Source organism: Rattus rattus, chromosome 1 (genome assembly GCF_011064425.1).
Source record: "Rattus rattus isolate New Zealand chromosome 1, Rrattus_CSIRO_v1, whole genome shotgun sequence".
Classification (NCBI taxonomy): Eukaryota; Metazoa; Chordata; class Mammalia; order Rodentia; family Muridae; genus Rattus; species Rattus rattus.
In genome coordinates this window covers 160260110-160331519 of record NC_046154.1, presented here as the reverse complement: position 1 = coordinate 160331519, position 71410 = coordinate 160260110, and the positions used below count along the sequence as shown (strand labels likewise).

At 36.3% G+C, this 71410-nt stretch overlaps 2 protein-coding genes and 3 pseudogenes across 2 annotated transcripts; 4 read left to right on the top strand and 1 right to left on the bottom strand.

Moving 5' to 3' along the window:
• The first annotated feature begins 17263 nt into the window (after positions 1-17263).
• Positions 17264-18217, top strand: LOC116889909 (olfactory receptor 6C2-like). The gene has a single exon (XM_032890729.1). It carries the CDS (start codon positions 17264-17266, stop codon positions 18215-18217), a length of 954 nt encoding a protein of 317 aa, XP_032746620.1.
• A 17818-nt stretch (positions 18218-36035) lies between these two features.
• Positions 36036-36986, top strand: LOC116909508 (annotated as a pseudogene).
• Positions 36987-48916: 11930 nt separating this feature from the next.
• Positions 48917-49864, top strand: LOC116889908 (olfactory receptor 6C74-like). The gene has a single exon (XM_032890728.1). The coding sequence runs from the start codon at positions 48926-48928 to the stop codon at positions 49862-49864; it is 939 nt and encodes a 312-aa protein (XP_032746619.1). The 5' UTR covers positions 48917-48925.
• Positions 49865-50743: 879 nt separating this feature from the next.
• On the bottom strand, positions 50744-56645 carry LOC116909423 (annotated as a pseudogene).
• An 11118-nt stretch (positions 56646-67763) lies between these two features.
• LOC116889907 lies at positions 67764-68648 on the top strand (annotated as a pseudogene).
• The last annotated feature ends 2762 nt before the right edge of the window (positions 68649-71410 follow it).

Sequence of the window (71410 nt, the reverse complement as noted above, 5' to 3'; positions counted from 1 at the left end):
TTCTAAGTGCTGACCTCCATTTGAACCTGCATCATTTTTTGAAAATGCTATCTTTTCCCATTGAAAGGATCTAGCGCATTTGACAAAGATCAAGAGACCATAGGTGTGTGGGTTCATTTCTGGATCTTCAATTCTATTCCTGTGATTTATCTGTCTCTCTGTGCCAATACTGTATAATTTTTGTGACTATTACTCTGTAATACTGCTTGAGGTCAGGGATGGTGATTCCACCAGAAGTTTTTGTTTCCCTCCATATTTATTAAATTGAGTATTCCTTATTTGCATTTCAGTTGTTTTTCCATTTCCCGGTTTCCAGGCCAACATCCACCTAACCTCTACCCCTCCACTTCTATACGGGTATTTCCCTCCTCATCCTCCCCCCATTACTACCATCCACCCAGTAATCACGTTCACTGGGGGTTCAGTCTTGGCAGGAACAAGGGCTTCCCCTTCCACTGGTGCTTTTCCTAGGCTATTAATGGCTACCTATGCAGTTGGAGCCCAGGGTCAGTCCATGCATAGTCTTTGGGTAGTGGCTTAGTCCCTGGAAGCTCTGGTTGGTTGGCATTGTTGTTCATATGGGGTCTCAAGCCCCTTCAAGCTCTTTCAGTCCTTTCTCTAATTCCTTCAACCAAGGTCCCGTTCACAGTTCAGTGGTTTGCTGCTGGCATTCGCCTATGTATTTGCAGTATTCTGGTTGTGTCTCTCAGGAGAGATCTACATCTGCTTTCTGTCAGCCTGCACTTCTTTGCTTCATCCATCTTATCTACTTTGGTGGCTGTATGTGTATGGGCCACATGTGGTGCAGGCTCTGAATGGGCGTACCTTCAACCTCTGTTCTAAACTTTGTCTCCCTATTCCCTGCCAAGGGTACTCTTGTTCTCCTTTTAAAGAAGGAGTGAAACATTTGCATTTTGGTCATTCTTCTTGAGTTTCATGTGTTCTGTGCATCTAGGATAATTCGAGCATTTGGGCTAATATCCACTTATCAATTTGTCCATACCATGTGTGTTTTTCTGTGATTGGGTTACCTCACTCAGGATAATATTTTCCAGTTCCATCCATTTGCCTATGAATTTCATAAAATCATTGTTTTTGAGAGCTGAGTAGTATTTCATTGTGTAGATGTATCACATTTTCTGTATCCATTCCTCTGTTGAAGGGCATCTGGGTTTTTTCCAGGTTCTGGCTATTGCAAATAAGGCTGCTATGAACATAGTGGAGCACGTGTCTTTTTTATATGTTGGGGCATCTTTTGGGTATATGCCCAAGAGAGGTATTGTTGAGTATAGTTTTCCTTATTCTGGATTTTTTGTTATTCCAAATAAATTTGCAAATTGATGTTTCTGACTCTATGAAGAATTGAGTTGGAATTTTTATGGGGATTGCATTGAATCTGTAGATTGCTTTTGAAAAAATGGCCCTTTTAACTATGTCAATCCTGGCAATCCATGAGCATTTGAATTCTATCTATCTTCTGTGATCTTCTTCGATTTCGTTTTTTTGAGATTTTTTCGATTTTTGAAATTCTTTTCATAGAGTTCTTTCACATGCTTGGTTAGAATCACACTGTGGTATTTTATATTATTTTGGACTATTGTGAAGGGTATTATTCACCTAATTTCTTTCTCAGCCTGTTTATCCTTTGGGTAGAGGAAGACTGTTGATTTGTTTGAGTTAATTTTATACCCAACCATTTTGCTAAAGTGGTTTATCAAGTTTAGTAGTTCTCTAGTGGAACTTTTGGGGTCACTGAAGTATACTATCATATCATCTGCAAATACTGATGATATTTTGACTTCTTCCCTTGCTATTTGTGTGTGTTTGACCTTCTTTTGTTTCCTATTTGCTCTGTCTAGGACTTTGAGTACAATACTGAATAAGTAGGGATAGAGTGGCAGTCTTGTCTAGTCCCTGATGTTAATGAGATCAAGTTTCTAACTATTTAGTATAATGTTAGCTACTGGTTTCCTGTATATTGCTTTTACTATGTTTAGGTTTGAGCCTTGAATTTCTAATCTTTCTAGGACTTTTATCATGAAGGGATGTTGAATTTTGTGAAATGCTTTCTGAGCATCAAATGATATGATTTTATGTTTTTTTCTTTGAATTGGTTTATAGTAGATGATATTGACAAATTTCTATACACGGAACCATCCCTGCATCCCTTGAATAAAGCCTGCTTAATCATGATAGATGATCATTTTGATGTGTTCTTGAATTCAGTTTGCAAGAATTTTATTGAGTATACTTCTATCGATATTCATAAGTGAATTTTTCTAAAGTTCTCTTTTTTGCTGTTTCTGTGTGTAGTTTAGGTATAAATATAATTGTCCATCATTAAAGAAATTTTGTCATGCTCTTTCTGTTTATATTTTGTAAAATAGTTTGGAAAGTATTGGTATGGGGGTCTTCTATGCAGGTCTGATAGAATTCTGCACTAAACCAATCTGATTCTGGGCTCTTTTGTTTGGGAGACTTTTAAAAACTGCTTCAATTACTTTAGGAAATATGAAGTTGTTTAATTGGTTTATCTGATCCTGATTTAATTTTGGTAACTGTTCTAGAAAACTGTTCATTTCCTCCCGATTTTTTTGGTTTTGTTGAGTGTAGGATTTTGTAGTAGGATCCGATGATATTTTGAATTTCCTCCGACCTTCTACTTATCTTTCCCTTTTCATTTCTGATTTCAATATTTTGAATAATGTCTCTGTGCCCTCTGGTTAGTGTGGCTAAGGGTTTGTCTATCTTGCTGATTTTCTCAAAGAACCAACTTCTTCTTTTGTTGATTCTTTATATAGTCCTATTTGTTTCTTCTTGGTTGACTTCAGTCCTGAGTTTGATTATTTCCTGTCTTCTATTCATCCTGGGTGTATTTGCTTCTTTCTGTTCTAGACCGTTTAGGTGTGCTGCCAAGCTGCTAATATATGCTTTCTCCAGTTCGTTTTTGGAGGCACTCAGAGGTATGAATTTTCCTCTTAGTCTTGCTAACATTGTGTCCTATAAGTTTGGGTATGTTGTGTCTTCATTTTCATTAAATTCTAAAAAGTCTTTAATTTCTTTCCTTTTTTCTTTCTTGTCCAAATTATCATTGAGTAGAGTGTTGTTCAGTTTCCATATGTACATAAGGTTTCTGTTGTTTTTCTTGCTATTGAAGACGAACTTTAGTCCATTATGATCTGATAGAATGCATGGGATTATTTATATCTTCTTGTATCTGTCGAGATTTGTTTTGTAACCTATCTTACTGTCAATTTTGGAGAAAGTACTGTGAGGTGCTGAGAAGAAGATGCAGTCTTTTGTTTTAGAATGACATGTTCTATTAATATCTGCTAAATCTATTTGGTTCATAACTTCTGTTTCTTTCTCTATGTCTCTGTTTAATTTCTTTTTCCATGATCTTTCCATTGATGAGAATGGGGTGTTGAAATTTCCTATTATTATTGTGTGAGGTGCAATGTGTGATTTGAGCTTTACTAAGGTTTGTCTTATGAATATAGGTGCCCTTGGATTTAGAGCATAGATATTTATGATTGAGCATTCATCTTGGTGGATTTTTCCTTTGATGAATATGAAGTGTTCTTCCTTAACTTTGATAACTTTGGTTGAAAGTCAATTTTATTGGAAATTAGAATGCCTGCTCTAGGTTGTTTTTTCAGACCATTTGCTTGGAAAGTTCATTTCCAGTCTTTTACTCTGAGGTAGTATCTGCATTTCTCTCTGAGGTGTGTTTTCTGTATGCAGCAAAATTCTGGGTCCTTTTTATATATCTAGTCTCTTAGTCTATGTTTTTCTATTGGGGAATTGATGTTAAGAGATATTAAGGAATAGTGATTGTTGCTTCCTGTTATTTTTATTGTTAGAGGTGTAATAATATTTGTGTGTCTTATTTCTTTTGGTTTCATTGAGTGGAGATTACTTTCTTGCTTTTTCTAGGGTATAGTTTCCCTCCTTTTATTGTAGTTCTCCATCTATTATTCTTTGTAGGACTGGATTTGTAGAAAAATATTGTGTAAATTTGGATTTGTCAAGGAATATCTTGGTTTCTTCATGTATGGTAATTATGGGTTTTGCTGGATATAGTAGCCTGGGCTGGCATTTGTGTTCTCTTAGCTTCTATATGACATCTGCCCATGAACTTCTGGCTTTCTTAGTCTCTAGTGAGAAGTCTGGTGTTTAATTCTGATAGGTCTGCCTTTATATGTTAGTTGACATTTTATCTTACTGCTTTCAATATTCTTTCTTTATTTTGTGCATTTGGTGTTTTGAATATTATGTGATGAGAGGAATATTTTTCTGGCCCAATCTATTTGGAGTTCTGTAGGCTTCTTGTATGTTTATAGGCATCGCTTTCTTTAAGTTAGTGATGTTTTCTTCTGTAATTTTGTTGAAGATATTTAGTGGCCCTTTAGGTTGGGAGTCTTTACTCTCTTCTATACCTATTATCCTTCAGTTTAATCTGCTCGTTATGTCCTGGATTTCCTGGATGTTTTATGCTAGGAGCTTTTTGAATTTTACATTATCTTTGATGGTTGTATCGATGTTTTCTATGGTTTCTTCTGCCCCTGAGATTCTCTCTTCTATCTCTTGTGTTCTGTTGGTGATGCTCGTATCTATGACTCCTGATCTATTTCCTAGGTTTTCTATCTCCAGGGTTGTCTCCCTTTCTGCATTCTTTATTGTATCTATTTCCATTTTTAAATCCTAGATGCTTTTGTCCATTTCCTTCACCTGTTCAGTTGTGTTTTTGTGCAATTCTTTAAGGGATTCTTTAAGGGATTTTTTTTTGTTTCCCTTTTAAGGGGTTCTATTTGTTTACTTGTGTTGTCCTGTATTTCTTTAAGGGAGTTATTTATTTCCTTCTGAAGGTCCTACATGATCATCATAAAATGTGATTTTAAATCTAAATCTGTTTGTTTCTTGTGTGTTTAGATATCCAGTATTTGCTTTGGTGGGAGAACTGGGATCTGATGATTCCAAGTAGTCTTAGTTTCTGTTGTTTAGTTTCCTGCACTTGTCTTTCACCATCAAGTTTTCTCTGGTGCTGGCTTGTCTTGCTGACTCTAAAAGTGGCTTGGCCTGTGTAACAGCACTCCTGTAGACCTTTTTTCTTTCAGCCACATCTGGGAACAGAGAGCTTTGGTCGCATGTATGTGGAAACTTCTGGCAACTGACTTTCAGCTCTTGGTGTAGGCAGAAACACAAAGGGTCCTGTTTCTTACTGCTCATTAGACCATGTGTCCAGGGGACACAGATGACACTAAGTAATATCCTCCTGGGTCAGGAATGTGGGCAGAAAATTTTGTCTCCTCTGGGTTCTCAGGAAGTCCACACTTCTCTTGATTAGTTTTTCAAAGAGCCCTTGGTAATAAATTACTTGTCTTTTTATTGTTGCTATTATTTGTTTGCATTTTATTAATATCAATGCTATATGGATTATTTAGTCTCACCTACTAATTTGGCTTTAGTATGTCTTTTGTTTTGCTGAGGCACTAAATGAATTATTAGTTTATTTGAGATCTTTCTGCTGGTTTTAATATAGGTATTGTTAAATATTAACTTCTTTCTTAGGCTTTCATTGAATACCAAATATCTAGCATGTTGTATTTTTTACTTTTATTTAATTTTAAAGTTTTTTTTATTTTCCTCTTAGTTCCTATGATGGATAATTTATTGTTCAATAGTGTGTTTTTCATTATCCATTCACCTGTGTATATCACATGGGCTGCTAAAAAGATAGTATATTCTGAACTGTTAGGATAAAATATTCTATAAGTGTCTATTAGCAGTTTTATTCATAATAGATCTAATTGTATCTTAATGTGAAGCAGACCTTGCTGGAGATCAGCTGCAGCTACAAGATTCAGGTCCTGAGATGGGGGATTGTTCTCGGTGCAAATGAAGACAATGCCCTGTTGTTGTAATTAAATAAAAATAAAAAAGTAAAAACAAAAACGGGTGAATGTTTTCCCTCAGGGTGTTTTTACCCTGCTAGGGTTCCACACCTCAGTGCCCCAGATATCTGCTGGATATCTTGGCAGAAACACAACCCAGCCACACACTTTCTTATACTGAGACTCTTACTTAAAAGAACATACAACTGGTGTTTTTACCCTGCTAGGGTTCCACACCTCAGTGCCCCAGATATCTGCTGGATATCTTGGCAGAAACACAGCCCAGCCACACACTTTCTTATACTGAGACTCTTACACTAAAGAACATACAACTGGTGTTTTTACCCTGCTAGGGTTCCACACCTCAGTGCCCCAGATATCTGCTGGATATCTTGGCAGAAACACAGCCCAGCCACACACTTTCTTATACTGAGACTCCTACACAAAAGAACACACCACACAATAATCTTAGATCCAATTGGTAGGATATAATTGCTCAGTTAAACATACAAAGCCCGGTACCATCTATCCCTTGCACCTTTTATTTACCAGGTCTCCAGCTTCTCCTTCTCCCACAACGACTCCTTGCTTCTCCTCTCTCTCTCTCTTTTCTTTACTCACTCTCCCAAATATATCAACTCTTTTATGCTTTAGTTTCTCCTTCTCTTACAAGGACTCCTAGCTTCTCCTCTCTCTCCATCTCTTGTCTCTTCTAACCCTTCTCAGTTCCCCATCGTTTCTCAACCTATTTTCTTTACTCACTCTCCCAAATATATCAACTCTTTTATGCTTTAGTTTCTCTTTCTCTTACAATGACTCCTAGCTTCTCCTCTCTCTCCATCTCTTGTCTCTTCTAACCCTTCTCAGTTCCCCATCTTGTCTCTAAACCGTTCCCTTCTTTCTCCTCGCTTCCTACTCTTCTGCTCACTCTTTTTAACTGTACCATCCTCCCCCCCACCTGCTCAGGTTCCACTGGCTCAACTGTCAACAACTGTCCTCTCTCAACCTAACCTCTGAATCTAATCCCCCTCCTGCTCCTGACTCCTTCCTCTGCCCAAATCTAGCGCTCTTGCCTTTATTCCACAAATTCAGAGAAAACTCCAGGCAAACCACAACAATGCCCACCACTTGGTATTCAAGCAAGTGACCCCAAATAGCTTGAGTTGTCTTTATAAAATCAAAATCTTGCTCTGCCTAGTGAGGTGGAAATTTCTAGTCCTTTGGAAAGTTAGTTATGTATGTCAAATGATGTATTGCTGGGACATACAGGTGAAATGATTTCTTGCAAAAGTAAACACATGAAAGACTGTTTTCCTGAAGCAGACACAGGTGAAAATATACTTGATGAAGGAGTATAAATATGACCCCACAGACAGTGGGATAAGATCACTGAGCTTTGGTTTGGTTTGTTCTGCCTTACTATTCCCTAAAGATTCACATGCATTGCTTTGCCCTACATAGCATTGTTGAGCTCAACTTGTAATAACACTGCCATAGAGAGAAACTCAGCCAAGAACTGCTTTCAAGGTTTCTGTGGCAGCATGCAGGTTTTGAAGCCTAACCTCAGGCCAATTGGCAAGCCTGGCAGTTTCTTCAGGATTGAACTACAGCAGCCTGGTGGCTCCTTGATGAAAGGACTAGACTATAGCTGCTAAGTCATATTTTGTGCTTCCTATAGGACTGGGCTGCTGCCCAAGAAGATCAAGGTCACTCCCACCCAAAGGACTATTGCTGAATAGGTCCACTTTTTCTTATTCTAGTAACTTTTCTCTTTTACTATCTCTGCGGGGTGGTGGGCCAGATGTGACAATGAACCCTTATAGAAAGTAGATTACAAGAAATTTATGCCTACATCCCAGCAATGATGACATTTGTTATTTTATTTAAAGAAATGATAACATTAGTATTATAAAATCCACATGATTACAAAAGGAACCCAAGAGTTTCCATTCCTCCTTCCCTACTCCCACTGAGTCAATCACCCCCAACCTTATTTTGCACTACAAAGCACAATTTCGTCAAACTAAAAATAAATATCCAGCCAGGCATGTCTTGTAGACAAGAGCACATAACTAGATGGTAGCAAATGTGACACACGGTTATACAAGTTAAAAGACAGATTAAACATTTGTATACGTCCAGTAATCAAAAGGCATCTTTCTGTCACATTTTTTTAATCCTAGAGACTTGTTCATTGTTCCAAGCAACCTTTCATGGTATGCACTTATCAGTTTTTTATTTCATCTTTCCAAGAACCACTTTTTAAGACTACATCAATCAGATATAGCTTCCCCATACTCAAAGTCTTGTTTGATCAGATATAGTTTCCCCATTTTACCTCTCTGTTAATCAGACATAGCCTCCCAATTTTAAGTCTCTGTTGGGCAAACATAGCTTTCTCAGAACAGTCATGCAAGCAGGACCCACTGTTTTTACAATTGCCACAGGACTACTTAGTGTGGATGTAACTGTTTCTGTAGGGACATGATTAAGTGTTCCAAAGTACTCAGGATTAATGGTGAAATCTGGAGGATCGATACATATATAGAGAGAAAAGGAGGATTTAACCCTTGAAAAGAATATTTAAAAGAACAAGAATAATCCACAGGGCTTTTAACGTGTGTGATCTGAGACTTACCCATGACCAAAAAAGTGAAACACAAAATAAAATAGTACTATGAGAATAGGAAGCATAGAGAAAGCTAGGAGAGCTTGTTGCACATACCATCTAAGTAATAAGCATAGAGGCCACTGAATTCCCCACATGTCTTTGCCAATTAAGAAGGGGTTTCACTGGGCCTTGCAACAGTAGAATCACATCAGAGAGGCACTCATATGCTGTCTTCGGCAGAGGATGCATGGCTACCACCAAGTCTCGTGATCAAATTTTTATATTTATTTTACATTAATTTTATCTCATCTATACATATTATAAAAGTTTGTTTTGGAAAACTAATTTTTATTATTACATTTTTATTTTCTGGGAGAAATGTCCTGTAGACTGCATATAAGTGGAAGCTTGTACTCTACTCTGTTGCTGAATCTATTGTTTACTGACTTTGCTGAGGAGGAGATGTGAAAACAGAACTCTAGAGATATTCAATTTTTTTGTGCTTTTCACAATTTCCATGGAAAGGAATACTCCTGATGGGGTCAGATAAGGTTACGTCTTTAAGAGCATAAATAATTTTCTGGGGAAAAGACATAAGTGAATCATAATGTTAAAAGATCCCCACTAATAATACAACATGGAAATATCAGAACCCCAAAGTAAAAAACAGCACAGTGTTTAAAGCAGCTTTAGGTTCAGCTTTGCTGGACTGTGTCTAAAGGAAGTGCTGGCTTCATGACTTTTGGCATTTTTCCATATTCATGTCTGTGCAACCCAAATATTACAGCTATTGCCCATGTTAAGGTTATCCTCAAGAAATATGATGGCAAGGCACTATTGCTAAAGACAGCACTGATTTAAACCATAGCAGACAACATAAGATGGTATACAACTGGAAGCTTCATCTCTACTGGTTAGATTTCATACTGTTGGGAGGAGCTGTACACCCTACTAGAGAAGAAATGGAATCACCAATATGAACTATGAACCCAAGAAACTACAATGACTATCTTGTCAACACATGCCCTTTGGTACATCTCTGGCACAAATGTCAAAGTAGTAACCAACCATTTTTCCATTGGATTTAAGGCCCACAAGTCAAACCTATACCTGACACTATTATTAAGACCAAATCTCTGAGAGTAGACAAGACATAGCCTATAAGGGTCAATCTAATACTCTACTAAATTGCTTTTCTAGCTGTAACTCTGCCATGGCTTGTTATTTTTTTGTTGTGGATACGAATATAAAAATACATTCAGAGATGAAATGATGAAGTCCAATGTGAAGCTTTACAGCTTCAGAATGGCTACCCTGAATGTATAGAGATTGTCGTTGAGATGTATAGACTTTAAGTGTGGTTAATTTGATGTATGACTTTATTACTTGAAAGTTCTTTTAAATAAAGTTTTAATAAATAAGTGAAAGAATATAATATTATATCGACTCCTTAAGACTTCTTACTATACCTGTAGATTAGTGCATTCATCAATCCTCATTGCAGATAGGTGCAATTTAACATAGAAACGCACAACTGATCAAAGTGTCTTTGAAAATAGACTATGGAATGCTCAGCCTCAAGCAAGGCACCTGTATAATACTCCCATTTTCCCAAGGTTCAGACTTGGAAGTAGGAGTGGATAAGTACAAGGAAATGTTGTTTCCTGGATTCATCATGATGGTTGCATAAATGAATTCAAAGGGGTTGATACAACATGGACAATATTTATGCACGCATTTGTGGATAGAATTCCACCATGGAAATTTATTTTCCCTTAAGGGATCAGCCCTTAGCGGAAGCTTTACTGCACTCCAATGTATGTGACTTGTTCAGGAGTATATGGACAGATTGAAGTCGAAGAGATTCCAAAAAAAAAAAAAAAGGCATAAAGTTGATAAAGTTGGGTTGTAATGGAAGGAGCAGGAAGGGGGAGCAAATGTAACTGAAATACACTGTACAAATTCTCACAGAAGACTGATTTAAAATATAAGTGGATGAGGAAAAGTGCGTAACATGTACTTATATCTCTATGGTCTTCGTTTTAGGAACAGTTCATGTCATTAAGTGAAAAAAGAAAGTTATAAGAGTAAATAATAAAAAGAATACTTCTACTCTTAAATATTCATGCTGTCATTTACTTCCAAATTTTAAAAGGAAACTTGTACCAAGTACTCCAATGATTTTGTTTTTTCACTTAATGCCTGAAAAATATAGTAGTTGCAAAACCCTTACAGTTTTTCACCTTTCTTTTTTTTCCCATCTTTATTAACTTGGGTATTTCTTATTTACATTTTGATTGTTATTCTCTTTCCTGGTTTCCAGGCAAAGATCCCCCTAACCCCTACCACTCCACCTCTATATGGGGATTCCCCTCCCCATCCTCCCAAACATTACCGTCCTCCACCCAACAACCACATTCACTGGGGGTTCAGTCTTGGAAGGACCAAGGGCTTCCCCTTCCACTGGTGCTCTTCTTAGGCTATTATTGGCTACCAATGTGGTTGGAGCCCAGCGTCAGTCCACGCATAATCTTTGGGTAGTGGCTTAGACCCTGGAAGCTCTGGTTGGTTGATATTGTTGTTCATATGGGGACTCAAGCACCTTCAAGCTCTTTCAGTCCTTTCTCTAATTCTTTCAACCAGGGTCCAGTTCGCAGTTCAATGGTTTGCTGTCGGCATTCACCTATGAATTGCAATATTCTGGCTGTGTCTCTCAGGAGAGATCTTCATCCAGTACCTGTCAGCCTGCACTTCCTTGCTTCATCCATCTTATATGGTATGGTAGCTGTATATGTATGGGCCATATGTGGGGCAGGTTCTGAATGGGTGTTCCTTCAGCCTCTGTTCTAAACTTTGTCTCCCTATTCCCTGCCAAGGGTACTCTTGTTCCCCATTTAAGAAAGAGTGGAGCATTCACATTTTGCTCATCCTTCTTGAGTTTAATGGTTCTGTGCATCTAGGGTAATTCGAGCATTTGGGCTAATATCCACTTATCAATGAGTCCATACCATGTGTGTTTTTCTGTGATTGGGTTACTTCACTCAGAATGATATTTTTCAATTCCATCAACTTGCCTCTGAATTTGATAAAGTCATTCTTTTTGAGAGCTGAGTAGTATTTCATTGTGTAGATGTACCACATTTTCTATATCCATTCCTCTGTTGAAGAGCATCTGGGTTCTTTCCAGCTTCTCACTTTTATAAATAAGGCTGCTATGAACAGAGTGGAGCATGCGTCTTTGTTATATGTTGGGGCGACTTTTGGGTATATGCACAAGAGAGTATATCTGAGTCCTCAGGTAGTTCAATGTCCAATTTTATGAAGAACCTCCAAACTGATTTCCAGAATGGCTGTACCAGTCTGCAATCCCACCAACAATGGAGGTATTCCTCTTTCTCCACATCCTCGTCAGCATCTGCTGTTACCTGAGTTTTTCATCTTAGCCCTTCTTACTGGTGTGAGATGGAATCTCAGAGTTGTTTTGATTTGCATTTCCCTTATGACTAAAGATGTTGAACATTTCTTTAGATGTGTCTCAGTTATTTGGCATGCCTCAGTTGTGAATTCTTTGTTTACCTCTGAACCCCATTTTTAAAAGGATAATTTGTCTCCCTGCAGTCTAACTTCTTGAGTTCTTTGTATGTTTTGGATATAAGCCCTCTATCAGTTGTAGGATTGGTAAAGATCTTTTCCCAATATATTGGTTGCTGTTTTGTCCTAACAACAGTGTCCTTTGCCTTACAGAAGCTTTGCAGTTTTATGAGATTCCATTTGTTGGTTCTTGATCTTAGAGATTCTTGATTTTAGAGCATAAGCCATTGGTGTTTTGTTTAGGAAATTTTCTCCAGTGCCCATGTGTTTGAGATTCTTTCCCACTTTTTCTTCTATTAGTTTGAGTGTATCTGGTTTGATGTGGAAGTCCTTGATCCACTTGGACTTAATCTTTGTACAGGGTGATAAGAATGGATTCTTCTACATGCTGACATCCAGTTGAACCAGCACCATTTGCTGAAAAGGCAATCTTTTTTCCATTGGATGGTTTTGGCTCCTTTGTCAAAACTCAAGTGTGTGAGTTCATTTCTGGGTCTTCAATTCTATTCCACTTGTCTATCTATCTGTCTCTGAACCAATACCATGCAGTTTTTATCACTATGGCTCTGTAATACTGCTTGAGTTCAGGGATAGTGATTCCCCCTGAATTCCTATTATTGTTGAGGATAGTTTTAGCTATCCTGGGTTTTTTGTTATTCCAGATGAAGTTGCAAATTGTTCTTTCTAACTCTCTGAAGAGTTGGATTGGTATTTTGATGGGGATTGCATTGAATCTGTAGATCGTTTTTGGTAAACTCACCATTTTTACTATATTAATCCTGCCAATCCATGAGCATGGGAGATCTTTCCATCCTCTGAGGTCTTCTTCAATTTCTTTCTTCAGAGGCTTGAAGTTCTTATCATACATATCTTTCATTTGCTTGGTTAAAGTCACACAGAGGTATTTTATATTATTTGTGACTATTATGTAGGGTGTCGTTTCCCTAATTTCTTTCTCGGTTTGTTTCTCTTTTGTGTAGAGGAGGGCTACTGATTTATTTGAGTTCATTTTATACTCAGCCACTTTGCTGAAGGTGTTCATTTATGGTAAAGAGAAAACACAGGAGTTGCAGATATTTCATGACCATATAATTTTTCTCCCCTGTGTCTCTTCTTTGTACCAGTTGCTATGGCTGCATCTTTTGTCTCTAAGGACACTGTCCCCACTACAGCATCTTTCAGGATTTTTTGCCAAAGTTCATTACAGATACTCATTAGGGAGGTCTGAACATGGGTCACTGAGGACTCAGATATTTAGTTAGTTAGTTTCAAGTTTAGGAAAGAATCAAATGCAAATATGAATAGTGAAGAAAACTATCCAAAAAAAATCATCATGTCAATTCTTTAAAAAAAAAAAGAGGACATATTTTCAGTTGTTTTTATTTTCAACCAAAAGAAATCTAGAATGTATGCCCAGGATAAAAATTAACCAAAGTTCTGGTTATGAAAACCTCTCCAGTGTGTAGGAGATGAAAAACTTCGGAGGGTTTGTAGAACTACTTCTTTGCACAGCATGAGAGAACATGGGGATCTGTGCACTGAAACTGAAAAGTTCTACAAGAGACTTGGCTGATAGGATCTCTGTATCAAAATAGCCTCCAGTCTCTTAAAGATTCTGCTGAACCTACCGTTAGCTGTCAGAAGAGCAAGCACACTGGCTCTTCATTTAACTTCTTCTTTGGTGACAATTTTTCTGGTAAGCATATTGGACCTAGCATACCAAAATCAACTGCTCTTACTATTTATATAAATTGTTATATAAAGGTACACAGTCAATTTTGGGTTGTATTTTAATGGTACATATTTTTCAACATATGGGATTTCTAGCCAGTTTCTGTGAATTTATAGCCTCACTCACCTGTTCAAACAGAAAAGGTGTAGAATCAAGAATCATCCAGTGTGATAATTTATCCTAATGTGGAAAATTTGGCTCTCTGTAAACGGTTTAATAAAAAAAAAACTTGGACAATGTAATTATTTTCAAAAGCTTTGCCTCTTAAAAGCTAGGAGATAGTTGCCCTTAATGAAGTAAATGAAGGTTATTTTTGTAACTAGGGTTATGACACAGCAGTACAGGAATAAACAAGTTACCACAAACTAACTCCAGAAGTAAACACTCAGAAGATGTGTTGACAACAGAGGTGGCTAAAAACAGTGTATTCAATTGATTAAAATCATTCAGTCTTTGTAGTTCCTAGGAATGGCATGGTTCTTCCAAAATCATTATTGTCTCTCCTTCCCACTGATAGTGACTGTAAAACTGCCTTATAATTTAGGGTGATGCAGCCTTTATCTCTTGAGGCAGTGGATATTCTAAAGCCAAAAAGACAACTGTCGACATACCATACTAGTTTCATTAGGAAAATGGAACAGAATTTTTTTTTTCATCCTCAAACACTGGAGGTGGTCATTCAAATACTAAAATACATTCCATTCATTGTACTAATGATACAAAATGTCACCTTAGAAAAACAATGTAGGAACTATACTCTAAATCAAAAATTAAGAAGTTCTTAACTCTTATTTTTATATACTACTAAATGATCCCTTGAAAAAACAAAAATGGAAAATTCAAAGGAAAACCTGTAGATAATGGTGCTCAAATCCTTAGATGGAAACTAAAAACCTGACTATTCCATGGTAAAATTTTATGCATGACAACCTCACAGATCAGAACCTATATCATTGCATAATTTTGTGAATGAAAACATCCTCTTAAACCAAAACTTACACACACACACACACACACACACACACACACACACACACACACACACAATCATGTTGGTACACACCATTAATCCCACCACAAAAACAGGCAGACAGATCTCTGTGAGATCAAGGCCAGCCCTGTATTTGTAGTGAGTTCCAGGCCAATTAGGTCTTGATAATAAGACTCTGATTTTAAAAAAAAATCTTCAAAAAAGATTTATTTACGATATTTGTACTGTGGCAATTTGAATGTCATTACTGCAACAAAGCTATACTTTCCTTCAGGGGAAAGTAATGTAAAGCTCATAAACAACATTCTGGTACATAAAGGTATTAAATAAATGTACCTTTATCTATTGAGAGTACATTTTAAGAATTATGAAACTATAAACACACTTTGCAGATATTTTAACAGTCTTAAATAAAGAGATGCATAACAGCATATAGAAAAATATTTTAAAGGTTGGCATATGTTCATTTTAATTTTAATACAGGCAAAATTTTAAAATCATAACAATCTACAAAAATAGAGAGTTTTTAACTTTTAATACGAACGTATGGTAAATCAAATGGTCTTAAATACACTTAAGGGGATGCAAAAATGTTTGATATATATAACATGTAAGTAATGTGAAAATCATATATTAAGGTATGTGAATTCCTTTACTTCTATCTTGAATATATTACTGACAGCAGTCTCAAGAAAACTAAAACTTTCAGTAACCAAGTTATAATGACAGCTATTCCAAGGAGGAGATGATATTTAGCAGTTTGAACAGCATGTAAAAAGTAATGACTCTATTCAGGAGTATCTCTCTTGTTGCAAATACAAGAAAATATAAGGATCAAATTTAAGATGCAAAAATTTTAAAAGTCAAAATCAATGACAGGAGCTGAGTTAATAGCTCAGTAAATAAAATGCTTGCCAGTATAAGGACCTGAGTTCAGATCTCCAGCAACTACATAAAACGGTTTGTGCTGTGGTGCACACCTGTAATCCATAGGAAGATACATGGTGTTCACTGGCTAGCTAGCTTTGCCAAAACACCAAACCCCAGGTTCAGTGATAGATTTTGTTTCAGAAAATAATGTGGAGAGCATTAGAGGAGGATACCTGATGTTAACCTCTTGGCTCCAAATGCATACACGTACAAATACATAAACATCTCTAATACACACGCACACACACACACACACACACATGCACATGTACAAAGCAAATATCATACACTGGTACAAGACACTTTGTCTCAGACAAAACTGTTTACAGATGAAGCCCAAAAAGAAGGTATTGCCCCTTTGAGTGTATAAGTAAATGTTGTGGGTATGTATATAATGCTAAAGTGTTTTCTTACACATAGCTTGCCAATCTATGACTGCGTTAGTTTGGGTTGCTATCTGAGTTAAGAGAATAGAACAGTCCATGATTTCAACAAGCTTACTTTCTCAGAGAAAGTGTTGAAGTAGAATAACCTGACTCTGAAGCACAAATAAGCAGTGCAGAAAAAAAGAGCTTTAGGTAACTCTTAGTAACATGGCATTCAAACCAAACATTGAAATAAGTAGTTATTCAGGGTCAGAATACAGGAAGCATGTGTACTATATTTAACTTGATTTTGAACTTGATGGTATTAATACATCGCTAAAATATTTCCCATATTCAACACATTGAAAGAATAAAGAGCATATTTTTTCTATTTTCAGCTTGGATAAACATTTTCACATGTAGTCAACTATATCTCCCAGTAAACAGTGTTTGTGAATTACACACTAACAGAAAAATATAAAAATAGGCAAGCGCAAGGCCCTGGGTTCGGGCCCCAGCTCCGGAAAAAAAAAAAAAAAAAAAGAAAAGAAAAGAAAAAAAAATTTAAAAAATATAAAAATAGTGATGCTATAAAGCAATGTAGAAATTTCGACTTAAAAGAAAAAAACATGATTCATAAATGCATCCTTAATCATCGTGGCAAAATGTTAAGTTACAGCTAAAGCAACAGAGCTCATTCATGGAATCCACATGAGTTGTCACATGTCTATATTTTACCAAGGACCAAATATTCTCGGAAAGGAACTTGAATGTGCACCTTTCAAATACAAAAGAAATCATAGACATAAAAAATTAATTTTATTTAATCAGAATACATTGTGATTCAAATCTTAGACAAGAAAACTGAATTAGGTATAGATTACAAGTATAAAAAAGAAGAATATAAATGTCATAATTTTGGGTTGATCTTTAAGATATATCACAAACTGTGAAGCCAATAAACTAAAGTAAATTATTGAGTAGCTAAACACTCAAGAATATCAGAAGAATCAGATTCCATTTGTAGAACAAATTACACAGGAATAAGTTCACTATAACAGTCACAGTTCACTGCTCTCTGTCTCTGCATCTTTTCACAGAAGACATGTCTACATTTCATGTGAGGATTGAGTAATTCAATAGTTAGTGATGAAGAACAACACGATAACCACCTTCCTTCTGTTGGGACTAACAGATGATCCTCAACTTCAGTTTCCTATTTTTGTGTTTCTATTTGTTGCCTACATGCTCAGCATAACTGGGAATCTGACTATCATAACCCTCACTATATTGGACTGCCACCTCAAAAAACCAATGTACTTTTTTCTAAAAAATTTTTCCATGTTAGAAATTTCTTTTACATCTGCTTGTATCCCTCGATATTTATATAACATAGCAACAGGAGACAGGTCAATCACTTATGATGTTTGTGTCACGCAAGTGTTTTTTATTGATGTTTTTGGAGTAAATGAATTTTTTCTTCTGGCCATTATGTCCTATGATCGTTATGTGGCCATCTGCAAACCCCTGCATTATGTAACCATCATGAACAGTAAGGTGTGTCAGACACTTAATCTCTGTTGCTGGATGGCTGGCTTGCTCATCATACTACCACCACTTACCCTGTTACTAAATTTGAGATTTTGTGACTCAAATGTTATTGATTATTTCTTCTGCGATGCATCTCCTATCTTGAAGATTTCATGCTCAGACACTTGGCTCATAGAGCAACTGGTGATTCTTTGTGCAGTGCTGACCTTCATTATGACCCTTGTGTGTGTTACTCTGTCCTATGTACATATCATCAAGACCATTCTAAGGTTCCCCTCTGCCCAGCAAAGGAAAAAGGCCTTTTCCACCTGTTCTTCTCACATGATTGTAGTTTCAATCACCTATGGAAGTTGTATTTTCATTTACATCAACCCTTCAGCTAAGGAATCAGTGGCTATCAATAAGGGTGTAGCAGTTCTGATGTCATCAATTGCTCCAATGTTAAACCCATTCATTTATACTCTGAGAAATAAGCAAGTTAGACAAGCCTTCAGTGATTCCATCAAAAAAATTACCATGATCTCAATGAAGAAAGAGAATGTTCAAATATAGATATAAAATATTAAGCAAAACCATAAATTTCATATATATATGTATATATATATATATGTGTGTGTGTGTGCATATATATGTATATATATATATTTGTCTCTTCTTGAATTAATCTATATTTAAATAAAATTTCACAAAGAAATTTGAGAAAGAAACAGAAGAACACGTGTGATATAAAAACAGGTGATGAGCACTATGAGGGAGGCTTAAGTAAGAATAGGGACTGGCATTAGGGGAGAGGAGATCTGGAGAGAAGAGTTAATTACAACAACTATTGATGCATTAAAAGTATGAAAATCCTACTTCATAAGCTAATTAAAAATATTTTAAAGGATTCTGAGCATAGATACTCTATCTGGATATATTATACTGTTCCCAGAAGCAATAGACAGTGAAATTAAAACTCCAGTACTAGGTATAGGATATCTACTTCTTTGTGTCTTTTTCATTAGGGAAGCCCCAAAGACCTCCAAAATAATACAAGCTATTTCTCCTGCTCTTGACTACCCATCATAACTAGATGACATGTCCTTATGGTTGAAGACACCACACAAGTTAATAAGGCACAGGATAAATCAACCTGAATCTGAACTAGAAGTTTCTTTCCTAGTGGTTAGTTTTTGTTGTACCAGAAGATTCTATGCAGGGAACTGGTGGGGGGGATGATAGCTATCAATTTCTTACCCAAAATAAACCTTTAATACTGTACTAATGTTAACATTCTATGTGAGATTTAACTGGCTCACTCAATTGTGATATATATGCTACAGGGAGAACCAATCACTTTCTGGTTGCATTTAAGATACTCCCTACTGGAAGAAATTCATGACTGGTAATGTAGACATGGTAAGCTTATGGCTACACAGTTAATAGACACTAGGTAGGGAAACTGCTATTGCCATTTACCTAAATGGGCATGTCAAACTACTATACTATAGTAGCTACTACATATTTTTATTATATATATATATATATATATATTATTTTAGTATACTACTAGCTACTATATATTTTTATTTATTCTCACAAATTAGTGCTGCCTTCAATGCAGGTCAGAGTAGCTGCTTTTGAAGGGTTCAAAGATTCATAATTGGTGAAACTGCTGAGAATTAGTATCTGTTGAGTGAAGGCTGTTGAGATGGCTCAGTGGTAAAAAGCACTGACTGCTCTCCCAGAGCTCCTGAGTTCAACTCCCAGCAACCACATGGTGACTCACAACCATCTGTAAAGAAATCTGATGCCTTCATCAAGCAGGCAGATATATATGCAGTAGAGCATTAATACATTAAATTAATAAAAAAATAAATAAAAGTGTCTGTTGAGTGCATTAAACAGGGCATTTATCACCAACACCTGAGGATGAAAATATACCCAGAAAAGAGTAATAAACAAACAAACAAACAAACAATGAGGGTAGAAGATTGAGAAGGGTGCAGGAAAATTCTATCTTCTGTATATGACATGGTTATTATACTAACGAACTCATAGTGGTTGCGGTCACCCAGACAAAACAGAGATCATCATCATTCCAACATAGGTAAGGGAAGAGCATATGAGGAACAACCCCAATAGAGAAGTTATTAATATTTCCTGGTTATTGAGGGATTCATATTGAAATGAGTCATTTTCCTTTGGGGATTAAATCACCAATAAATTTTCAATTAAGCAAAAATAATACCAAATATGTATACCTATAAGCTACTTTAATTATACACTCATTGAGTTTTGAGAATTAAAAGGAAGAAGATGGGAAAAGAAAAGAAAAAAGAGGCCCTTCAACAGAGGAATGGATACAGAAATGTGGTACATCTACAATGTAATATTACTCAGCTATCAAAAACAATGACTATATGAAATTCATAGGCAAATGGATGGAATTGGAAAATATCATCCTCAGTGAGGTTAACCAATCACAGAAAAACACACATGGTATGCACTCATTGACAGGAACCGGATGTAGATCTCTCCTGAGAGACACAGCCTGAATACAGCAAATACATAGGTGAAAGCCATCATTAAACCACTGAACTGTGAATGGAACCCCCTTTGAAGGAATCATAGAAAGGACTGAAAGAGCTTGAAGGGGCTTGAGACCCCATATGAACAACAATGCCAACCAACCAGAGCTTCCAGGGACTAAGCCACTACCCAAAGACTATTATACATGGACTGACCCTGGGCTCCAACCTCATAGGTAGCCATTAATAGCCTAGGAAGAGCACCAGTGGAAGGGGAAGCCCTTGGTCTTGACAAGACTGAACCCCCAGTGAACGTGATTGTTGGTGGGAGGGCAGTAATGGGGGGAGGATGTGGAGGGGAACACCCATATAGAAGGGGAGGGGGAGGGGTTAGACGGATGTTGGCCAGGAAACCGGGAAAGGGAATAACAATCGAAATGTAAATAAGAAATACCCAAGTTAATAAACATGAAAAGAAAAAAAAATAAAAAAGAAGAAAAGAAAAGAAAAGAAAAGGAGAAAGAGATGAATGGAAGAAGGGTTCATGTTGAAAGGATGAAGTACTCCAGAGGGATTCAGGGGGCAGAAGAGAAGAACTGAAGACTGAAAAGATCACTTCCTGGTAAAGTGCTTGTTATATGAGTTCAAGAATCAGAGTTTAGAGTTAAGAACCACATAAATGAAGGATGTTCATAGCAGCCTACTCAGTAAGTAACAACAGGGATCCACAGAGGAAGCTGCTATTGAGACTACTATATCACTGAGCTTCTGAATTTGACCGAGAGACTGACAACATGAAAATTGCCTAAACACACACACACACACACACACACACACACACACACACACACACACACATTCAAAATAGAAAAGAGAAAGAGGTAAATTCAAAGTGAATATGACCAAAATAAACCAAATACATGTACAATCTTGTCAATAAATAAAACAATTTTTAAAAGAAAAGAGTGTGTTTGTGCTGTGCCCAAACACACTCTACCACATAAAATTTCTCTTTTAATCTCCTTACAAATAAATATTTTTCAGGGTAAATTCCCAATCAGAACAAATCCTACTTTCCTAGGTAGTGCTATCCTGATTTTACTTCTAATTTAGCAATCAAAAGTTGCAAAGAAAGCAAGAAAATGAGGCAAGTGTAACTTCAATGATGAAACAAAACAGTGTGTACTAAATTTGTTTAACAAATGAGAAAATATTTCTTGATATATCTTCCAGGTCAAGTGATACTGAATAGTTTAATGGATTAAGTTTTAAATGTTTTGAGTGCCTAAATCATGAGAGTCAAACAGGAACTAATTATAATGTTCATGATAACAACTCCTAGGGTTGTAATCATCCAAGATGCCTAGATGCCAGCAAAAACTGCAGTCAACAACAACTAGAACAGTGTGTCCCCACTAGGTCCCAGCAACACAATTTGGGGGAACTGCAATATAGCTAAAGAACAAGGCGTGGGCTTCAAGTAGCTATTACAAGTATGTTCAAAGATGTTTAAAATGATATGATCCATTAATGAAATCTATGAAAACATAAAACAAAAAATGGTGTAAAATTAACAAAGCTGTTCAAGTCAAAAAGGGCCACAAGCAGGTCACCAACTGGGGATCAAGTACTCAACTGTGTGCACATTTAGGAGATATTTCTTCTTCAACTCACCACATTCCACTCCCAAGCTCTATAGGTGTGTGGCCATAGCACAATAAAAAAAAAAAAGATAAAAAGAACAAAATCTTTAAAACTTCACATTCTCTTTCTCAGTCTTGACACCAATTAGGAAATCAAAGTCCCTTCTGAGACCTGAGGCAGTCTCTTAACTGTAGTTCTTGCTAAATCCAAAATCCAAATTACATACTTCCAGCACACATTGGCATAAATCTACATTGTCATTCCAAAATAGATTAGTAATGGAATAGTAAGGAAATCCTGAACCAAAGCAAAACCAAAACTCATCAAGGCAAATATCCAGTCCTGTAGTTTTCTGTTTGATATCCAAGGGATTGAATGGCTCTTTCCTTCTGGATTTTCAGCCAACAACATACATTTCTCCCTCTATTCAGTTCTCATGGGATCCATCTCCAACATCTTGGAGTCCCCACTGAAACTCAGGATTCATTTTTACAGCTTCACACTATAGTTTCTGAGTCCAGGCAATTGTGTCAGGACTGTGAGGCCACAAGCAACCAAAAAATCCAGAACCCTTTCCTAACTCTTGAATTCAATATGCCTCAAAAACAAGATTCACAAAGACAACAATACCAAGTTTGTCTGACAATTTGGAATGGATTCTCACCCCTTTCAACCACATTAACAACATCATGGGAAGTTAAAGCTTTCTAGGCACAGAAAACTTCTCAGGTTCTTTCACAAATTGGAAGCTTAGCTGGGTGGAGACTTGTCCTTGAGACATCATTCTTGGTGTTCCAGAGTGGAGGAGGGGACAAGTGTGTTAGTCTCTTTAACCACTACAGCTTCTCAGCACAAGTCTTGGCTATAACATTAAAATTCCTTGTATTTTTTCTCTCAAAACTATATATTTTTATTTCTTTCCCACCCACTAGCTTCTCTTCACTGTAGACCAGTCATTAAACCACTGTGTCACAGAATCAGTGTTATAATGTTTTAATATTTCTTCTACCAAAAAAAAATTAATCCACTACACTTTGATGTAACCTCAGACAAGTTCTTTGGAAAGAAGCAGTCATATTATTTACTAATGTATTACACTATATGGTCTCTAACCCAGTTGCTGGTGAGTCTTGCTTCTCTCTGAAACCTCTTGAGCCAGGCTTCAAAAGTCCACATTTTACTCAACATTACTGTTTCCCAAAATCCTACTAAAATAGCCAGTTAGTCTCTGCTTGCAGCATATAACCTAAACCATTTTTAGTTCTAAGTCATTCATTTTCCTCTAAAGTAGTGGTTCTCGACACTTTGACGGGGAGGGACAAATGACCCTTTCACAGGTGTCCCCTATCAGATAACCTGGATATCAGATATTTACAGTAGGATTCATGACAATAGCAAAGTTACAGTTATGAAATAGCAACAAATTAATTTTATGATTGGGGGTCACTACAACATGAGGAACTGCATCAAAGGGGCAGTGTTAGGAAGGCTGAAAGCCCTGGCTCTCAAGGAACTATTGGTAGATTTCTTCACAGCAAGAAATCACTCCCTGATACCACTTTCTGTATTAGTTAAGCCTCTGTTACTGTGATAGAATACCATAGCCAAAGCAACTTATCAACAAGTTAATTGTGATTTTTGGTTCTGTGTGAAGAATCCATGACAGTGCAGTAAGCATAGCAGCAGGGCACTGCCACATTCCACATGAAAACTATGAAGCCAAAATTGTGAACTAAGATCAGGGCAAGGCTATAATCTAACCCCAAACACCCACAGTCCCATCCCACCCTGTGATATACTTCCCCCTGTGAGGCCACCCCATCCCACAATCTCCACAAACAGGTCATCAACTGAAGCCAAAGCATTCAAATATGTGTGGCTCTAGAGGACATTTCTTATTGAAACCACCACACACACCACAGGTTATCATATTGGAGTCATGGAGGAGGACCATTGGGTGAAAACCTCAGCCCACACTTTCTATTCTCAAAAGTCTTCTCTGGTTATCTAAGCTTCCACAAGGTAAGACAACATGCATCAAACTGAACAGTTTTATTTACATTAGTCACCAAATTTACTTTCCCCATAATAAATAGACCTAAAGAGATTTCTTCTTAACCTTAATTCTGAAGTATCTCCCTGTGGTAAGATTGTCCCTGCTCATTCATTGTCTTTTTTCTTCAGAGTTATTTATCCATAATCCTGAATATTGAACCCTGACAGAATAAACATGCCTAAAATCTAAAATCCTGATGATCACAGTACTAAAATATTAATATCTTGAAAGCTGACATCTCTGAATTTTCACTTCCCATAAGTACAGGAAAAAATATGAAAAGCTTAATTCTCAGGAAGAGATTGGGTGTGCTACAGCAATAACAAAACTATGTAAAAAATTCACAGTATTTCTAAATGACATGAGCCTTCTCTATTAAATGTTTTTGTCTGTTCCTTAGATATGTGGAAATTCACTCTACGTATACATCATAGACCACACATTTGATGAAAATTTAATACTTGTGGATGAATACCAATGCTAGTATTCAAGAATCTTTACACAAACGTGACAGTGCCCATGCTGCCATGGTACTGAGAAACGGGTGTAGGCCTGGGGCATTCAGTGGAAGACAGAGACTCGGGTCATTCATGCTACAAAAATGCCAAAGCTTTACTGAGGTTCACAGTATATATACCAAGTCCACCAGGTGGAAAAACCCCTGGAAGCAAAATGGAAAAACAAGTTTACATTCTCAGGATAAAAACATTAACTGACTCAATGGCGTTAATGCTGGTCGGCCAAACCGCAAAGGCAAAGATATAAAGATATTCTTTTCTTTTTTTTTTTTTTTTTTTTTTTTTTTTTTGTGCGCCTGGCACCCACTCCAGATATTTATGCTTCCTAGGTAAGCGCTCTACCACTGAGCTAAATCCCCAGCCAAGATATTCTTTTCTTAAAAACAAAAGTTTCCACTTGTGTCAGCAAGGCTCAGCAGGAGGCAAACACTGAGGGAGCCCAGGAGGGTCCCACACACGTGTGAACACACACACACACACACACACACACACACACACACGCACACGCACAAACACACATACAAACATTGCATGTCATTATTCATTAGCTTAAAATCAGAAAATCTAATAAGTACTTCATCATCATCATCATCATCATCATCATCATCATCATTAATTATGTTAAGTATATTGTTGCCTGCATGTATGTCTGTGTAACACATGTGTACCTGATGCCAATGGAGATCAGAAGAGGGCATCAGATATATATATATATATACCCTTTTATGAGATAGAGTACCTTCTCTATAACTTGCCAACCTGGCCAATCCTAGTGATCTGCCTGCCTCTAATTCCCAGCATGTGCCACTATACCTAGATTGTTTTTATTGTTGCTGTTGTTGGGGGAGGGCTTTTGCTGTTTGTTTTTTTGCTGTTGGTGGTGTTGTTGGTTGGTTTTTGAGACAGGGTTTCTCTGCATATACCTAAGCATCCTAGAAATCACTCTGTAGACCAGACTGGCCTCGAACTCAGAGATCCTCCTGCCTGAGTACTGGGATTAAAGACCTGTGTTACCACTACCCAACTAGAAATTTTTAAACATGGATTCTTAGGATTGAACACAGACTCTCATGCTCGCAAGTATATTACCAACTAATCTATATCTCAACATTATCTTTTGAACCTGTGTTATAAAAGACCTTCTGGTTCTTAATAATAAATTTCAAAAGTCACAATGGTTATATAGAACAGAGAATTATAAACATTAATTTTCTTACTGAAAAGATTGTTCCTAACATTACTCTTCCAAAAATGAATTTAAATATAGGGGAAAACAATGAAAGAAGTATCAACCATATGTTATGATAGCAGAGTAATCTATTGAGGAGATACTGAACCATGATAATAGAAAACCCATAATAAATACCTAGAGCTATCTATGAATATTTCTTGTAATATTTACCACAGGATTGCCTCTCAAATACAGCATCATTTTCAATTTTGTATCATTACTAGTCTTCTATACTTCATAGTGAACAGAAACAGTAATTAACTTTGACAGGCATGAGAGTCTTATCACCAGATCCTTTTCAATCATTCATAAAAATTACTTTCAGCAGTCCTCCAAAGGTTGTATAATTCAGAGTCATACAAGAACATCACTTTTGCCCCCTCAACCTAGAAGAATTTAGGAATTTAGTATCATATTATTCATGATCCCTTATGTATGCTGTAATGAATAACTCTCAAAACAATAGAAATGTTTTTAAAAAAAATCTGTCACTTCTTTTTTTGTCCTAGTGACTGTTTTATTGATGTGAAGAAGCAAGTACCCCAAACCTACATTAATCTTTTTTGAGACAATGGCCTAAAAACTTTTTGAAATGTGCTTTACATCTTAGGTTCAATCACTTTTTAATATCAAGGCCTAGGAAACATTGGAGGACAAACTATATATATACCATAAGATCCAGGCCTTTATAATCTTTTGGAATTCTGCTTATCAAGGTATAAAAATTAACCCATGCTTGTATTCTCCATTTAAATTGCTCTGACACTCCTCACCTCCTGGGTTCTCTGAAAAGACACACTATGCATTCTATTGAGTTCTTGTTGCATTTGGCCATTGGGCACAGATAGGAGAGTATATAGTCAGAAGAGAGACTGTACAGAAGCCTTTCTATAAATGTTCATAGGGATCAGGATATAAATGCTGTCATCTTCAGATTCATTTATGTGCTGCCAAAACTTGAAACTAATTGTACAAGAAAAAATAGTTTTCTCTTAGAATGATGTCTTTATGATTTCTGTAAAGTAATTATATTACTAGATTCTAATGTTCCAAAGTGGTGCAGGGTTGAGTTTGGCACTTCGAGGAAGCATTTGGTATCTATAAGCTGATAAATGTGGGATTCAAAGATGATAGGCAGATTCCGGAAGAGGTTGTCATTGTGTCTTCAAGTGATCCTCTGAGATTATTGCCTGTGTGACTCCACTGTCTTTTGTACTTCCCACTCCCATGAAAACCAGACCCTGTTTAAAGGTGCTTCTCTGAGACAGTAACAAAAATGTGAGTCTTGATTATGATTGGAGTTGATTTCGTACTTAGCTTAGTAATTAAGGGATTGTTTTTAAATTAGTTGTATTTATTTTGTGGGGATGAGAAAGCAGAAATGAGCCATGGAGTATATATGTAGGAGTCCATGGACAACTTACAGGAGTCAATTCAATCCTTGCATCACATGATCAGGTCATTATGTTCATTTACCAGTTGATCAAACTTCAGAAATGAATATTTTCATCAGTCAGTGTTTTCAATCCCCTCTTGCTTATATTTCACTAGAGACTCCATGAAAATCCATCATTCATTGGTGTATAAGAAAAATAAGAATTCGTAAAAATGCTGACCATAAAACTATTTGAATGATGGATATTATAACTAAGCAGTGATAAAGGAGAATAAAACACTTCAAAGGAGCTATTGTCCCAAATCCACTATTGCAAAGTTCACCTATTCATTTATTATATGTATGTTATGTTTGTGAGCATGTAAGCATTTATGAGTGTGGGTGCTCATGCCTTGTATGCACATGCAGGTAAAGGACGGAAGGTATGTTAGGCATCTTCTGGAATCATTCTCCACAGACTCTGGAAACTTAGTATTCACTGGTTCACCTACACTGGCTGAACAGTGAGCCTCAGGGGTACTCTTGCCTCTACATCTCCACCTCTGAGACTACAGGTGTGGACCAAATGCTCAGCGTTTTTATATGGGTCAATGTGATTCCCAAAAATAGACAAAGCTTAGGTTGAAAACCAAGGAGATATTCTAATCCTTAAGTTGGATTCAATGACCCCTAAAGAAAGATGTAGCAGAAAGGAGACATGATTGATTCGTGGATATAGTGATTCCAGCATGTGGTTTCCATAAATTAATTACTTAACACCTGGCACTGCATGTGAGTACAATGCCTAGCTTTATTATAGGGAACACATGGGAAGAAGAAAAGAAAACAGAGTCTATGAAATGAAATTTATGTGTGTCAAAATTTATGGTTATATATAATCTGAATTCCTGAAGAGAGAGTGCTGTTAGATATACATAGAAGGACTATCTCATATAGATTTTATTTGAAAGGACTAAGATGTAACCCAGTTATAGAATGCTTGCCTAGAATGTACAAGGCACTGAGTCAATTCCAAATGCTACAAACAAAATTCACAAGTAAAGTTGCACTTAAAATCATTAGACTAGGTACCCAAATCCTGTGCAGAAGAGAGCTGAATACCCAGAAGTGCAGACATCCTGAGACTGCAGGACAGATTGCCACTTCTACTCACTTCTGTTCTTGTCTCTGGTCCATGGCAAAACTGCACAGTGCATCTGGACACAAGAATATAGGAACAGTCAGTCTCCAGTACCTGTGGTTCCAGTCTGTGCCCAGGATGGAACAGAACTGGTTCCCTGAACCCAAATCCTATGAAGGAAAGAGCTGAACCCTAAGAGGTGTGGACACTCCTGAGAAGCCACAGGAGACTACCCAATGCCTATATTCCAGACCCATGAGGGAATTGCCTAGTGCCAACTGTTACTTCTGGGTGCAAGGACCTAGAAGCAATCAGGGGCAGGACCTTTCTGATTCCTGGCAGTGTCTAGAGCTGGAAGACTGACACCAGGTGTGCCTACATCCCTGGAATCAGAGCAATTGATCACAGAAAAGGCTGAAAGAAAACAGAAAAACCGTTCTACAGGGGTGCTGACACAGAGACCTACAGAAGGGTCAAGTCACTCTCAGAAACATCAAGATAAGCAAACACCAGAGACAACTCAATGGCTAGAGACAAGTACATGAACCTAAGAAACAGAAACGAAGTCTACTTCGCATTATCAGAGCCCAGTTTTCTCACCAAAGTAAATACTGGTTATCCAAACACACTGGAAAAGCAAGATTTAGAATTAAAATTATGTTTTAAGATACTGATTGAGGACTGTAAGAAGAACATAAAGAACTCCCTTAAAGAAATGCAGGAAAACACAAGCAAACAAGTAGAAGCCCTTAAAGAGAAAACACAAAATCCATGAAAGAAATACTGGAGAAAACTGCCAGACAGGTGAAGGAATTTAACAAAGCCATTCAGGATTTTAAAATGAAAATAGAAACAATAAAGAAAGCACAAAAGGAGACAACACTGGATATAGAAAACCAAAGGAAGAGACAAGAAGCCATAGATAGAACTATCACCAACAGAATACAAGAGATGGGAGAGAGAATCTCAGGGCAGAAAATATCATAGACAACATCGACACAACTGTCAAAGATAATGTAAAATGTAAAAAAAAAAAAACTCCTAACCCAAAACATACAGGAAATCCAGGACACAAGGAGAAGATCAAACCTAAGGATAATGGGTATAGAAGAAAGTGAAGACTCCCAATTTAAAGGGCCAGTAAATATATTCAACAAAATCATAGAAGAAAACTTCCCTAACAGAAATGTATAAAACAAGGAAAAATATTAAAAGCAGTAAGGGAAAAAAAGTCAAGTGTCATATAAAGGCAGACCTATAAGAATTACACCAGACTTCTCACCAGAGACTATGAAAACCAGGAGATCATGGACAGATGTCATACAGACCCTAAAAGAATACAAATGCCAGCCCAAGTTACAATATCCAGCAAAGCTTTCAATTATCATAGATGGGGAAACCAAGATATTCCATGACAAAACCAAATTTGTGAAATCTTTCTACAAATCCAGCCCTACAAATGTTAATAGATGGAAAACTCCAACACAAGGAGAGAAACTACACTGTACAGAAAGAAGGAATATAATTCCTTGGAATGAAACCAAAAGAGAGACAAACAAACATAATTCCACTTCTAACAATGAAAATAACAGGAAGCAACAATCAATATTCCTTAATAACTCTCAACATTAACGGATTCAATTCCCCAATAAAAAAACATAGACTAAGAGAATGGATACGTAAAGAGGACCCAGCATTTTGCTGTATGCAGGAAACACACCTCAGAGACGAAGGCAGACACTACCTCAGAGTAAATGGCTGGAAAACAATTTTCCAAGCAAATGGCTTGAAGAAACAAGCTGGAGTTGCCATTCTAATATCAAATAAAATTGACGTTCAACCAAAAGTAATTAAAAAAGATAAGGAAGGACACTTCATTTTCATCAAAGGAAAAATCTACCGAGATGAACTCTCAATCCTAAATATCTATGCTCCAAATGCAAGGGCACGTACATTCATAAAAGAAACCTTACTAAACCTCAAAGCAAACATTGCACCTCACACGATAACAGTAGATTTCCACACCCCACTGTCATCAATGGACAGATCATGGAAACAGAAACTAAACAGATAGAGAAATTAACAGAAGTTATGAACCAAATTAACACACATTTATAGAACATTCCATCCTAAAACTAAAGGATATACCTTGTTCTCAGCACCTCCCAGAACCTTCTTCAAAATTGACCATGTGAATGGTCACAAAACAGGCCTCAACAGATAGAGGAAGATATAAATAATCCCATGCATCAGATCACCATGCTCTAAGACTGGTCTTAAATAACAACAATAATGACAGAAAGCTCACATTTACATGGAAGTTGAACAATGTTGTAACTAATGAAATCTTGCTCAATGAAGAAATAAAGAAAGAAATTAAAACTTCTTTGAATTTAATGAAATTTAAGATACAACATTCCAAACATTATAGGACACAATGAAAGCAGTACAAAGAGGAAGACCCATAGCTCTGAGTGCCTGCAAAAAGAAACAGGAGAGAGCATATCTCTACAGCTTGACAGCACACCTAAAAGCTCTAGATCAAAAAGAAATAAATAAACCCAAGATGAGTAGAAGGCAGGAAACAATCAAACACAGAGCTGAAATCAAACAATTAGAAATGAAAAGGACTATATAAAGAATCAACAAAACCAGGAGCTGGTTCTTTGAGAAAATCAACAAGATAGATAAGCCCTTAGTCAGACTAACCAGAAGTCAGAGAGAGTATATCCAAATTAACAAAATCAGCAAGGAAAAGGGAAACATAACAATAGAATCTGAAGAAATTTAAAAAAAATCATCAGATCCTACTACAAAAGCCTATATTCAACAAAACTGGAAAATCTGGGGGAAATGGACAATTTTCTAGATAGATATCAGGCACCAAAGTTAAATCAGGAACAAGAAAACAATTTAAACAGCCCCATAATTCCTAAAAAAAAAAAAAAAAATAGAAGCAGTTTTTAAATTCTCCCAACCAAATAGAGCACAGGTCAGGTTGGGTTCAGTACAGAATTCTATCAGACCTTTATGTAAGACCTCAAAATAGTACTGTCCAACTTATTTCACAAAATTGAAATGGACAGAGCACTACCAAATTCCTCCTATGAAGCCAAAATTACTTTTATACATAAACCACACAAAGACCCAACAAAGAAAGAGAACTTCAGACCAATTTCCCTTTTGAATATTGACACATGAATACTCAATAAAATTCTTGCAAACTGAATCCAAGAACACATCAAAATGATCAACCATCATGAACTTCATCCCAGGGATGTAGTGAGGGTTTAATATATGAAAATCCATCCACATAATGCACTATATAAACAAACTCATAGATAAGAACCACATGATCATTTCATTAGATGCTGAGAAAGCATTTTACAAAATTCAACACCCCGTCATGATAAAAGACCTGGGAAGATCAGGGATCCAAGGCCCATATCTAAACATAGTAAAAGCAATATACAGCAAACCAGTAACTAACATCAAACTAAATGGAGAGTAACTTGAACTAATCCCACTAAAATCAGGGACTAGAATAGGTTGCCCATTCTCTCCCTACTTATTCAATATAGTACTCGAAGTCCTATCCAGAGCAATCAGAGTGCGAAAGGAGGTCAAAAGGATATATATTTGAAGGTAAGAAATCAAAATATCACTATTTGCAGATGATATGATAGCATACTTTAGTGACCCCAAAAGGTCCACTGGAGAACAACTTAACCTGATAACCAACTTTAGCAAAGTGTCAGGGTATAAAATTAACTAAAAAACATCAGTAGGTTTCCTCTACTCAAAGGATAAACAGGCTGAGAAAGAAATTAAGGAAGTGACACCCTTTGCAATAGTCCCAAATAATATAAAATATCTTGGTGTGATTTTAACTGAACAAGGAAAGATCTTTGTGACAAGGATTTCAAGTCTCTAAAGAAAGAAATTGAGGAAGATCTCAGAAGATGGAAAGATCTTCCATGCCCATGAATTGGCAGGATTAATATATAAAGATGGCCATTTTATCAAAAGTAATCTACAGATTCAATGCAATCCCCATTAAAATTCCTACTCAATTTTTCATAGAGATAGAAAAATCAATTTTCAAATTTATTTGGAATAACAAAACACCCAGGATAGTGAAAGTTATACTCAACATTAAAAGAACTTCTGGGAGAACCACGATCCCTTACTTCAAGCAGTATTACAGCACAGTAGTCATAGAAACGGTACAGTATTGGTACAAAGACAGGCAGATGTATCAGTGGAACAGAATTGAAGACCCAGAAATGAACCCACACACCTATAGTCACTTGATCTTTGAAAAAGGAGCTAAAACTATTCAATGCCAGAAAGATAGCATTTTCAACAAATGGTGCTGGTTCAACTGGAGGTCAGCGTGTAGAAGAATGCCAATCAATCCATTCTAACACCGTGTAAAAAGCTTAAGTCCATGTGGATCAAAGACCTCCACATCAAACCAGATACACTCAAACTAATAGAAGGAAAAGTGGGGAAGAATCTCAAACACATTGGCACTGGGGAAAATTTCTTGAAAGAAAGACCAATGGCTCAGTCTCTAAGATCAAAAATCAACAAATGGGATCTCATAAAACTGCAAAGCTTTTGTAAAGCTAAAGACACTGTCATTAGGACAAAATGGCAGCCAAGAGATTGGGAAAAGATCTTTACCAACCCAACATCTGATAGAGGGCTAACATCCAAAATATACAAAGAACTCAAGAAGGTAGACTCCAGAGAGCCAAATAACCCTATTAAAAAAAGGGGTACAGAGCTAAACAAAACATTCTCAGCTGAGGATTATCGAATGGCCAAAAAGCTCCTAAAGAAATGTTTAACATCCTTCGTCATCGGGGAAATGTGACTCAAAACAACCCTGAGATTCCACCTCACACCAGTCAGAATGGCTAAGATGAAAAAGTCAGGTAACAGCAGATGCTGGTGAGAATGTGGAGAAAGAGAAACACTCCTCCATTGTTGGTGGGATTGCAAATTAGTAAAACTATTCTGGAAATCATTCTGGAGGTTCCTCAGAAAATTGGACATTCCACTACTTGAAGACCCAGCTATCTCTCTTGGGCATATATCCAAAAGATGTTCCAACATACAATAAAGACACATGGTCCACTATGTTCATAGCAGCCTTATTTATAATAGCCAGAAGTTGGAAAGGACTCCAATGCCCTTCAACCGAAGAAAAGATTCCAAACAAGTGGTATATCTACACAATGGAGTACTACACAACTGTTAAAAACAATGTCTTCATGAAATTCATAGGCAAATGGTATGAACTAGAAAATATCATCCTGAGTGAGGTTACTCAATCACAGAAAAACACACTTGGTATGCACTCATTGATAAATGGATATTAGCCAAACCCCTCAAATTACCCAAAATGCAATCCACAAACCACAGCAAGCTGAAGAAGGATGACCCAAATGCAGATGCTCCCACTCCTTCTTAAAAGGGGAAAAATATCATTAGGAGGGGATATGGAAACAAAGTTTAGAGCTGCAACTCACGGAATGGCCTTTCAGATGCTGATCCACATGTGGCCCATATATATACATGGTTACCAAAACTAGATAAGACTGAAGCAGCTAGAAAATGCATGCTGAAAGGTATCAAATATAGATCGCTCCTGAGAGATATATCCAGAGCATGCCCAACACAGACATCAATGCTAGTAGCAAACCACTAACCTGAGAATAATACCCCCTTGGGTGGAATTAGTGGAAGGACTGAAAGAGTTGAAGGAGCTTGCAACCCCAAAGAAACAACAATGCCAACCAACCAGAGCTCCAGGGAGTAAACCTCTACCGAAAGACTATACATGGACTGACCCAGGGCCCCAACTGCATATATAGCAGAGAATAGCTTTGTTGGGACACCAGGGGAAGGGGAAGCCCTTGGATCTGCCAAGGTTAGACCCACAGTGCAGGGTAATATGGGAGGACAGTAAAGAGGATGTATAGTGGGAATACCCAAATGGGATAGGGGGAAGGGAGGGAGTGGGGGCTTATGGACAGGAAACCTAGAAGGGGATTAACATATGAAATGTAAGTAAAGAAATGTATCCAATAAAAATTTTTAAAAATCGAAAAAAGAAATGAACCTTTGTACAGACATATTCTATATTAATATTTTATCATAATATTTTAAATCATCTATGCACAGTGACAGTTTTGGTCATTTAGGTTTCTCCAGTATAAATTTTCCTAATGTAGAAAGATACCATCATTTAGCTTTGGGCTCCTTTGATGTTTATTTCCCTTTACTTTAAATTCCTTTTTCCATAACACAACCTAAAGGCATTGTGTATAATGCTGCCACCTCTATATTTATTAAATCACTTCATTAGATACTACATGATTTTAATACATAACAAGGCAATCAGCTACTTCTAGCTGTCTACATCATCAATAAAATTCATAATAAAATATGATGTGAGAGAAGGATATTTCAGGGAAATGCTATCAGGGTTAGAAGCCTTCAAAGGGGCACAAAAGAGAAATATTACCTCTGTGCTATATGAAACTCAGAATCATTAAACACAAAAGAAATTATGTCCTGGGAGTGAAGTTTGGTAGCTCCAATTCTTTAGCATATGAAAGACTTAAGTTCTATGCTCACAACCAAGAAATGAAAAAGAGGCATCCAGTTGTTTAAGTTTTTACTACTGAAATATAATAGGCAAAATCATTCAGATAACCTAGGTTCATTTCAATAAATGTGGGTTTTAAAAACCAAGTTGATCTTGCCCTAAATATATATTTTGTGTCTTACTTTACACTATCTAAATTTAATCAGAAAAGGACAGTTTACCTTAACTCACATATATTAGAAAGGAAAAAAGATCATTTTTTTTTTTTACTTTAAGGATTTTCCATTTCTTCACAAATAAAAGAAATACTGGTTAAACTCATAGGCTTAAAACGTTATTACTGTGTTTTTAATAAGCCTAAATTATCCAAAATACAAACAATATATAGTCAAAACATGATTATACTTAAAATGAACGTTTAATTATTCAGAGATACAAACAATATATACAAGCATAAACTTTAAGACAGAAAGTATTTTCATGTTGGTACCTTGAATATCAGTTTTCTAACTGCAGCACACATTAAATAGAATTGTTATTTCTACTGACTAATTTTTGTTCCACATTCAGTCTTGTTTGATGCAAAAGGTAGTAGTGGAGAACTGTATCTCACAAACACCATTTCTTATAGAAATTGAATCTCATGATACACTATTGAGATTTGAAATATCTTGTTTCATTTCAATTACTTTCAAGGTTCTAACAATGTGTGCACATCATCTTCTTCATCATGGATCTTTACCTGAGTATTATTTTGGAAATTCCTCCTTTTTAATTAATTACATCTGAGAAATTTTCTCTTCTGTTGTATATAAAGTACTGTTCAGTTGGACAGTATTGTTACCTATTGAAGCCACTGTGAATCAAAGCATTTCATAAAATAATTATCATTATCACTTAGTTGCAAAATATCTTGAGATATTAATGATATTACACAATGCTAAATATTGAATAAGTCCTAGAAAAATATTTGAAAAAAGACAGAGATAAACACTCATAAAACTGAAAAGTGTTTCAAATGACTTACATGCCTCCACTAATTGGAACAGGTGTTGACTCAAATCTGCACATGAAAAGAATACAAGTACTCATCAGTCAAGTAATGTGGTTGAGAAAATGTTTGTGGGAAGAATTTGAATTCACTGGTTAAAATATCCATGCGTTGATTAAAGTTATTAATACTAACTTTCTATGGCCAAGAAAGAAGAAATATGCGTTTCTAGATGTAATTTTAGTTTAATATCTTCTACAGATTTGCTAGAACAAAGCAGAAATGAAGAACCAGTCAGGGAAGATAGTGTTCATTTTGCTTGGTCTGACAGATGACCCTCAGCTACAAATTCCGATTTTCCTGTTTCTGTTTTTTAATTATATCTTAAGCATGATGGAGAACTTAATGATTATCTTTCTCACCCCGCCTGATCTCCATCTAAAGAATTCAATGTATTTCTTCTTCCAGAATTTTTCTCCTTTTATAAATTGCATTCACCACAGTGTGCATTCCCAGGTTCCTGATAAGCATTCTCTCAGGAGACAGAACAATTTCCTACAATGCTTGTGCAGCTCAATTATTCTTGTTTTTCTTACTAGGAAATACAGAGTTTTACCTTCTTGCTGACATGTCCTATGACCACTATGTTGCCATCTGCAGACCACTGCATTACCCCATCATCATGAATAGCAAAGTGTGCCACCTACTCGTCCTCAGCTCCTGGGGAACTGTGTTCTTAATTATCTTCCCTGCTTTGCTCTTGGGACTCCAACTGGATTTCTGTGCCTCAAAAACAATATACTACTTTCTGTGTGATACTTCTCTGCTGCAGCTGTCTTGAGTTATTGAGTTATTGGATTTTGTTTTAGTGGTCATGACACTTGTCATCACTTTGGTCTTAGTGATTCTCTCCTACACACTCATCATAAAAAAAAAATCATACTAAAGTTCCCTTATACTCAATAGAAGAAAAAGGCCTTTTCTACCTACTCTTCACATGTGGTTGTTGTCTCCATTACTTATTTGGGTTGTATCTTCATGTACATGAAAACATCAACCAAGGAGATGGTGACTTTAAATAAAGATGTAGCTGTACTCAACACTTTTGTGGTCCTTTTGCTAGACAGTTTCACTTACAACCTAAGGATTCAGCAGGCACAGGATGCTTTCAGACATGTACTTTGTAGATTTTGTTCTCTACAAAACAGTGAGACAAGGTTTAGACATAAATAACATGCTGTTGGAATACCAATGGGAAAATGGACAGCAAATCTCAATTGCATTAGTTGTGATGTGACCCATTTGACTCATTGAGGATTTAAGTCAAATTAAGTTTTTTTTCCCTAGATGCTTACAACATCTATAATTTTAGTACATCTTCTTAAGTACAGAATGTGACTACCTTCTCAAAACTAGAATCTTAAGCTCTATGTATATGGATAAATTCTCTTCATATAGCTTTTTATGTTTCAATCAACTGAACCTTGCTAGATTTGAAAGAATTCATTGGGGTACTTTGAACATTGTAAATGACAGAGCAAAGCTAATTATTCACCATCCCCAGGGTACCCAGGGAGACTAATGATGCCAGTCACATGTGTGGCAGAGGATGGCCTTGCCAGGTATCAAGGGGAGGAGAGACCCTTAGTCCTATCAGGGTTCCATGCCCCAGTGTAGGGGAATATCAGGGGAGGGAGGAGGGAGGGAGTGCATAAGAAACAAAACAGAAGGAAGGTGAGTGGGATATCGGGTTTCTCTTGTAAAAGCATGTTAGTGGAGGAAACATAATTTGGTTAATTAATTAAATAATATATTGCCTTAAGATAATTCAACACAATAATTTGTTGATAATTGGTATTTTTCAGTATAGTTTCTAAATTTTAAAGGAGATGTTAACAGAAAAGAGATATTTTTCCATTTATTAATTTGCATCTGGATTTGGAGAAATTTCTATCTCTTAAACACAATTTAGTAATTAAAATGCTACGAACAATTCTTCCTGTGTCAGTTTTTATATATAATATATATCTTAAAACACTACTATACAGTCATTTTAATTCAATGTATAGGCACATATTCTTACCCATGTCATTAGATGGTACTATAGTAAATTGTTCCCACTGGCTATTATAGTGACTGTGTGCTACTATCCATATAAATCTGGAAATCTTGGGTGCCTGTAAATTAGTCTCACGTTTTTGAATTCAAAAATTTAAATACCTCAGCTTTCTGTATTCTTCAGTTTGCATGTTTCCATTCCCTATACTTTTCCATGCATCCGCTCTGATTTTGTAGCAGTGTAGCTACTATGCACTTCTCACGGCCAACTTTCCCATCTTTATCTCAATAACTGTTAATTTCACTTCTTGAACAATCAATCTAGAAGAATGAATCATCACATCAATGTGTATAAGTTAGAAAAAGAGAATAAACTTCCTGTAAGTCTCTATTTTCTAAAATGTCTTTTTTATTATTATTATTAACTTGAATATTTCTTATATACATTTTGAGTGTTATTCCTTTCCGGTTTCCGGGCAAACATCCCCTCCCCCTCCCCTTCCTTATGGGTGTTCCTCCCCACCCTCCCCCATTGCCGCCCCCCCCAACATTCTAGTTCACTGGGGGTTCAGTCTTAGCAGGACCCAGGGCTTCCCCTTCCACTGGTGCTCTTACTAGGATATTCATTGCTACCTATGAGGTCAGAGTCCAGGGTCAGTCCATGTATAGTCTTTAGGTAGTGGCTTAGTCCCTGGAAGCTCTGGTTGCTTGGCATTGTTGTACATATGGGGTTTCGAGCCCCTTCAAGCTCTTCCAGTTCTTTCTCTGATTCCTTCAACGGGGGTCCTATTCTCAATTCAGTGGTTTGCTGCTGGCATTCGCCTCTGTATTTGCTGTATTCTGGCTGTGTCTCTCAGGAGCGATCTACACTTCTGCACTTCTTTGCTTCATCCATCTTGTCTAATTGGGTGGCTGTATATATATGTGCCACATGTGGGGCAGGCTCTGAATGGGTGTCCCTTCAGTGTCTGTTTTAATCTTTGCCTCTCTCTTCCCTGCCAAGGGTATTCTTGTTCCCCTTTTAAAGAAGGAGTGAAGCATTCACATTTTGATCATCCATCTTGAGTTTCATTTGTTCTAGGCATCTAGGGTAATTCAAGCATTTGGGCTAATAGCCACTTATCCTCGGGACCACAGGTAAGACCAACCTTCCTAAAATGTCTTTATAGAAAAATTAAGTAGAACATCTGCTTGATAACCAATAATTAATCATGAACAACTGGATCATCATATTTTGGAAATTAAACTGTCCAGGCCAATTCTTTTGGCAAATAATCCAAAAATTTGTCTTAATGAGTAAGAATGAAACTATTTAGGTGTACAGTCAAGATTCTGCTGTTCATCTTAGTACACATATCAGATGGAAATTCAGACTCTGTTCACATACTTTTCTTCTGGTTCCAAACTCAAATTATGTCCCCGCCAGCAGGGACCCAGTTATTCAGGGTTCAAAAGAGGCTTTCTACCTGTGGGCCAAATGGGGGTGAAGAGAAGAAGGAGACCAAGCAAAAGTTCTGTTGTCAAGGTCTTGTTTATTTGGGTGAACGTTACAGCTTTTAAGGCTTTCAGGTAGGGGGAGTGTCCTTTGTGAAACACAGAGGAGGGGGAGATGAGGATATAGGCAGTGATAGCTGGAGGCAAAGAGGTCAGGCGGTAGACACCGGGTGTTGACTCAGGAGATAACTGGTATCTGCTCGAGCTGAGTCATCCCTTGAATATTATCTTCCTGTGCCATAAGTTCATGGGAGAGGCCTCTGTCCAACAACCTTAAGACTTATGGAAGTCATCTTAGGGGTGAATATCTGTGGCCAAACAACCCAGAGTCACCTAGCCACTTTGAGCCATGCAGTCAAAAAGCAGCTAGGCCCAAATCCAATATGGCTCCCTACAAAACTCTTGTAAGAATAATAAAGGAAGCTAAAGTCTGAGAGCTGCTGGGAGAATATTTAAGGAACTAACATGAAGTTGCAACCCTGCCTTGTACAGAGAAATGTTAAAAGAAATTGATAACAGTTTTTAATCTTGTCTTAAAGATATTTATCTAGTAAACATTGCACTCATATTCACTGTTTTCAAACTCTTATTTTTCCCTTTTATTTTTTATTTTTATTTATTTTTTTTATTAACTTGAGTATTTCTTATATACATTTCGAGGTTATTCTGCTCCCTGCTTTCGGGCAAACATCCCCTAATCCCTCCCCTCCCTTCTTTTTGGGGTGTTCCTCCCCATCCTCCCCCCATTGCCGCTCCCCCCAACAATCTAGTTCACTGGGGGTTCAGTCTTAGCAGGACCCAGGGCTTCCCCTTCCACTGGTGCTCTTACTAGGATATTCATTGCTACCTATGAGGTCAGAGTCCAGGGTCAGTCCATGTATAGACTTTAGGTAGTGGCTTAGTCCCTGGAAGCTGTGGTTGCTTGGCATTGTTGTACATATGGGGTCTCGAGCCCTTTCAAGCTCTTCCAGTTCTTTCTCTGATTCCTTCAACGGGGGTCCTATTCTCAGTTCAGTGGTCTGCTGCTGGCATTCACCTCTGTATTTGATGTATTCTGGCTGTGTCTCTCAGGAGCGATCTACATCCGGCTCTTGTCAGCCTGCCCTTCTTTGCTTCATCCATCTTGTCTAATTGGATGGCTGTATATGTATGGGGCCACATGTGGGGCAGGCTCTGAATGGGTGTTCCTTCTGTGTCTGTTTTAATCTTTGCCTCTATTCCCCTGCCAAGGGTATTCTTGTTCCCCTTTTAAAGAAGGAGTGAAGCATTCACATTTGATCATCTGTCTTGAGTTTCATTTGTTCTAGGCATCTAGGGTAATTCAAGCATTTGGGCTAATAGCCACTTATCAATGAGTGCATACCATGTATGTCTTTCTGTGATTGGGTTAGCTCACTCAGGATGATATTTTCCAGTTCCAACCATTTGCCGACGAATTTCATAAAGTCATTGTTTTTGATAGCTGAGTAATATTCCATTGTGTAGATGTACCACATTTTCTGTATCCATTCCTCTGTTGAAGGGCATCTGGGTTCTTTCCAGCTTCTGGCTATTATAAATAAGGCTGCAATGAACATAGTGGAGCACGTGTCTTTTTTATACATTGGGGCATCTTTTGGGTATATGCCCAAGAGAGGTATAGCTGGATCCTCAGGCAGTTCGATGTCCAATATTCTGAGGAACCTCCAGACTGATTTCCAGAATGGTTGTACCAGTCTGCAATCAAACTCATAAAATCAACTACAGCCCTCAAGTTATGCCATCATTTTATCTTCCAATGGCCTTTCCTAACAGCAGTCTCAATCTATCACTCCACTTTCACATTTTGTATAAATCATTTCATTGACTGTTAATTAGCAACAAAGGACTCATAAGAAAAGGACTCTCAAAGGCAGTGTCCCAGTTTTTCCTCTGTTTTAAAACACAGGTAGGAAAGCCAAATTAATGTTTACCTGGTAATTACTTGCTCAGAAATGGGTCTTTGACAATTAGCAAAGAAATATGTAGACAGAACAGTTTGAATGTGTCTGTTGTCTTTTGAAAAACAGAAACAGAAAGAAAAACAGAACAAAACAAAAAATATTTCAGAAATGGCAAGTCTTGGCTTCTGTCACTTCTCTACTCAGAGCTGGAGACAGGCTATAATAAACAAGATATATTTGGCATTTTCCTGTTTAACAATCCCATATTATAATGGTCTTTTTGAAATTCATGGTCATTTGAATGTTTAGGCTCTAATATCCATAATGTTCTTTCAGATATTGCAGATGCTCTGGTGAGAAATGTTGTCTAACAGGGAAGTGTCAGCTTTTCTTTGGAAAAGTTTTAGGATAAAGTCCATCTAGCTTAGAACCAGAACAAAAGAAACACATCTTGAATTAAGATCAATTCATTTTCCATGTGAAATAAGATCAATACTCTAGGATTATCTGAAATAAACTAATTTTCCCTAACAAATCACAGATCTTTGACATAGAAATCCCCCATGCACTCATGTGTTCATTCACGCACCCCGACTTTTGGAAATAGAGTCGTAAATTTTGCTTTGTATTTAAGTAAAAAATTTAAAATTGCTTCTTGGCAATTAATGTTTTTTGATTGATTATATAATTAGATGTATATAATTTAATATCTAGTAAAAGAAATATGCTATTTCAATACAGAATTTTGATTTAGACAATTTTCAGTATTTGGAGTGTCAGAAAATTTTTCTTCCATTTCTTTATCACCACCGCATATATTAGCCAAATTTACTTACCACTGAAATTTAACATTCAAGTATTAACAAATTAAACTAGTCTCTCTGTACTAGGACCAAGGTGACATGACACTCTGAAAAATGTTTTGCTTTTCCTTTGTGATTTCATAAATGACTATTAATTTGTTTACTAAGGTACTGTATAGTTAAGCTCTTTTTCTGGGTGCATAATTATAAGTGATAAAAATATCCAACTGATGGTTATTCTCTTATTGTCCTTAATAATACTCTAATTGTGTAGAATATTTAAATTCCCAAAGATGAAGCTCTCAGGAGAAATCAAAGTAGAACTCCAGATCATAGGGCTAAAATTTTAATAGTCTGAAATTTACTTAATAACAATGCTTTAAATAATGCTTATTATACTAAATGAATGAAGATATTCTTCTTTGTTTTAAGAAAATTATCTAAAATTCAGTCAATTAAAATGCAATACAAAAATCCAGTCTCATTTAAATAATATACATGTTTGAAAGTATATAAATAGTGATCATCAACTACCATCTAAGAACTACATATACCATGAGAGAACTCTTCAAAAGTAATAAAAATATATAACTACAAAAATAAAGTTAGATAATTCATAACTAGCATATAAGCCTCATGATAAATATGCTTTTTACATGCTTCAGGAAGAACAATGACATGGCTCAGAAACTCAAATTGACACAGTAAAGAATAGACTGTTGAAAATGAAATGGATGAACTTCTGTAGTCTCTTATTCACTATATTTTGTTCAGTTTCAGTCTTGGTGATAATCATCATCTACTTCAAGCAAAAGCTTCTCAGAGGTGGCTTACTACATGGATTGTGAGAATAAAAGGCTATTATGGTTATAAATCAACCCTAAAATAGAGTCATTATAATTTAACAGCTGAAGAGTGAGAGATTCTCGACATGAAGTGTGTCCTATCTAAGCATAAGACTGATACTGACAGGACAAATATTTTAACTCGTAGTCTAAAAGGAGTTATACCATGGGCACTTTTTCAAAGAGAATAATAGCAGAATTATGGGACAGAGGAACGAACACTGGGTGAAGTCAAGACAGAAAATTCACCGGCATTTGTTACCATTACATGCAGTTCAAGAAGATATTTCTGGGGAACAAGTCATATAGCAATAGAGCAGAACACCAACCATTCTCTTCTGGCTTATATACACTCACACAGGCACACATACCTGTACATTCATGTTTACATATAACACACACGTACTGCACCATACACACAGACATACCACACACACACACACACACACACACACACACACACACACACACACACACACACACACAGCATGTACCACACACAAACAGATATCTACATACCACAAGATATACCTAATGACATCCCTACAGTGACCTATTACCTGCATCAGATACCTATCTTCTAATGATTAGACATCCTTCACCAATGGGCCACATTCTGGGTACACTTGCCTTACCACATGAATCTATGAGAAATATTTTATATTCAAACCACAACAGTTTAAAAAATGAATACAATGTAGTCACTGCTTGCCACAATTTAGTAATTTCTTACAGAGGTAAATGTTCACTGTATGCAACATAAATATCCCATTCCTCATTATTTACAAAATGTTTACATTTATACATAAATGTCTTCATAGCAATTAGAAGACATTTGACTCATTAGTGTCAAAATACATAATGAATACATATTTTGTTCCGTGCTCGCTTCGGCAGCACATATACATATTTTGTTCAATAAATAATTGATAGGCATATGTAGCATATCCCTATATTAATATCACCACCCAAAATGAGCTTGGTGAGTGATAGAGAAAGACACATAGAGTTGAACTCTGGCATTCATACTTATGGTTGTACCCAGACAACACACACACACACACACACACACACACACACAGAGAGAGAGAGAGAGAGAGAGAGAGAGAGAGAGAGAGAGACAGAGACAGAGACAGAGACAGAGACAGAGACAGACAGACAGAGAGACAGAGACAGAGACAGAGAGACAGACAGAGAGACAGACAGAGAAACAGAGACAGAGACAGAGGCACACAGAGACAGACAGAGACACAGAGACAGACAAAGACATAGAAACAGAGATCCTTAACATGAAATTTGTGAAAGATGAGTCCTACATGATGATACCTATAGAAACATGATATAATTTAGATGAATTATATAATTAAAACCTCAACATGCATAGTAGAAATTAGTTAGCTATTTCCTTTGAAGACAAAAGGTAATAAAGAAATATAAAGGTAAGTAATAAGCATTAGGTCATAGGGATGACTAAGTGGCAAAAATCAAAGCTTAAATCAAGGAATAATACAAACATAGAATCTTTAATTTCATTTTGGTTTAAATGTGATTTTTTTTTTTTCGGAGCTGGGGACCGAACCCGGGCCCTTGCGCTTCCTAGGTAAGCGCTCTACCACTGAGCTAAATCCCCAGCCCCTAAATGTGATTTTTAATGAATTATAGGTATACATTTCCATTACGAGATGTTTATTTTATATTCCTGTGTGTCAGTTAACATAAGAACATAAGACAGTTAACCTAAAAATGATGGTTCTGAGTAGACAGTGAACTATTCTCCCACTTGCTAATACATATTGATAGCTTACAACTATAATCACTTTCTATTGTATGTGTAATAAATCAAGAGTGTTATTTTAAGATTCAAAATATTAATAAGTAATTGATATATTTACTAGCAAAATGAAAAAATATGCAGAATCATGCATGAATTATAACTATATGTTAATTAATTAAAATAGAGAAGGTTAAAATAAGATACATCTCATGTTCCCATTTCTATGAAGTTTCAGAATAGAGAAAGGTACGCACAAAAAATTAACAGTTCTGTCACTGTTAGTGTTTTCCTAGAGGATTTTATACAGTTATAGAACCAGAAACTAATGTGAATGATATGTACAGCTCTGTATAATATCAGCAGGTGGACAATTCTTTTAATCAGATACATGAACCACAAGTAAGAGAGGCCAGTGGATCTAGTTGTAGGATGCTCCTCAACTCATCTTCCTTGGTACTAGTGAAGAGAAAATGAAGTGAGAGACTCAACACAAATATACTGAAAATGTAAGGTACTATTCCAGAACATGCATGTATCCTTTCAGTGAAAACAGAAATCAGTCTGGTATACCTTTGAGTGGAAAGTTGAACATAAACAATCTTTTCCTGCTTGAGAAGGTCCTATGACTCGTGTGACAGAAACTTCATTCTTCAATGCATATGTATTAAGAGGTGGGACTGCAAAATGGGCTTGGATCATTGAAGTGAATTAATCAATTTTTCAAAGGAGAGGGTAAATTCTCACAACTTTATCCCTCTACTTGAGCTCTTTTCCTCTTGATTTCTGCCACTAGCTAAAGAACAATTTGTTATGAGACCACTAGGTTTGGGATGGGGCTACTGGCCTTTAGAAACATCTGTTTAAGGAAAATCAGTTGCTTTATAAATTACTTGATCTTGAGTAAAGGTACCAAAAGGAGCCCAACTTTACTTAAGTTTCATAAAAATAATAGCTTTTATTTAATTTGTTTTTTCAAATGCCTGAACATCTACTAGGGTAATGTGCTTTGGGGTTGTTGGAGGAATCGTTTATAGTTATCTTTGAAGGAGCAACATTTAAACACATATTTGGGTGTGGGGAAGACATTTGGATAACATAAAAACTGATATTTTCTTGGGAATTGTTGATGTGGATCTCAAAATCTCCTGAGAATATCTATTCCCTCTTGACCACTTCACTTAGGCAATAAGTTCAGGAAAACTCTCAAAGACCGTGAATAATTCACTTTGTGGCCATGTCAGAAATGAGTAGGACATGACTGAAACTATATGAGTAAGTAACTATAATTCTGAAATAAATTAGGCAATTAAGATTACCCTCACAGTGAGAGAAACAAGCCATAGTCTCTGGTTTAGTTACGTGGATTCAGTGAGAAGATGGAATGTGCTCAAGTCAGCTTTATGGTAAAATACTTAAATATGAAGAATCAGATCATCTTGTTCAAGTGTGACTTGACATACATTCCTTTAAGGAATATTCTTAAGTGTCAAGTACATATCTGTATTTTCAAAATTTTTGATGAACTTGTTTTGAATTTAAACAGATGAAAATAAGTAATGTTGGTCAAATTAAAATACAATTCCTGCTATGTCTACTGTAATTTGTAATCTTTAAGCATCATATTTTTATTCAACATTTTGAATCTTACTCAAGAGGAAAAGAGGATGAAAGTAGACTATGGACTAATGATAATTTAAAATAAAAGACTTTTGTATATTAACTTGATATTCATGATTGCTAATATAGTTAGATAAAGTTTCATTCATACATTCAAGTTCTAGTGCAAATTTTATTTTGACATAGTATGTCCAGAAATAGTTGATCAATGTAACTGTTTAGCTGTTGTTGGTGTCATGAGGCTATTTGTTTAAGTCTGGAAACTCTGTAAGTGATATCTTCACAATCATCTGACTGTGAAAGGAATGTCCTACAGAAATAACATTTCCTTTCTCTTGTTATTGTAGATGCACAAACTCTATTTCTTTTCCCAAAGGACATGATTAAGTCACATTTCTTCTGTTCAGGCATTCCTGGAGTATCTTTTCTTAATCTTACACCCACAATAAAGTCTAGAACATTTTTCTTGAAACATGACTAATATTATTGTAAAGTAGGTTTAATTTCTTCTCAAATATCTATTTTATTTTTATATTAGTATAAAAATATTTCATTTTTAGTATTAATACATATTTTAGAGATGGTAAGTGATAATCTTGATAGACATAGAAAGTAAGTATTGTCATGATCTATTGAAAAATTAACTTATTTACATGTTTGATCATGAAGACTCCCCAAAAAATTTGTCTCTAGAACTATCATTACTTTTAATTCTCAACTTCAGTATGTTTCCTGTGAATAAATTAAGAAATTAAATTTCTTCCAGGTAATGGGTAACTTTTATAATTTATAATAAAATAAAATAAAAAATAAAAAGTTGAAACAAATAGTAATATATTGGGTTTGAATCAAACAAAGAGAAGGAAGTGAGACCAAGAGGTTGTACAAGGAACAGAGACCCCATTGTTCCTATACTCAAGAATTCTATAAAAAATACTGCAGTTAAAGTCATAATATAAATATAAGATGATAACATGGTACATACACATTCAGGCCATAAGCTTGCTACTTAAGTCTCTGTGAGTAACTGCACATATTGATTTAAAGAACCTTCTTCTGCTTTCTCCTTTTCCTCTGGTCCTTATACTTTTTATCAGTACCACCTTGAAGTTCCTTTAGCTCTGCCAGGATCATTTTGATGCAGACATCTCATTTAGGTTTCAGTGTTCAAAGGTCTCTCACTCTGTCCATAAAGTCTGGCTCTGAATCTCTGTGTTTGTTCCCATCTGTTGCAGGAGGAAAGTTTTCTGATGATGGCTGGGGAAGGCATTAACCTGTTTCCTTGGCCAGTCACAATTTTGTTTCTTAATATCACTGTCAAAATATCCTACATAGTTATCTACTTGTCAATATGCCCTCTGCAGGTATGTGCACACTCTTTCCATGAGAAACATCAGACCTGGGACTTTGTACAGGATACTGTAGGACTGCAATACTGATCTATGCCCTTGGTTCTTTAACCTCTTTTTATTTGAACGGTGGGCCAGAGATTTTACATATTTCTTAAAACTTATGTTGTCCTACTCAGAGATTTTGAAACTCAGATCCTGCTTTTCAGATCACACATATATTAAAATCATTGGCTTTTAAAATATTTAGTCTAAGAAGGAAAATGTTAAAGAACTAGCAACTGGTGGAGAAAATTTCCATATTTGTTTCTCTTACTTAATAATTCAGATTCACTGAGATTTTCCTTTAAGCTCATGATTCATCTCTAAAAATCTGTATCTCAATATATTTCCATATGGCTTTGTCTTGATATTTTCTGCCTCTAAAATAAAATAAATCCCATAGTTCTATGTTTACATTTTTGGTGTTTTTTCACCCCAATATTAATTTATAACACTTGTTGTGTTATCAATATTTCCACACCAGAAGACAACCACAATAGTATATTTTTCACAGTGGATTTACCGGACTATTTCTAATGACTTGGTATCAGAATGGAGAATGCTTAGAATATAGGATAATAATGAAAATTAAAGCAGTTGAAATATATTGAAAGTGCAAGGAAATCAATTCCTAGGCTTCATTTAGACTTCTGATATAAGACAACAGTAATGTAAGTATTAATTTGATTGATATTCTTCTACAAAATTGGTTACAGTAATGATAGTATTTTATATTAAGATAAAAACATGGTATGTGTGTGTGTGTATCTGTGTGTGTGTGTGTGTGTGTGTGTGTGTGTGTGTTTATGTGTAGGGGATCAAAAAGGAAGAGAAGGAAGAGCTGAAAATACACACTACTGCATTTCACGTGAATTTGAATTTATATGCAAACTTTTAATATTTTATTCAAACAAAATTAACAAAACAAAATAACATCTCAATTTTAACGTTTAAGCATGGAAACAAGTATTTCTCAGTTCCTTTAATTTCACCATGTGAATTCATATAAGAGATAAACAAATAATATCATAAGTTATCCAAAATTGGTATTGTAAATTAATAACTTTAATAATGCCTAGATACTATGAAACTATACAAACTATTTTTCCAGTATAACCATAGTTAGAGATGTTCCTGTGTCTGAAAATGGGCTTTTGCAATTTTCATGCTTCTTCAACATGACCTATCACTAGTAGAGTTCTGTAGAAATAACCTCTTCCCCACCACCTCTCTCTTCCATTAGGCCATCTAACAGTCAGAAAATCACAATGAAGAACCACACAAGGGTGACATTTTTCATCATAGCAGGTTTGACTGATGACCCACAGTGGAAAGCTGTGTTATTTATCTTCCTGCTTCTTACCTATCTGCTCAGCATCACTGGCAATCTGACCATCATCACACTCACCCTGGTGGATACTCACCTGAAGACACCCATGTATATTTTCCTTCAGAATTTTTCCTTCTTAGAGATTTCCTACACTACTACATGCATACCCAAATTGCTTGTTATTATGGCAACTGGAGACAAAACCATTTCTTATGGTAGTTGTTTGACTCAAGTGTTTTTTGCTTTCCTATTTGGAGCATCAGAATTTTATTTGTTGGCAGCCATGTCCTATGACCGATATGTGGCAATCTGCAAGCCCCTGCATTACATGACCATCATGAACAATAAAGTCTGTGTGCAGCTGATCCTAAGTTGTTGGCTTGCTGGTTTTTTTGTCATCTTTCCACCACTCCTGTTAGGCTTGAATCTTGACTTCTGTGCTTCCAACATTGTTGATCATTTCTATTGTGACACCACTCCACTCCTGCAGCTTTCCTGCACAGACACGCAGTTCCTGGAGACAATGGGATTTTTCTCAGCTCTAGTGACACTCTTACTCACATTGGTAATGGTGATTATATCCTACACCTACATTGCCAGGACGATTCTAAAGATCCCTTCAACCGGCCAGAGGAAGAAGGCTTTCTCTACATGCTCTTCTCACATGACTGTGATATCCCTCTCATATGGCAGTTGCATCTTCATGTATCTTAAACCATCAGTCAAGCAGAGAGTATCTATTTCCAAGGGAATTTCTGTGCTCAATACCTCAGTGGCTCCACTTCTGAATCCTTTTATCTATACCTTGAGGAATCAGCAAGTGAAAAATGCATTCATTAATACAGTGCACAGGATTGCATCTTTCTTAAGGAAATGACTTTTATATGAAAGAAATGAAGAAAGGAGGTTAATATCATATTGGCAGAGTTTTGGAGAGGATTTTCCCATTTTTACTTTTGTTCTTCTTTTCACAAATTATTATCTCAAGCTACCTTTTCATTGAAAAATTTTAATGAAAGGAAGAATATTTTTCTATTTTCTTAGAGATATTTAAATTACCCATGCTTTTAGTAATATAGAGGGAGTTAAATATACATTTTCAATGTCTTTTCAATCTTCTAGGATCCAGGTTATAACTTGCAGCATGATAAAATACTAGAATCACTTCACAGCATGCAGAAAGCAAGCAAAATTCAGTTTTAAGTTCTAGTTAAAATAAAAAAGGTCTTATATCAAATTATATTTTAACCAAATTATAATGCAAAATTCATTATATTTTCATATATTTATTACCATGAACAAGCAAGGTAAAATAATATTAACTTTGATTTTATCAGTTTTATATATATTTTACTTAAATTATGAAAATATTATTCCAGGTTTTTCCACCACTGTTGATGCTCATGTATAGACAAAGGTCTGAGAAGTTGTCAAACATACAATGGAAAATAATCACTCATTTTCTTGCTTTTAATATTTTTATTTCATTATTATGATTTTACTCATTCACTTTACAACTTGCTCACTGCACCCTCCTAGTCACCTGGTCATCACTCTTATAATCCCTCTCAATCCTTCTTCCTTTTCTCTTCTGAGCAGGTGGGGAAACTCTCAGTATTCCTTTACCCTGGCCCATCACTCATTTTCTTTATGGGTGAAGTTCCTTTTATATTTTACAAGTATATTTTTATCTTTTTATCTTTGTTTTTACATACAGGACAGGAACACCTTTATGACGTGAGCAATGAAAGATGGTTTACTTGCCTTTCCAGACTTTGATTTTCAGCAGAAAGTACTCGAACTCCTTGCCTCCAAGCATATGGCCATCTGTTCTGCCACTCTGGCCTGTTCTTAAGACAGTACAGATGAGAAGCTTGTCCTGCTCGAACTGCTCCTCCAGAAGTCTGCTGATTTTGGCATTCTTCTTCCTTTTGACGTATTTCTTTTGATTTTTCTTTGATCATTTTTTGTTTGTTTGATTGACTGATTGTTTGTTTAAAAATCTCTTTCCCCTCAAGAGTCAGGTTTGCTCCCTCATTGTGGCCCAGGGGCAGTGCTTAGTGGGACTGTTGGTATAGTGTACTGTCTATAAGCACAATGCAGTTCTTCACCAGGGTCTTGGTGCAGACAACATCATTATTGGATGCATTGTAGACAACATCAATGATCCTTGTTTTGCAGGTACAACACTCAAAGCCCTAGGAACATTTCCCCACATTCAACTTCAGGGTATGGTACTTCTTATTGCCTCCTCGAACTTGGACTGTGTGTAGGCAGTGAGGGCCAATCTTAGGGTTGGCAGCAGGCCAAATTAGTCCATATTTCTCTTCTTGTGGTGGGGTTTTCTCTGCCTCAAAAGAGCAGATTTTATCTAAGAAGAAATATATTAAGCAAATTTGTATACCATGAGACAGCAATTAAGTGACTGTGAGTACATATTTATATATGTGTATGATGTATGTATGCATGTATGCTGCATTTATGTACATTTTTATTTTCCAAAAACTTCCAAATACTCTGTGTTTGATGTAAGATATCCTTTATCTGGAAAGTATTTTTGGTGGTTTACGAACTGTGGAGAGCTGCAATAACATTTGCCACCACAAGATGGCACTGGCTTCCACTGCGCCCCATGTGGAAAGCCGGGATAGCATTTGCCAGTACAAGATGGCGCTGGCTTCTGCCGTACCAGCCCGACTTCCTTTCAGGAAGTTAACTGTGTGCGCATGTGCAAGAGTGTCTTCGTGCCAGGTCTTTGCCCACTCCGGGGCGTGCCTATGAGATCATGGGTAAGAGACCAATCAGGTGTGGATGTGCCGCGCTAGGGTGTATATAAGCCGCACCATGCTGGCGCCCCCGCGTCCCCTCTCTTTAAGATACAATAAACGTTTTGCTGCAGAAGGATTCTGGTGTCCACGCGTGCGTTCCTTGATGGCGAGACGATAGCGCGGGACAACGAACAATGCTTAGGCAGCCTAGTATGAGAATACATGTATGTACTTAATGACATTTATGGAAGGCACAGTCTTACGGCAATCCCTTTTTCATCTGACACTTAACAAACATCACTCTCTTCTGCAAGAAACCTTGAGGCTTAGACACTGCAGTTCTGGTATAGATGTATCTACTGGGACTGGGCACCAAATTTCCCAATTTTCATCTGCTATAGTTTTCTTTAAATATTTCTGCATATCAAAATTCTGTTCCCTTGGGGTTGGGGATTTAGCTCAGTGGTAGAGTGCTTGCCTAGCAAGCGGAAGGCCCTGGGATCGATCCCCAGCTCCAAAAAAAAAAAAAAAAGAAAAAAAAAAAAATTCTGTTCCTTAAAAAAAAATCAAATATAATGATCTGTAAATGTATAGACAAGTATTCATAAGTCTGACCAACATGACTAACTAAACCTGACATGAATAAGGAAAATACCACTAGACATGCTAACAATGAGGTGAAAATGTTCATGTTTTCACCACTAAACAAAAAACTAAAAACTGCAGCAACTAAGTAACATTTAGGTATGGAGAAATGATCTTCCATGAGGAAAGTCACAGCAATTTGTTAGCCAATTCCAAATGATCAGCCATGAAAAATATTATATACTATATGCCTTAAGGAATACATGAATTAATGTGTATATGTATATTATATATTTATATATGAATATGTACATGATGTATATGTATATGATGTATATTTAAAGAATTAGAGGCCATAACTTAAAAAGAGCAAGGCAGGTATTTGGAAATGTATGGGGGGAGAAAAGAGAAAGTATAATTGATGTGACTATATTATAGTTTCCAACAAAATTTAAATATAAAAGGATAATGATAACTGTACGTATTTATTAGTTTTATCCATTTTAAATAAGAAAAGAATTATAACACTCACCCCTTTCCCTTGTTCCCTCTAAATCCTCCCATTTCTTTTTTGACTTTCAAGTTTAGAGACTGTTTATTTTATTATTATTATTATTATTATTATTATTATTATTGTTATTACGTATGTATTATGAGCATAATTATATAACTACCTGCATTGCTTATCAACTTTATATAATAGACATATCTTTAATGTACCTTAACAGAATGGCACACATATCAATATCCCAGTATGCTGATTTACATCCCATCAGTGAAACCAAGGCATTTTAAGATTTTAATCTTTTTACAAGATTTTTCTGTTATACGTCAAAGGCTTTTGGAGACTCAAAATTAAATTTCTGTATCCTAATAAGAATCTTTTAACAAGGACAAAACGGCAACCAACAGATTAGGAAAAGATCTTTACCAATCCTACAACAGATAGAGGCCTTATATCCAAAATATACAAAGAACTCAAGAAGTTAGACCGCAGGGAGAAAAATAATCCTATTAAAAAATGGAGTTCAGAGCTAAACAAAGAATTCACAGCTGAGGAATACCGAATGGCCGAGAAACACCTAAAGAAATGTTCAACATCGTTAGTCATAAGGGAAATGCAAATCAAAACAACCCTGAGATTTCACCTCACACCAGTGAGAATGGCTAAGATCAAAAACTCAGGTGACAGCAAATGCTGGCGAGGATGTGGAGAAAGAGGAACACTCCTCCATTGTTGGTGGGATTGCAGACTGGTACAACCATTCTGGAAATCAGTCTGGAGGTTCCTCAGAAAATTGGACATTAAACTGCCTGAGGATCCAGCTATACCTCTCTTGGGCATATACCCAAAAGATGCCCCAACATATAAAAAAGACACATGCTCCACTATGTTCATCGCAGCCTTATTTACAATAGCCAGAAGCTGGAAAGAACCCAGATGCCCTTCAACAGAGGAATGGATACAGAATATGTGGTACATCTACACAATGGAATATTACTCAGCTATCAAAAACAACGAGTTTATGAAATTTGTAGGCAAATGGTTGGAACTGGAAAATATCATCCTGAGGAGCTAACCCAATCACAGAAAGACATACATGGTATGCACTCATTGATAAGTGGCTATTAGCCCAAATGCTTGAATTACCCTAGATGCCTAGAACAAATGAAACTCAAGACGGATGATCAAAATGTGAATGCTTCACCCTTCTTTAAAAGGGGAACAAGAATACCCTTTGGCAGGGAAGAGAGAGGCAAAGATTAAAACAGAGACTGAAGGGACACCCATTCAGAGCCTGCCCCACATGTGGCCCATATATGTACAGCCACCCAATTAGACAAGATGGATGAAGCAAAGAAGTGCAGAAGTGTAGATCGCTCCTGAGAGACACAGTCAGAATACAGCAAATAGAGAGGCGAATGCCAGCAGCAAACCACTGAACTGAGAAATAGGGACCCCCCCGTTGAAGGAATCAGAGAAAGAACTGAAGAGCTTGAAGGGGCTCGAGACCCCATATGTACAACAATGCCAAGCAACCAGAGCTTCCAGGGACTAAGCCACTACCTAAAGACTATACATGGACTGACCCTGGACTCTGACCTCATAGGTAGCAATGAATATCCTAGTAAGAGCACCAGTGGAAGGGGGAAGCCCTGGGTCCTGCTAAGACTGAACCCCAGTGAACTAGACTGTTGGGGGAGGGAGGCAGTGGGGAGAGGGTGGGGAGGGGAACACCCATAAGGAAGGGGAGGGGGGAGGGGGATGTTTGCCCGGAAACCGGGAAAGGGAATAACACTCGAAATGTATATAAGAAATATTCAAGTTAATAAAAAAAATAAAATAAAATAAAGAAAAAAAAAGAATCTTTTAACAATGAATAATAAGCTGTATTTTTACATATGTTATATTTTTATCTTTGTAATAAGTATATTTAGCTTCTCAACATAGAATTTTAACCAATGCTTTAAATCTTTGGATCATTTTTGGGTTTTAAAATATTTTTAATTTTAGAAAATGGTAAAATGACTTATCATTTTAAAACTGGGAACTTTAATGCAAACCTAACTCTATAGAAAAAGCAGAGATCTATGATTAATATTTAGAGGGTATTTAGATAATCAGTTAACATGTAAATTCCACTTTACGCTTACCTTGGATTCCTTAGTATGTTTTATATTACATTACAAACTGTCCTAATTTTAATTTTAAGAATCTACTGGCAATTTATGCTCATCAGCTTTATTTTTCTGTATTATGTGTAAATCACATGATAATGAGAGTTAAGATTGTAGATAACAATTAACTAATGATAAAAGAGGCCATGACTTTAAAAAAGCAAGGATGGGTATATAGAAGAGTTTGGATGGAGAAAGGCAATGGAGAAGTGATTTTATTATATTATAATATTTAAACGAAAATAAATCATACTTTTAAAAATTCCAAAATCCTATCCAAACTTTTTTGTTGATATCAATAAGTAAGTATCCAAGGAGTGGTGCTGCTCAAAGAGATAGAGAGAGCAAACACTAGATTCAGCTGTTTGGTTGACATTTGAGAGAAAAGGAAAATACAGGTCATTGTTACTAGAATACACACATATGTCAAGCTTCTACCAAGTAAACAAATGTGGGGGCTTCTGGCAGATTGATATCTTGTCACTTCTGAAACTGATTTCTATGGCCCAGACTGTTTGGGACTTGGTTCATAGTACTAAAGTCTTACTTATGGTGCTGATGTGTTCATCCCATGCCATCAAAAAGAGTCTGCATGAGCTTCCCAAGTCTGGCTTCTGTGGGATCCCTCTTGTGACATAAGGCTGGTGTCAAGAAATGTTCAGGCATTGATAGGACCTGCTCCCTGGCCTGATTTGCTACCTCATTCTTGGAATAAGAGTCATGAACTTTTACATATGCTACTAAGAAATCTGAAGTTAACCTGGGCTACTTATGAAGATCACTTCTGTAAATTATATATATATATATATATATATATATATATATATGATTAAAAAGTCATGTGATTCTTTTTTTATAATTTTGTCATTTCTTTTAAAAATTATTTAATCTCTTCTTAGAGTCCAGATTTTATTCTCCTCTTGACCCACCCTCTGCCTTTTCTACATCCCATAACTCCTTTCCCCAGCCCGTTTCTCCACAAGGATTTTCCCACCCTGCTGACCCTCACCCCAGCCTCTTGCAGGTTTAGGTGTATCTTCTCTGACAGAGTGCAGACCCTGCATCCTCTGCTGTATATGTGTTTGGGGGCCTCATATCTTTCCAGCATAAATGTTTCATTTGTACATATCTCAATGGAAATGTAGCCTCAGTATTTTTACTATCTTAAACAATAATTTTATAATAGATTAAATTTTTATCACATTTAAGGCTGTGTGTGTGTGTGTGTGTGTCTGTGTGTGTGTGTGTGTCTGTGTGTGTCTGTGTGTGATGTAAATTTCTTCTTTCTTTTGAGACTCAGTTTTGTCATGTGATGTTTTTCTGGAAGCTGTCTTATGAAAGGATGTTTTGCTGAAGCAGGCATGTAGTAGGATAATTTTGTTGAAAATAGACATGCGATGTTTTTCTAGAAGCTGCCTAAAGACAGCATGTGTTGTTTTGCTAGAGCAGATGCTTGAGAAGAGACTTGATGTTTGGAAAGGTATAATTTAACCCAAGAGACAGCAGATAATGTGCTGGCATTGCTTAGCCTTGTCATTCTTCACTGGACTTAATTGGGCTTTGCTGATGCTAGTGTTACCTGATGATCGTGTGGCATTGGTTCCCTTTGTCTTCTTCACTGATCATAGCTTATTGTTAACTCTTAAAGAAAACGGAACTTAAAAATTTTCGTGACATACTGGTGGTTTCTGGCTACTTCCAAAGAGTCCTGACAACTGGAAGAAACTTGCAGTTTCTTCTGGACAAACTGCCCCTAAACTATTGGAAATGAACTTAGCAAACTAAACTCTCTTCTCTCCCTCTCTACTTTTGTGTATCCTTCCCTGTATGTTCTCATGAAAGTTGGACCTCTCATATTTTTGACTCATTCTGTCAAATTTTTCTCTGATTTGTCATATTCTCTGTCCTTCATTAGACTTAATTGTTTGAGATAAAGTTGTATACTAAAGAAAAATCTGTATTCCAGTCAGAAGGATTAAAGCAAGTGTACAACCAGCAGGGTCACACAGACCTTTGTATGTGATTATTTGCCAGGGTAGCCATGTAGTTGGTTTAAGATTACTCTACATCCTCATTCACTGAGCCAACTAATGGAATACCAAACTATCCTTTTAAAGTTATCTCCTGCTAACATCAACCCATTTTCATAGTTTGGGTTTTACTGCTGTCAACAGGCACTATGACAAAAGTAATTCTTAGATATTTAGAGGTCTACATCTTCACCTAAGGGCAGCAAGGAGAAGATTGACTTCCAAAGCAGTTAGGATGAGGGTTTTAAAGCCCAGGACAACAGTGACCCACCTACTCCAACAAGGCCACATCTCCAAATATTGCCACTCCTTGGACTATGCACACTCACCACACCTGTGTTTAGTCAGTTAAAAAGTCAATTAAAAAATAAAAATCTAAAATCTTCTTTAAAAGTAGCAATTTTATTTTAAATTTTGTTTGGATATATAAGCTTATATATTCATAACTTTTCTGTACATAACTTAATGGAAATTTATGTACACATATTTTTATTAAATATATATATATACATATACATATATATATATATATAATTTCTTACCATTTTTTTCTGTATAACATATACAGAAAGTCATTGGCTTCCCCTGTTCATCCACATACATTTCCTAGCCCCATTCCCCTTCAGTTCTGCCTCTGAAATTATGCTTTCCCCCTTTTCCTACTCTTGCTATCTCCCTTCCCTGGGGCCGGAAATCTCTCTAGGATTAGGTGCATCTTCTCCCATTGAGGACACACTATGCAGTCCTCTGTTATATATGTGCCAGAGACCTTGGACCAGCTCATGGACTCTGACTGATTGGTGGTTCAGTCTCTGGGATCTCCCAGGAGTCTGGGTTATTTGATATTCTTGCTTTTCCTGTTGGTCATCCTCCCCTTCAGGTCCTTCAATTCCTCCACAGGGGTCCCCAACTTCAGTCCCATAAACTAAATAGTTGTTACGTACATCATTAATGAATTAAAAAGAATTGATGAATTTGAAACAGAATAAAGCAGGGGTATCTGGGGGGGGAGGATTAGAGGGATTTAACAAGGAAAGTGAAACTATGCAATTATAATCTAAAAAATAATCTTAAAAGAGCTTGTTTTAAATTATAAAGTTTGAATTTCCCTGGACTTGGGCCAGTATACTATTATTGTTCCAATCCTAAATCTATGTAATAGTTTAAATGTATTGTTAAATTTGTATACCAAGTATCATTTCTTACCCTTTTTTCTGTATAATAAATTAGTGCTTGCACATCTATGTTTGTTGTATATTCACAAGATTAGAGTCCTGATCTATCACTTTTTATCTTGTTATTTTAGAGAAGTTTTCTTAACTGAACTTAAAGCCAGAGAAGTCTTCAGTAAGGCACAGAAGCTTCCTGTCTCCATTCCCCTATACGTTGGGATAGTAGCCACATGTGGTGACACACAAAGTTTTAGATAGCTACTGGGAACTTAAACTTATGGTTAAGAATATTCAAGAAGAAGGATGACCAAAGTGCAAATGCTATGGTCCTTCTTAGAAGAGGTAACAAAAATATTCATAGGAGGAGATATGGAGACAAAGTTTGGAGCAGAGACTGAAGGAATGGCCATTTAGAGCCTACCCCAACTGGGGATCCAGCCCATGAACATATAGCCACCAAACGCAGACAATATTGCTGATACCAAGAAGTGCATGCTGACAGGAGCCTGATATCGCTGTTTCCTGAGAGACTCTGCCAGAGCATGACAAATACAGAGGAGGATGTTCGCAGCCAATCAATGATTTGAGAATGGGCTCCCCATTGGAGGAGTTAGAAAGAGTATTATAGATGTTGAAAGAATTTGCAACCCCATAAGAACAACAATACTTACCAAACAGAGCTCTCAGGAACTAAAACACCATCCAAAAGTACACATGGACAGACTTATGGATACAGCAGCATATGTGGCGGAGGATGGACTTTTTGGGTACCAATGGGAGGAGAAGCCATTGATTCTGCCAAGGTTTGATGACCCTGTGAAGCAAAATATCAGGGCAGGGATGCATTAAGAGATGGGTTGTTGGGGAGGGCAAACACCGTCATAGAAGAAGAGGGATGGGTGATGGGATAGGGAGATTATGGAAATCATGAAAGGGGATAACATTTGAAATGTAAATAAAAAAATACCCAATTAAAAAATTATTACAAGTATTGTACATCAAGAACTCTTACTTAAAGAACTATTTCCCTAATCTTTCTTAGCAATTATTTATGATTAGATATTATTAAATATCTTCTATGTGCCTGTATTTTATTCACTAATCATCAATTTGACCACTTGCTGTATTATAGTTCTTCAATAATTCATTTTAAGCTATATCTTATATCAGAGGTCTCCTTGTAACATTTCTCCATAATTTCTAGATTTTTCCATGACTATATACGATTTCTCTATATTATCAAAATCCAAAAATATTTATAATTATACTAATTTTCCTAATAGAATAACTAATGAAAGTGAATAAAAAGGGCTAAAGCAGTAATAAATATCGTATAGACACTATAACAATTAATAACTGAATAAAGTTTGCCTTTAGGTGTCCATAGATCACTAATGAAATTATCCCAAACTTAAGGCTGGCAAGAGTACACAGTAGAGAGCTCTGGTCTTACAATATGCTTTGGTGTAATCTGAATGAAAATATAAATTATGAAATATAATCAAATATTCATACCAAAGTCACATTTTGTGCAGTTTCAGTTGACTCAATAATACAGAATAGTATAGCTTTTGCAAAAAAGTATAGGAGAAATATTTCTATTGGATATTTGGATGCCGTTGTCTTAGAGGTAAAGTCACACACTGGAACACAAACATAAACCCTCAAAGTAATTATTGCTCAGACGGGATTAATTTGGCATCAATTCCAAAATAATGATTGTCATAGAATATCATATTATTACATGCTTGCTACAGGCTAACATAAAGATGTCCCTGCTTGATGGGTTGTCCTATATTTTGTGATACAACTTCTTATTGAACTTGAAGCTCTTTGTTTTTGCTTGGCTGGTACACCAGTGCATGAGATTAATGTATCAGCATCCCTTGGTTACAGACACATGGTATTCAGCTCTTACATAGATTTGGGGGATGCAAATTAATGTTCTTGTGCTTGCATAGTTAGGACACTAACCTAGTAATATAGTACCCACTGGACCACTCCCTAGTCACCAAAGATGTTTTAATGTAGGGTATCACATCACTATACTTGTAAATGTGAATGATTATGAAACGCTAGAGTATAATTGTCCTTGGTAGCCTGGTAATCACTATATAACCTAGAATTGACTGATAGCCTTAACACTATTCCTGCCTCAGCTTTTTTTGTTTTTTGTATTTTTGATTTTGCTTATTCTTTTTTCTCATTTTTATTGGTTATTATATTTATTTGCATTTCAAATGTTATGCCCCTTACCAGTTTCCCCTCTACAAGCCCCCTCTACTCTTCACCACCTCTCTCACTTTGGTGGGATCTTATTTCTTTTTGTGATCTGTGAGTTGTATTGTGGGTAGTCCAAACTTATTTTTGGGTAAAACCTATCATCAGTGAGTACATAAAATGTCTGTACTTACATGACTGGGTTACCACATTCAGGATGATTTTTTCAAACTCTATGCTTTGGCCTGTGAATTTCATGAAATTATTGTTTTAATAGCTGACAGGTACTCTGTAGTGTAAATATACTTCAATTTTTGTACCCATTCCACTGTTGGGGAACATCTAGGTTGTTGCAAGATTCTGACTATTATAAATAAGGTTATGAACATAGTGGAGCATGTGTCTGCGTTATATGTTGGATCATCTTTCGGGTATATGCCCAGGATTAATATAGCTGGGTCCTCAGGTAGAATTATTTCAAATTTTCTGAAGAACTGCAAGACTGATTACCAGAGTGGTTAAGCCAGCTTACAATCTGATCACCAATGAAGGAGTGTTACACTTTCTTCACATCCTTGCCAGCATCTTCTGTCACCTGAGGTTTGGTCTTAGCCTTTCTGACTATTGTTAGGTGAAATCTCATGGTTCTTTAAATTGCATTTCTCTGCTGTCTAAGGATGTTATACATTTCTTAAAGTGCTATTCAGCCATTTGAGATTCCTATCTTTAGCTCCGTATACAAGTTTTAACAGGGCCATGTGGTACTCCGGAATCTAACTTCTCAGACTGATTCTCCTTTGAGTAGAGGAACACTACTGATTTGTTTGAGTTAATTTTATACCCAGCCACTTTGCTGAAGTTGTTTATCAGGTTTAGTAGTTCTCTAGTGGAACTTTTGAGGTGACTTAACTATATTATCTTATCATCTGCAAATAGTGATATTTTGACTTCTTCCTTTCCAATTTGTACCCCTTTGACCTCCTTTTGTTGTCTGATTGTTCTGTCTAGTTCTTTAAGAATTATACTGAATAAGTAGGGAGAGAGTGGGCAGCCTTGTCTAATCCCTGAATTTAGTGGGATTGCTTCAGGTTTTTCTCCATTTAGTGTAATGTTAGCTACTGGTTTGCTTTATATGACTTTTACTGTGTTTAGGAATGGGCCTTGAATTGGTGTTCTTTCCAGGACTTTTATCATGAAGCGTTGTTGTAAAAATATAAAAAAATATAACAGTACAGAACCTCAGTGCCCCAAGATATCTGCTAGATTTTTTAATTCCCAGTACACAAAGTTTCGCACCACTTTGCTCCATCCCATATCACAATGTTGAAGGCCTCTCTCTGAGCCTTGCAGCAATCTCTCTACGTATCTAGTTCCCAAGGCAGGTTTCCATGCCAAAAACACACGTCTCAGTTCCATAGTGGCCCAGCATATCCAGCCACTGCACACTTACTTACACTCAAACTGTCACATAAAAGAACACACAACACGATAACCTTTGACCCAATTGATAAGATATAATTGGCACCTAAAGATAAAAAACCCATCTCTTAAGAACATTAATAACAACCTGTAAATCTGTAATAAAGAGTGGAATATTAATATCAGCTTCCATTTTCTCTTCACCATGACTACCTTCTCTGTCCCTCCTGTCTCTTCTCTTTCTGTCTCAGTCTCCTCTCCTTCCTTCAAACTTCTCTCCCACCCATCCTACCTTCTAGTCCAATGACAGGCCCCCTTCTTTCCTGTATCTGCCCTCACCTGTGTTTTACAAATTAAATGGGGGGAAGCTTCTGATGTAGTCATCTGAGTCCTAGGCAGCTGTCCTTGGGGCAGTGGAATTAGCATCAAAATACAGATAACTCCAGGGCAAACCACGAAATGAAAGGGGGGTTGAAATTTGTCAAATGCTTTCTCAACATCTAATGAAATGATCATATGTTTTTTTTTTATCTTTGTGTTTATTTGTATAGTGGATAATGTTGATGGTTTTCCATATATTGAACCATCCCTGAATATCTGAAATGAAGCCTAATTTGCTCAGCTGGATGATTGTTTTGATTTGTTTTTGGATTCAGTTTGCAAGAATTTTAATGAGTATTTTAGGGTCGATATTCATAAGGGAAATTGGTCTGAAATTCTCTTTTGTTGGGTCTTTGTGTGGTCTAGGAAAAAGAGTAATTAGAAGGAATTTGGTAGAGCTCTGTCTGTTTCAATTTTGTAAAATAGTTTGAAAAGTATTGGTATGAGGACTTCTAGGAAGGTCTGATAGAATTATGTCTGTCAGAACCTGTCTGCTTCTGAGCTCTTTTTTTTGGGGGGGGGAGACTTTTAATGACTGCTTCTATTTCTTTAGTTATGGGGTTGACTAAATGGTTTATCTGTCCCTGATTTAACTTTGGTAACTTGTATGTGTCTAGAAAATTGTACATTTCCTCCATATTTTCCAGTTTTATTGAATATAGACTTCTGTAGTAGAATCTTATGATTTTTTTTAATTTCCTCAGATTTTGTTGCTGTGTCTCCCTTTTCATTTCTGATTTTGTTAATTTTGACACATTCTCTGTGCCCTCTGGTTAGTCTGCCTAAGAGATTAACTATTCTGTTTATTTTCTCAAAGAACCAGCTTTAGGTTCTGTTGATTCTTTGTAAAGTCCTTTTGTTTCTATGTGGTTGATATCAGCACTGAGTTTGATTATTTCCTGCCTTCTACTCCTCTTGGGTATATTTGCTACTTTTTATTATAAAGCTGTTAGTTGTGCTGTCAAGCTGCTGATGTACGCTGTCATCTATTTCTTTCTGCCAGCTCTCAGACCTATGAGTTTTCCTCTTAGCACAGCTTCATTGTGTCCCATAGGTTGGGGTATGTTGTACCTTCATTTTCATTAAATTCTAAGACATCTTGAATGTCTGTTTATTTCTTCCTTTACCAACTTACCATTGAGTAGAGCATTTTTACACTTCCATGTGTATGTGGACGTTCTTTTCTTATTGTTCTTTTTGAAGACAAGCCTTAGCACATGGTGATCTGATAGGATACATGGGATTATTTAGATCTTTCTTTATCTGTTGAGGCCTGTTTTGTGCCAGATTATATTGTAATTTTGGAGAAAGTACCATGAGGTGGTAAGAAGAAGGTATATCTTATTGTTTTAAGATGGAATGGTTTATAAATATCTGTCAAGTCCATTTGGTTCAAAACTATTGCTATTCTCTCTATGTTTTTGTTTAATTTCTGTTTCCATGATCTTCCCTTTGATTATAGTGGGGTATTGAAGTCTCCTACTATTATTGTGTGAGGTGCAGTGTGTGCTTTGAGCTTTAGTAAGGTTTTTTTTTATGTATGTATGTATGTGCCCTTGTATTTAGAGCATAGATATTTAGGATTTAGAGTTCATCTTGGTGGATTTTTCCGTTAATGAATCTGAATATGTCTCCTTCCTTTCTTTTTTGATGACTTTTGGTTAAAAGTCAATTTTAATCAATATTAGAACGGCTACACCAGCTTGTTTCTTCAGACCATTTGATACTAAAATGGTTTTCCAGCCTTTTCCTCTGAAGTAGTGTTTGTCTTTGTCTCTGAGGTGTGTTTCCTGTAGGCAGCAAAATGATAGGTCCTCTTTATATGTCCATTCTGTTAATCTGTGTCTTTTTATTTGTGAATTGATTTCATTAATATTGAGAGATATTAAGGAATAGTGATTGCTGCTTCCTCTTATTTTCATAATTAGAAGTGGGATTATGTTTTTGTGCTTCTCTTCTTTTGGTTTTCTTGCAAGGAGATTACTTTCTTGCTTTTTCTAGGGTGTAGTTTACCTCCTTGTGTTGGGCTTTGCCATTTATTATCCTTTGTAGGGCTGGATTTGGAGAAAGATACTGTGTAAATTTGGTTTTGTCATGGAATATCTTGGTTTCTCCCTCAATTATAATTGTTAGTTTTGATGGATATAATAGTCTGGATTGACATTTTTTGTTCCCTTAGGGTCTGGGTGATATCTGTCCAGAATCTTCTGGATTTCATAGTCTCTGGTGAGAAATCTTGTTTAATTTAGGTCTGCCTTCATATATTACTTGGCATTTTCCCCTTACTGCTTTTAATATTCTTTCTTTGTTTTGTGCATTTGGTGTTTTGACTATTATATGATGGGAGAAATTTCTTTTCTGGTCCAATCTATTTGGAGTTCTGTAGGCTTCTAGTATGTTTATGGACATCTCTTTCTTTAGGTTAGGGCAGTTTCTTCTATGATTTTGTTTAAGATATTTACTAGCCTTTTAAAGTGGGAATCTTCACTCTCTTCTATAGCTATTATTCTTTGGTTTGATCTTCTCATTGTGTTGTGCATTTCCTGGAAGTTTGGGCTAGGAGCTTTTTCTGTTTTACATTATCTTTGACAGTTTTGTCTACGTTTTCTAAGGTATCTTCTGCTCCTGAGACTCTCTCTTCTACCTCTTGTATTCTGTTTTTGATTCTCACATTTATGTCTCCTGATCTCTTCCCTAGGTTTTCTATCTCCAGGGTTGTCTCCCTTTGGGCTTTCTTTATTATTTCTATTTCCATTTTTACTCCTGGATTGTTTTGTTCATTTCCTTCTCCTGTTTAGTTGTTTTTTTTTTCAGTTGTTCTTTAAGGGATTTTTGTGTTTCCTCTTTAAAGGCTTCTACTTGCTTACTTGTGTTGTTCTGTATTTCCTTAAGGGAGTCATTTATGACATTCTTAAAGTCCTCCATCACCATGATAAAATGATTTTAAATCTAGATCTTGCTTACCCTGTGTATTTGAATATCCAATGTTTGGTTTGATAGAAAACCTGTCTCCGATGATGCCAAGTAGTCTTATTTTCTTTTGTTTTGATTCCTGCTCCTGTTTTCCTCATTTCTTTCAGCCAGTTATGGGAACAGAGTGTTCTGCTCTCAGGTATGTAGTCACTCCTGGCAGCTGACTTTCAGTTCTCTATGAGGGCAGCAACTGGAACCAAACTTATGGGATACAATAACAAATAGTGATAAATGAAAAATGCATGGCCCTCAGTGCATCCACAAAGAAACTGGAGAGAGTGTACAGTAGCAGCCTGACAACATACCTCAAAGCTCTAGAACATATAGATGCAAGGACACAAAGAGGAGTTACAGCAGGAAATAGTGAAACTCAGAGCTCAAATCAACCAAGTAGAAACAAACCAACTTAACTACAGAAAGAATCAAGAAACCAGGAGCTGGTTCTTTGAAAAAATCAACAAGATAAATAAACACTTAGGCAGCCTAATCAGAGGGCCCAGAGATAGTATGCAAATTAACAAAATCAGAAATGAAAATGGAAATACAACAACAGAAACCGAATAAATTAAAAAAATTATCAGATCCTACTACAAAAACCAATACTCAACAAAACTGGAAATCCAGATAAAATGAATCATTTTCTAGACAGATACCAAGTACCAAAATTAAATCAGGATCTGCTAAACCATCTAAACTGTCCCATAACCCCTAAGGAAATGGAAGAAGTCATTAAAAGTCTCACAACCAAATAATTCCCAGGACCAGATGGTTTTAGTGCAGACTTCTATCAGACATTCAAAGAAGGCCTAATACAAATACTTCTCAGTGTATTACATAAAATAGAAACACTACCTAATACATTCTATGCAGCTACAGTTACACTAATGCCCAAACCACACAAAAACCCAACAAAGAAAGAGAACTTCAGAACAATTTTACTCATGAACATTGATGCAAAAATATTCAATAAAATTTTTGCAAACTAAAACCAAGGACACATCATAATGATCATTCACCATGATAAAGTAGGCTCCATCCCAGAGGCACAGGGATTGTTCAATATATGGGAACCCATCAACATAATCCACTGCCTCAGGTTCATAGTTAGAGCTTTTACTGGTAAGATAAAGTCTCACTGTGTAGATAACATGAATTGAATTTGCCATCTTCCTAACTCAGCTCCCTCCAACATCACAGCATCCAGCTACTGAATTATTTTAACTCACTGATAAATAAGATGTTTTGAAAATTGTTTTGCATGTTTTTAATTTTTTTCTTTCTTTTCATTTGGAGCACCTTCCATTTAGATTTCCTATACATAGACTATTTGGCTGTTTAAATAACTAGGAAATGGTATTAGCTAATTTCCAGGAGAAGATTTCAGCTACCACTATTTTAATGAAAATGTAAGATTAAATTGGTTGGACATGTATGTATTATCTCAGATCTCTGATATTTTAAACAGTGACTTAATAGGAAATGTTGTCTAAGGCAAAATCTAAGATGTTCAGAGATGTGGTTGAAAATAAATGTCACTTTATTTTTAAAAATTCACATTTTAGTAATCTGCTTTTAATTAACATGAAAAATTAATTGATGTTAATTTTCTTTTCCAGAAGAATAAGTATTATTTCAAGGAGCATAATTGCCTTTAATTATAATTCTTGCTATAGTCACGAAGAGTGGATTGAACATGTTCTCTTAATGGTAAGTGAAATGGTATTATTTTTTGTAAAAAAAAAACACCTAGGAATAAATTAATATATCATAACATACATAAGAAAATATAAAATAAAAAGACAACATAAAGCTCAGCATTGAGATGATTAGAGATACTAAGGTGAGGTAAAAGGAGGCAGTGGTAAGTGAATGTGATGAACATATATTGCATATTTTCATGAAATTATCAGTGAATTAAGGCATATTATTTTAAACATTTAAGAATAATTATATAAACAATGAAACATACTCAAAATGACCAAGTTATGAATTTACGATTTGATATTTTTATCTTATAAAACACTAATAATTCCTCACTTACATTACACATCATAAAATAAAATTTATGATGTCTAATTCATGTAATTGCTCTTGAATTTCTAGTATTTGAACCAGACATCATACTGGAGAATTTTGGAGAAAATTGTAGCCCTCCTGTTGGCTAATTAGTGAAAAGCTAGGCATATCAGAAGTCTTTAAACATGAAAATTTAGAAGTTACTTTTTCCAAAAGCATCAGATATACAGGTTTTAATATATTATTAAAACAGAAAATATTTCCTTTAGAAATATTGCTTGTGATCAGTGAATTTTTGAGCAAGCAGAGCATCGATAATTTTTAATTATTATTCTATTATCAAATTCAGTTTTTTTAAAATAAATAACTTCTTCTTAGGTTTGAAAGTATTGGAATACCCTCATTTAATTACAGAAATGCTAAATTATTTTGCTGAGGAATAAGATGGATATATTAGCACAAAGAAAAGTACTGCCTTTTCTTCCTAGAGTGGCTGAATTTGCAAGTCTGCATGGAGACACAGTTGCAGGTCTCTGTTCTGCAGGATGGGGTTCATGGAAGTTGTCAAGAATAAGGCCTACTTTAAAAGATAGCAAGTGAGATTTAGCAGGTGGCAAGAGGGTAAAACTCACTACTATGCACAGAAACTATTGATGAACGAGGACAAAAGTAAGTACAACAGACCCAAATATAGGATGATAGTTCATGTAACTAAAAGACATATCATCTGCCAGATTGCATATGCCCATCTAGAAGGGGATTTGATTGTCTGTTCAGAGCATATGCACATGAACTTCCAAAATTCAGTGTGAAAGTTGGCCTGACAAATTATGCTGCAGCCTGTTGCCCTGGCCTGCTGCTGGCCTGCAGGTTTCTGAATAGATTTGGCATGGACAAGATCTATGAAGGCCAAGTAGCAGTGAATCGAGATGAATAAAATGTGGAAAGTATTGAACATCAGTCTGGTGCCTTCACTTGCTATTTGGATGCAGGTCTTCCTGGAACTGCAACTGGCAATGAAGTTTTCAGGTCCCTGAAGGAAACTGTGGATGGAGGCTTGTCTATCTCTCATATTAGCAAACAATTCCCTGGTTATGACTCTGAAAGTAAAGACTTCAATGCAGAGGTGCATTGGAAGCACATCATGGGTAAGAATGTGGCAGACTACATGTGCTATCTAATAGAGGAAGATGAAGATGAGTGTAAAAACAGTTCTCTCAGTACATCAAGAACAATATAACTCCAGACACGATGGAGGAGATGTATAAGAAAGCTCATGCTATTATCCAAAAGAATCCAGTCTATAGAAGAAGCCCAAGAGAAAAGTGAAGAAGAGGTGGAATCGTCTGAAAACATGTCTTGCCCAGAAGGAAGAGGCAAACTTCCTCACAGCTCAGGAATGGGCTGCTGAAAGCTAAAGCAATTTTCTATGAAGATTTTTTTTATGAAAAAAGAAAAGCACCAAATAAAGACAAGATCAAAGAATTAGGTAATGATTAAATCTTTCTTCAAGAAGTGCATGCTGACAGGAGCCTGATACCGCTGTATCTGCCAGAGTATGACAAATACAGAGGGGGATGCTTACAGCCAACCATTGAACTGAAACAGGATCCCCAGTGGAGTAGATAGACAAAGGACTGAAGGAGCTGAATGGGTTTGCAACTCCATAAGAATAACAATACCAACTAGAGCTCCCATGTACTAAACCACAGTCCAAAGAGTACACAGCAACTGACCCATGGCTCCAGCTGCATATGTAGAAGAGGATGGCCTTGCTGAGCACCAATGGTAGGAGACTGTCTTGGGCCTGCCAAGGTTCAAGGCCCAGTGTAGTAGAATGTCAGAGCAGGGAGGTGAGAAGGGGTATGTGGTTGGGTAGGGGAATACCCTCATAGAAGAAGGGGAAGGAGGGATGGGATAGTAGGCTTATGGACAAGAAACCAGGAAAGGGGATAGCATTTGAAATGTAAATTTAAAGAAATCCAATAAAAAGTACCAAATGAAGACAAGATCAAGGAATGATGTAATGAATTAAATCTTTCCTAAAAGTCTATTTTTGACATAGCTTCCCTATGATTTCTACACAAAACAAGCTTCCTGGTCTCTGGATCTTGCAGTATTTTTGTTCCTTTTCTGGAAAATTCCTTGAGCCTTACCTGTAAGGTTTGTCTTTTTATGTTTCCACCCACCAGGGGCCAAACACTGAGAGGTGAGTTGTACTCAATTGTGACCACTTGTGGTTTTCTGTGATAGTCTCAATCCACTGAAAATAAAAGTTTCCTTGGTGATGGGTGAAAGCTATCTTTATCTGTAGGTATAAGGATAACATTTGCATACGCTTAGTAATCATGAAAGTCTAGTAAAGTGGCCATAATTGATTCTCCTCTAAAGATCCATCACCTTACTATTTCTGGGTAATTGAACAGAAAGTTAGAAACAGTGTAATTACATTTTAATTTAAAAATTTAAAACATGAGGGATATTTTCTGTGTTCATCAATGCAATAATAAATTCCCTAAAAGGGAAAAGAAAAATTTATAATATAACTAAATATTTCAGTTTCAAAAAGTCACAGTAGATTGTAGTGTATGTTTTTAATTGGTTGATTTTAACCACAAGTTTGACAATTTTCTGCTGTCTATTCCTCTTGGCTATGGTTGTTGCCTTTTGTTCTAGAGCTTTCAGGTAAGTGGTTAAGTTGCTAGTACAGGATCTCTGTAATTTCATTATGAAGGCAATTAAGACTGTGAATATTCCTCTTAAAACTGCTTTCACAGTGTCTCATAAGTTTGGAAATGCTTTGCCTTCATTTTCATTGAATTCTAGAATGTCTTTAATTTATTTCTTCAGTTTTCTCTGACCAAGTTATACTTGAATAGAGATTTGTTGAGTTTCTATGAGTATGTGGACTTTCTGTTGATTTTGTGTTATTGGATTCCAGCCTTACTTCATAGTGATATGAGAGTAAGCATGGGATTATTTCAATCTTCTTGTGTCTGCTGAGGCTTGTTTTGGTCCAATTATATAGTCAATTTCAGAGAGAGTTCCATGTGGTGTTAAGAAGTTATTTGGGGGGGTGAAAAGTTCTGCAGATATTATTAAATACATTTGTTTCATAACTTCTGTTAGTTTCAATGTATATCTGTTTAGTTTGTTTCAGTGACCTTTTCATTTGTGAGAAAAGCCAAACCATAGATTTGAAAAGAGATAGCATCTTCAAGAAATGGTGTTTGCCTAACTGGGCAGTTTGCATGTAGAAGAGTGAAAGTAGATCCATATTTATCAACTTGCACAAAGCTAAAGTCCAAGTGGATTAAGAACCTCAGCCTATAACCAGATACCCTGCATCTAATATGAGAAAAAAAATAAGAAAGAGCCTTGAATGCATTGGTATGGGGAAAAATTCCTGAAAAGGACACCAATGGCTCAAGCTTGATGATCAACAATTGAAAATGAGGTCTCATGAAACTGAAAAGCTTCTATAAAAAGGACACAGTCGATACAACAAAATGGCAACCTACAGTTAGGTAAAAGATCTTCATCAACCGTACATTGGATAGAGAGCTAATATTCAAAATGTGTAAAGAACGCAAGAACTTAAGCCAATTAAACATGGGGCACAGAGCTAAACAGAGAAATCTCAACAGAGGTATCTTGATAACTGAAAAGTATTTTTCAAAATGTTCAACATCCTTCTTAGTCATCAAGGGAATGCAAATCAAAAAGACCAGGTAATTCTGCCTTATACTCATTACAATGGCTAAAATCAAACTCAAGTGACAGCACATGCTAATGAGGATGAGGAGAAAAGGGGAATACTTCTCCATTGCTGGTGTGATTGCAAACTGGCATAACTTCTCTGGTGATCAATCTCGTGGTTACTCAGAAATTTGAAAATATTATTAGCTGAGAACCTAGCTATACGACTCCTGGACATACTCAAAAGATGCTCCACCATACCATATAAGGACATATGCTCCACTATATTCAAAGCAGTCTGATTCATAATAGCCAGACAATGGATGCAAACCAGATGACCCTCAATCAAAGTATGGATACAGAAAATGTGGTTTGCTAACACATGGTTATATTATTCAGCTATCAAAAACAAGGACACCATAAAGTTTTCGGGCACATGGATGGAACTAGGAAATATACTGAGTGAGATAACCCAGACTCA

What these genes read in the sequence shown, in the direction of transcription:
- LOC116889909 (XM_032890729.1), top strand. Translation starts at nt 17,264, where the DNA reads ATGAAGAACAACACGATAACCACCTTCCTTCTGTTGGGACTAACAGAT.
- LOC116889908 (XM_032890728.1), top strand. Translation starts at nt 48,926, where the DNA reads ATGAAGAACCACACAAGGGTGACATTTTTCATCATAGCAGGTTTGACT.